Here is a 72,089-nt window from a genome sequence, read left to right as displayed (position 1 = left end):
GGCGGGGTCCTCACCGGCAGCACTCACCCTCTCCGGGTAAACGGTCCCGCGGCTGTCCCGTCCTCCTCAGCCGGCCGTGTGGTGGTTGCTAAGCGCGCGCGCACCCTCACAAAACTTTATGTGTTCCCCGCCGTTGCCGGCGATCACTGGCGGGAAATTTAAAAACTGAGCACTGAAACTCATTCAGTGCTCAGTTATTGTGCCTTATACCTCGTGTTCCTGTGATCCTAGTGCTATCTCGTGTACCAGACCCCGGCTATTCCTGACGTGCTATCCCGTGTACCAGACCCGGCTATTCCTGACGTGCTATCTCGTGTACCAGACCCCGGCTATTCCTGACGTGCTATCCCGTGTACCAGACCCGGCTATTCCTGACGTGCTACCTCGTGTACCAGGCCCCGGCTATTCCTTTCGTTCCTGTTTTTTCGTGGTGTGCTCCAAGTTGTTACCTGCATACCGGGTTCTCACCTATATTCTCTCCGTTCCGGGCAGCTCACGCCTCACATAAAGATATGTAGCGGGATGTGTAATGTAGCAGCCTATGGCTTTTCACTCACTTTTTGACATATATTCTTACACATCTTAGCAAAGTTGACATTATTATTTTTATATATTGAATGATTAACCCACAGTTTCTTCTGTTCCAATGATTATAGAATGATAAGTAATACTATTCCTAAATATTCCTCTGTATTTCATTGTTTTCACTTTTTTATAGGAACACTGTGAATGTCAGATTATAATGATGAATGGTTCACCAGAAAATAAAATTCATTAAAATGGATTGAGTTTAATTAAACTCAATCCATTCCCAAAGAGATGAGCAGACTAAAGTCCAAGGAGAAGATTATTGAAAACCCATGTTCCATTTTAATTTATTAAAATACATTGCAATAATCAATGGAATTTGAAATTACTAGCTTTATTCGGAGGCCAGCACATTTGATTCAAAATAATAAGGTTATTTAACTCTGATGTGCTTAGTGAATGTAGATCTAAAGCAGGGGATTCCTGAATACCTGTATTTGCAATAAATAAGGAAAGCATCCCTTATTATGAGGATAAAAGTAAAACCAAATAGGTTTGTCTGTGTTATCAATGTTTGTTTTGGGTTCCAGTTGAAGTTTTTTACTTTTTTTAACCTCTTCTTCTCTTGTAAAAATATTTTTTTCTATTCAACAAGGCAATATAAACATGTAGACAAGTGCTCAACAACTTTAAACATACTCTTGAGATGATTTGAGTCAGCACATATTTTAAATTTATAGCAACAAAGAATCATGGAATTTGACAGCAAGTAAGACCCATTCAGCCCATCTAGTCTTCCCCATTTTCCTGCTGTAAAGACTCACACTTTAACCAGTCCTCATCTCGCATTCAACATGGCGATATGCCTATTCATTGTTTAAATTGCCCTTAGGTTGAAGCATCCATGAACAAATGTGACACCTACCCAATGAATGCACTTTTTTATTTAAGAGGTGTTATATCTGGCTACAAAAAATATACTCTTCTGAAAATGCATAAAGTGACAAGGATGCACCTATTGTTTAATTGTTCATGAAAAGTACATATATTTTGTATAATTGCAATTATTTATGGTAACATATTTATTATTCACTTATGAACCAGATTGCTTCAGAATAACACAAAGAATGGATATGACCAACATTGCAACCTTTTGCAACCTGTCACCAAAAAGGCATTAAAAACTTCCCCAAATGCCAAGTCAAATTTGTTTCTAGGAAAACTAGATATTCACAAACATTCAAGCTCGGTGGGAAAACAAGATGACACTATCCCTTCATAAGGAATTAAATTAATCAATGACATTTTTTTTCATAAAAAGTAGGGGATGTTTAGAATTCTGGTTTGTTACTATCATAAATTGAAGTCGGTCACATTTAAGGTATATCACACCTCTTTAAAATACATTACTCCGCGATTTTAAGCTATATTGGATCCAACATCCCTTTTTGTTTCTGAAAGTCTAAATTGTTATGTGATACACTACTTGTTATGTCCTAAAATTTTACAGTGCAATATAAATCAATAAATAACATTGATAACAATTGCTAGGTTTGTCATATCACTGCTTTTATAAGGACTTTTGTGGAAAATGCTAACGACTTGACCACAGAGTAAAATGTAAAAAGTCTTACCTTAAATTATGGTACATCTCACCTGTATAATAAATTAATAATATCTTCTGTATATTCTACAACCATTTTGAGAGAAAAACTAAAGAAGAATAGTTTATTCATGACATTGTTTATTTTTGTCTTCTCTTGGACCAATTTATAGTTATTAGTTTAACAAAAATTGTATCGCCAGTAGCGTATACTATCCAGTGAGTGGGCAGGGGGAGTATTGGCACCTAGGCTTCCTTATTTACTCTAATTCCATGTACAACATACAGGGGGCTAGAATACTAAGGGTTTTAGGATTAATTTGCACAAAAATCCCTTTCTGTTCTCTGTGTTTTGTGTATTTCCTTTAAGCCAAATGTGTTTTGGGTCTCAATTTATTGGCCACTTTGATACTACTTGCCACCAGCCAAATTATACCAGACCTCCCCTAACATATATATGTTCTCGAGTAAAATTGACAATACAGCATTTGGAGTCATAAGTGATTTTTGTAGGTACACACTCTAATAGCTATCTTATCTTGACTGAATTTCTTAAACAGGTGTTCTCTTAAAGACAAACAGTTCTAGGAATAACAGCCAAGATTTCTTTTTGCTATTATGTTCTTCAGCCTACGGCACATTGGGATATCGGTTGGTCACCCACGCCTGTATTGGCCAAGCCTTGAACTGCCTTGCTTCTGTGATCCGAGGGGATCAGGTCTTTTAGGATAGCTGTAGCTTACAGCTAATATATTCTTAAACAATAGTAGAATGAGTATAACAGCTGTCAATTTAGGTAAGCCTTCCCCATGATATCAACACTCTAACTTGATTGTAGGTCTGTCGCTTTCTAAACTGCTAATGTATTTTTATTTTTTTAGCTTCCAACAGACTGACTCCTGTGCTTATAAAGCACATCGTAGAACAATTTGTGGTGTTTTGTCAAAGTCATGGTCTTCTAGCAGTGAAGAAAAAAAGCGCAGTAAAAGTAAGATATCTCATTTTTCTTGGCTGATGTATGCCACTGATATTTGTACAAATGTCTCATGTTAAATATGGAATCCGTAAAAAAAAAATGTTAAAGTGCATTTTCCCTTATGAATAATTCCATTTTGCATTAAAGTCTCCATAGTCTGGCTTTCACAATGGACATCTCAATCAAAGTAATGGCATATTTCAGAAAAAGTTATATTGAAAGAGAGAGTTTGATCTAGTGCAAAGTGCTCCTAAATGTAAATCTAAAACCTTGATTGTTTGAAATATTGAGTTGCCATTGGATGTTGAGCATGTTACTTTACCTGTCTTAATTTAAAAGCCAGATGTTTTAGACACTCTCATGCTACACTATATTAATCAGATTGCAGACCTCACGGCCGAACCTGTTACCTATAAATATTTCTCTGAAGTAAGTCAACCGCGAAACATTCTGGGGACCAGTTTAAATTAAAGGTGCCATATATAACGCAAATTTATTATTTATTGTTATAATTATCAGTCTATAGGAATGACAATTATGATGTACTTATAGTAATTTAAAATGTATCTCTATAGCTAGATGAAGTTCACTCTTAAACAATAACAGATGTAATTTTAAAAGCTATTGATGGACTTACCTGAAGTTTCATCCCACTTGCAAACACTTTTTTCTATTACCTCCATGGCATTGCAATTAAACAGAAAACAAAACAACCCCAGTTTGCTTTCCTTTATCAGAGAATTAAAACATTGCTTTATAAAGGAAATTACAGATATGCCAAATTCTAATTTATTCATCCCAGGCTGTCAATTTATTTTTTTGTTAAGTTAGTAATTACAGGAGCAAGCAGACTGGACCATTGACTGAAAGCCCTCCTCCCAATTCATTCCTTGGGATATGTGACCCATCCATATGCTAATTAAAAAGAACATTTAATTAAAGGGAGTTGTTCTAATTTCCCAAGTCTAATGTGGTTTTATTCTGCCTAAAACTAATAAAAATGTAATTAATCCCTTCTAGTCATCTAATGGAATCAGCCACTGTATCCACTTCATTTAACTTCCTTTTATAGGTAATTAAAAAAGCAGTACAACAAAGAAGGTGCAAAATGTATCAGTCTTAGCAAAGATGCTGGTGCAGGTGAACAACTGTTAAATGCTATGACATGATACATAAACCTCATTGGGCTGTGTAATTAATGTTTTATCTTCACTTACTGGAGTGATCTACACTATATAAATCACGGCAGTCACAGACAGATGAGCCCTGCAGTAACTTGTTAAGTACTTTATAGGAAAATATTTGTTAGATCTTTTTTTTTTATTATTTTAAATACATGGTAATTTTGAGTGTGAAAAAAATATTATTGTCTGTGTTTATATACATTTAGTTTTTTTATTGAACTTTAATCACTCTTATAGAGACTCAATCTCAAGAAAGCATCATCATTTTGTGACACTATATTTTATAGGTATTAACAGTTGATTTTTGCAGAAACCACATTATTTTATACACAGATGTTGGAAGACAAATAAACTATATGGCATTAAAGGTCATCTATAAGACATATTCAGAATGGTAGTGAATACAAAACTTGATGAACATTGGAACTGCTGGTATTAAAGCTGCATACCTACATAATAGAGCAAAAGGTTGAATGTTCCATATATCTATTGCATAATACCAGTTGCATCAATGAATAAAACAAAAATGAAGTCTAACTATGGTTTATCTCCCACTTGCAAGAACTGTTTTCATTTTTATGTTATGATAATCCAATATATTGATTCCATATCATTTGGCAAAATGGTACCCAATGTATGAGTGAAATCTAAAATACATTTTTAAATAAAATAAAAGTTAATTTGTGTATATTTCTGCTCATTCTAACCAGCAGTAACCAAAATAGATAGTTATTACTTTTCTTAGCAACAAAAACAATAAATATGGAATTATTCTAGACTGCAATCTAGATTAAAGAATGTCAACTCACCCAAATACCCTTTTGTAATTGAGTCAGCTGTCCTCCATGTGTCCTGTACAGCTGCATGTGAACAAGTGTTCAGCTCTTCTAACCTACAAAATGTTTTTCATGGAGAATTGCATCTATCCAAACAGGCAAATGGCACATTATTTAAGAAAACCTTCTTGTTGAAATAGACATAGATTTACATGGGAAATTTGCAAGGATCTCATTTTCCTGAAAAAAAAACTCTGTTGTGCAGAAATCTGAGATTTTTTGTCTATTTTTTTCAATGGTGATTGTGAGACCTTTTCAGCATTTTAAAAGGCTCAGGGTGCAAAAGATCAGGCCACTGAAATTATTCAGTCATCAACTTTTTTGAGGGTACACTTTTTCAAGTGGAGCTAAGTAATGTTCACTAAACTGGAAAGTCATCAATGTTCTATTGTTTATTGTGAGAAATGTCTAGCCTTTTCAATACTACTCTAGACCTGAACAGGAAAAAAAACATAAAACAGCTACAATGAGAGTTGAGATGAGTAGTGATATTTAGTGTCATCATAAAGATTTGTGTCATCGGAATGATAATTATCATCGGGAATAAAATCAGACAAAGCAGGTGGATACAATTGTGAAGATCAAAACGATGGAAATAGAAACGACTTCATAACATCTATTCTTATATCTTTGAAATGTTTGTTTTTTCCATGCTTATCAACCACTATTATGACTAATATTACAGACAAGAGAGTCTGTAATGTTGGTGCCACATAGTAAGCCTTTACTTTTTTTTAATTCGCTCTTCAGGCAAAATAGTGGCAATTCTTACATGTTACAATTTCATGTTGAAGTTATTGATTTATTTGTTATACACCTAGAAGCAGAGTATCATGGGAACTGTAGTTTACCATCCTTTGCAAAACATGTTTTTTTAGTGTGAGCGATTATTTATTTATTTATAATAGGTGTAATCTGAATTTCAGAATCTGACAATTTTTACATACACAATCTTCAGGAAAAACAATTCAAGCACGTGAGCAAAGTAGTGTTTCTATTCAACACATGCCTTGCTTTAATATTAGAGATGAGTCAATAAGTTTGGGGTACAAAACAAGACAAGTCCTATCTTAACACTGGACAAGCTTAGTGTGAACCCCCCACACCAATCCTTGGAGCATATGAGGACCCAATGATGAAATAGGAGCAGGCATCATAGCTCTTTTTCTCTTCAAGATGAACTCTGAGGTCTTCTCATCTCATGAGAGTCATAGGCTGTGAGCCTGCATTGGCTTGTCCAACCCTATTTGATATTTACAGTAAAATGGAGGTTGGCCCAGACTAGGCCTATTCTTATTCAACCCCCCAAATTCCCATCCCCATGGTCCTATTTCACCACCATTATTTCAGTACCCCTCCTTCCATTTCAGTTTACCCTTTTCTACATCTTTTCCTTTCAATTCCTTTCCATCTTAGTCACCCAGCAGGACCCTAGGTATTTCTACAAAGCAACTAGTCCCTACATTTTTCTAGAGAAGGAATAACTATTAAGCAAGCTCTGGAACAAGGGAACTCAGGTGTTAGGAATAGGATCACCACCCCATGCCCTGGCAATAACTTGGAGCTGGGCAGAATTTGGCCCATAGGGATAAGGTGGCTTTTCAGGGTTCAGTGAACTTTTGACCCAGTGATTTTGAGGGACAACTTTGTAGGGGCAGTTATTATGGATAATATATATGGGGACCATTTTGGTGGGCTAGATGTGGGTTTTGTGTGTGACAGTAGAAAATTCCAACAAGCTTCCAGCAGGCGTGATACTAATCGCAGGCCAGCATTGGCCACCTGATGCACCTCATTCCGCAACCATTAGGCCAATTGCGAGGGGTGTTGACAGATAATGGGCTACAGCTCTGGTAGAGCATTGGAAAGGATGGGGAGGAGACAGACGGGTCATGCAGCTGTAGCAGGTCTGGAGGTCCTCTATTTTTTTTATATGGGGGGTGTTTCCAGGTTAGTTGGATGTTTTGGAGATATTGGCAGCAGGCAGGATCAGCAGATCTTGGGCACGAGACATGTTCCGTCAGTCTGATTCTGATTGGTGTCATGAAATCAGCAATCAGGACGTTGTGTCTGGAGTCTTTCCAAGAGGAGCTGACAGCTGGCTGTTTCCCATAATTTATGTTTGCCTTTAACTTATCCTGATGTATAAATTAATTAATTATTTCCCAGGGGTTCTTCTGCCAATGACGATATTGACCCAGCACTCTACTTCTTTTGATCAAGCTGTGTATTGGGTGCAATCATTTAAAAATGGGGCTTTAATGAATAAAAAAGATGTCTGCCAATGGGATGTTCTATATCTTGTAGATATTTCAAGACTTTAAGTTCATTTTTGGAGTAGATTGTTAAGGACGTAGCCAGCATTACTTATCTTACCCATTACCTTAAGCATATTGTGCAAAGTATTTTTTAGGTATTTGTCGTTAGCAACTTCTAGGCTGCGGGAACCACATCATTTTATACATTTAATATTAGATTTAAAGGAGGATTTGTAGGCATGGGATAATTTCTTGAACATATGAACATGTCGGCGGCAAAATCTATACGAAGACACACAACAAGCAGAATTTTTGTGTTCATCTTCGTCTCCGTTTACTTATCTCCCTGGTCCCTTCCCCATCTAGCCTACCTTATCTACGCAGCATCGCAGGGGCTAACGGGAGCAGAAATCCATAGGTGCGCTGTCAGGAGTTAAAGGGCCATGCAAACGACTCTATTGGTCCTCTGCAGGGGCCTTCTCTGGCATCAACCAATTGGTTACTGATCTTCATAAAGACATCAGAACCATTTGAAACAATTTACCAAGTCACTGGGGATCTGCAGGCTGGGTCCAGTACCTGGGCCCAAATGGAATTATTGCATCTCCTCCATTTAAATTGAATTCCCACGGAGAAGCTAAGAACACACCTCCCCTCTTAATACTCTGTGGTAACACATACTGTATATAGTCAGTACAAGCTCTTACAAATACAGTAAATTATGTGTCAGGTATGCGCAAGTAATAGTGGCTTGTTTTCTTGTTAATAGTTAGAAGTATGAATATGTGTGGAGTTCATCATTTTGAATAATTATTCACTTACCAGTACTGGAGTAATCTCTTCTCACTCCATCTTCTTAAGCTGCTATATAGGTTTACATGACATATTCATAGTACAAAATCTGCCAAGATTTACTTTAAAAAAGCTGTAATTGCCCGAAGGAGCCAAAAGTTTGAGAACTTGGATTGCGTACCACAGAACCTGTTAATCATGTCAACATACAGTCCTGGTCATATATCAACAAATACAGAAAGTAAATAGACACTGGCTTCAATTGCAAACACCCCATGTCACCATATAAAATGCTCCAAGCCCCCCATATGGCAAATTCCACTATCTTAGCTGTTGCTAGCACTGCACTTTTCTGGACAGAGTGTTCTGGTGCTGTTCCTGGGATCTGTTCAAGCCACTCTCTCAGCTTAGGAGTCACATCCCCGAGTGTTCCTAGGACCACTGGGACCACTTTGACTTTCACTTTCCATACCCTGTTCAGTTCCTCTTTCAGGTCCTGGTAGCTTCTCATATTTGATGTAGCTGTCACTTGCTACATCTATCACCATCGCTGTCTTCTGGTCCATGTCTACCGCTACAATGTTGGGTTGATTCGCCTGTTACTTTTCTGTCCGTCTAGAAGTCCCACAGTATCTTAACTTTGTTATTCTCCTCAACCTTATGTAGAATCTCCCATTTGGACTTGGAGGGGGGAGTTATCCTATATTCTGAGCAGAAGTTCTTATACATAATACTAGCTATCTGGTTGTACCTTTTAGTGATTGCTGTTCCTGCTAGCCTCTGTCTCTGAGGCCTCTCTACAGAGTCTGTACTTTGAGTCCTTTCCTCAGTGGGAGATGTCTGCCTCTTTGGATCTGGTGCTTAGTGACTGGTGTTGCGCTGTCATTATTAGTGTCCTAGTGCTGTCTTTGAGTCCATCGACTTGTAGGATTTCCCAATGTCAGCCACCTCAGCTATTTGTCGATGATACACCCCATGCTGGGTCTTGACTTGCCATGGTACTTCCGCTACTTGATCTTCCCGTGTCTGCTGCTGGTTCAAATATTCTCTCATCAGTTCATCTTGGGTGCCACCTTACTAATGAACTCCCAGATGCACTGGGTTTCATCCAGGATGTTGGCTTAGACACTTACCAGACCCTGCCCACCTTCTATCCAGCTGGTGTAGTCTCTGGGTGTTGGACTTGGGGTGGAAACCTCTAAACATTTTGAGGAGCTTCCGGGTCTTCACATCAGCAGCCACCAAGACCCGTGGCAGTTCACAATGAGCCGCAACAGTTTTGCCATTTACCTCAGTAAGCAACGGTACCATTGTTGAAGCACTCATCTTGCTTAATACTTTGAATGTTATGGTTCAGCACAGACTGCAAAGTCTTCTCCATGCTGATACTATAGTGATCCCAAATATATTAGATGCCTTAATCCAACCTTGTGTGATTACTTCCTATATGTATAGATGCCTCACATTTTTACTACATGTACAGTTGTGATCAAAAGTTTCCATAAGCTTGGATAATTAGCAGTATATGTACCATTTTTAAAGAAAACATGAATGAGCAGGCAACACCGATTTATTTTATTTCTTATGGGATTCATATTCAACTGTAGTTTATAACAGAATGGCACAATAATAAAACAATACATGGCAAGAAATAAAAAATGAAATGACCCCTGTTCAAAAGTCTGCATACCCTTATTTATTAATACTGTGTATTGCCCCCTTTAGTATCAATGACAGCATGCAGTCTTTTGTAATAGTTTCCTATGAGGCCCCAAATTCTTGCAGGTGGTATAGCTGCCCATTCGTCATGGCAAAATGCCTCCAGGTCATGCAAAGTCTTTGGTCATCTTGCATGAACTGCATATTTGAGATCTCCCTAGAGTGGTTCGATGATATTAAGGTCAGGATACTGTGATGGCCACTCCAGAGCCTTCACTTATTTCTGATGTAATCACTAAATGGTCGACTTGGCCTTGTGCTTAGGGTCATTGTGGTGCTGGAAAGTCCAATAGCGTCCCACTCGCAGCTTTTGTGTGGTAGATAGGAAATTGTCTGCCAGTATTTTCTGATAATATTCTGCATTCATCTTGTCATCGATTTTCACAAGATTCTCTGTGCCTTTAGAGTTGACACATCCTCAAAACATCAATGATTCACCACCAGGCTTCACATTGGGGATGGTACTCTTTTCACTATAGGCCTTGTTGACCCCTCTCCAAACATATCGCTTATGGTTGTGACCATAAAGCTCTGTTTTGGTCTCATCACTTAAAATTACATTGTGCCAGAAGCTGTAAGGTGTGTCAATGTGTTGTCAGGCATATTGTAACCGGGCGTTTTTGTAGTATTGGTGCAGTAAAGGTTTCTTTCTGGCAAATCGACCATGCAGCTCATTTTTGTTCCATTATCGTCGTCTTTTTCCAGAGCAGCCTGCATTTCTCCTGTGGGTTTTCCTTTACATCCCAAACAATTCTTTCTTGGTCCTTGACCTTGGCTTGTTGTCAAGAAATCATAAAATTTCCCACTTCTTAATAAGTGATTAAACAGTACTGATTGGCTTTTTCAAGGGTTTGGATATCTTTTTATATCCTTTTTCATCTTTATAAAGTTGTATTACTTTGTTACGCAGGACTTTTGGCAGTTCTTTTTGGCTCCCCATGGCTCAGTATCTAGCCTGCTCAGAGCATCTATGTGAGAGCTAACAAACTCATTGACTATTTATATACAGACACTAATTGCAATTTTATAAAGCCTCAGGTGTGGAAAATTAACTTTTAGTTGCCGTTTTAACCTGTGTGTGTCACCTTGTGTATCCATAACAAGGCCAAACATTTAAGGGTATGTAAACGTTTGATCAGGGCCATTTGGGTGATATCTATTATCATTATGATTTTAAGAGGTGCCAATCAACCATGTAATATAAAAATGGCTTCATATGACCACTAGCCTTAAAAAAACTCCACGATCAGTTATATTTAAAAAATCAATGCCAATATTTCACAATTTCTGCCAGGGTATGCAATATTTTGAGCCCAACTGTAAAACTCCACTTGTAGGGAGGGAGTGCTGCTGATCGGCCAGAGAATGATCAGCAACCCCAGAAATGATTAAAAAAAAGCAAAAACATAATAAAAATAAATGTTTAAAAAATGGAAAAACTGTTTGATCCTTGCACCACAATAAGCCACCTCCTTCGTCCGCATAAATTAACCCGTTTTCATCTACAAAAGCAGGTGCAGTAGGAGAGCAAAAAGGCTCGGATTCTTGTGAAGAATGTCTCCCTTTTAAACTAAACTGTGTTTCTTTTGTATATCATGTAATTTAACTCATTATTTTATGTGTGCTGTGTGCTGTCCCAAAGTGAGGTGAGTGAAGTGCACCCTGTAGATTTAAAACCTGTATAGTAATACACAAAAAATTAAAAAAAGGGAATCATAGTTCAACAAACATATCCTAAAAACATGAAAAAACTTGTTTACATTTTGGGGTACAGAGTACCCTCAGTAAAGAAAGGGTTAATCCACTGTTATCATTCCCTCTTAGATACACTTACACATACATGTTCATAGCAACACACGCACACACTTACACATTTGTACTAACACACACACACTAACACATACACATTCATGCTAACACACATTTGAACATACAAGGTACATATAACTACAATTTATACAATCTCCCAAGATGTACAAGTTGGAATAGCAGAAGAATGCACATAAATAAAACAGTATATTCTTGGATAGAAATATAGGAGAACATGCATATCTTTTCCTGGTCGAAAGATTCCAATTTTGAAACATGCACAGTGCTGTATTGTATAGCTTGTGATTCCAAGCAGTTGAGCTGCTATAATTCTCCACTTGTGCTCTGTAAGTGTTTGTGTTATGTTGAAGAAAGATGGTATTATTTGTGTAATTTACAACTCACTTCCAATTGTTAATGGGCTGAGTGAAACCATAATTATTTAGTTGAAAACTGTTCTCAGAGCTCAACCCCTGCATTACAATAGCTTGACAAGGAAGATTCTCTACCCATGGTCCTTTGTTTTTCAAATTGTGTATGTAATTTTCAATTGTATTATAGGCAGCAATGGACCTTTACTAGTTTACACTTAGTTGAGGGGAACCACTAAACCTGCTACTGATATCTTGCAATCATACTGTGTTTGCTTTAGATAGGGGCCACAGACATCTACTATAGCCTGCCCAGGATACCAAAAGCACCTTAGTGACCTGGACTTTGGCCCACTACTATATCTAACATGTCTCAGAAGTGTTTACACCCAGGAGGCCACAATCTAAAAACATCCAAGGGTTCTAGGAAAGTGCTACTTTGCTTGTTGGTTCCCCTAGGGTTTTCAATTTCTTTTATACAGTGAAGGAAAATATTAGTTGATCCCCTGATGATTTTGTACGTTTGCCCACTGACAAAGACATGATCTGTCTATAATTTTAATGGCAGCTTTATTTGAACAGTGTGAGACAGAATAACAACAAAAAATCCAGAATAACGCATTTCAAATAAATTATAAATTGATTTGCATTTTACTCAAAACATGAATTAGTACTTTGTGGCAAAACCCTTGTTGGCAATCACAGAGTTCAGATGTTTCTTGTAGTTGGCCACCAGGTTTGCACACATCTCAGGAGGGATTTTGTCCCACTCCTCTTTGCAGATCCTCTCCAAGTCATTAAGGTTTTGAGGCTGACTATTGGCAACTTGAACCTTCAGCTCCCTCCACAGATTTTCTATGGGACTAAGGTCTGGAGACTGGCTAGGCCACTCCAGGACCTTTATGTGCTTCTTCTTAAGCCACTCCTTTGTTGCCTTGGCCATGTGTTTTGAGTCATTGTCATGCTGGAATACCCATCCACGACCTTTTTTCGGCTGAGGGAAAGAGGTTCTCACCAAGATTTGATGGTACATGGCCCCATCCATCGTCCCTTTGATGCGGTGAAGTTGTCCTGTCCCCTTAGCGGAAAAACACCCCCAAAGCATAGGGAGATTAACAGTTATTTTGTATTTCTTCCATTTGCACATAATTGCACCAACTATTGTCACCTTCTCACCAAGCTGCTTGACGATGGTCTTGTAGCCCATTCCAGCCTTGTGTAGGTCTAAAATCTTGTCCCTGACATCCTTGGACAGCTTTTGTGTCTTGGCCATGGTGGAGAGTTTAGAATCTGATTAATTGCTTCTGTGGACAGGGGACTTTTATACAGGTAACACGCTCATTACCTGTATAAAAGACACCTGGGAGCCAGACATTTTGCTGATTAATAGGGGATCAAATACTTATTTCACTGAGTAAAATGGAAATCAATTTATAACTTATTTGAAATGCGTTATTCTGGATTTTTTTGCTGTTATTCTGTCCACACTGCTCAAATAAACCTACCATCAAAATTATAGACTGATAATGTTTTGTACAAAATCAGCAGGGAATCAAGTAATTTTTCCCTTCACTGTATTTTATAGAGGTCTGATGACATATAGGAGATTACTTCAAGTATAATATTGCTTGTATGCAATGGCAACTCTAGGAACAATATATACAGGGAGGCACATAGGATACCACAGTCATAACTGGGGGGGCACAAATAAGTTCCACCACTAAATCATGCCACTGAAAAAACATATTATATATAAATAAGATGCTAAAATACCAGAGAATTGCAGTATGCAATTATACTTCTTTATTTGATTTACATAATGCTTAAAAGACAAGCTTTCAAAAGTTCTCCTATCTTCCTCGAGTATTGCTTCAGACCTAAGAAAGAGGAAAATGTTTCTTTATAGTTTTCAAATAAGTAAAGATACAAAAAGATACTATTTTTCTTTATAGTTTACAAATAAGTCCAGAGACAGACAGACAGGCTCTAGTGCTGCCTAGTTGTTGCGAGCAGAGCCGTAGCTGGCTCCTTTTGTGTCCAAAGCAAGAATGTAAAATTGTGACCCCCCTATTTTTTTTGCAGAGGTTATTTTGTTGACACTACCTTTACACTCACCTGCCCACAAACACACTCATATACGCATTCACTGTCCTTACACACACCTGCCCGCAAACACACACATATACACATACACTGCCCTTACACACACCTACCCATGAACACATATATACATACAGTCCCCTTACACATGACTGCCCACAAACACTGCTTTTACAAACACCTGCCCATAAACACGCACACACAGTGCCATTACACACAACTGGCCGCACACACTGCCTTTACACACACATGTACACATACACTGCTTTCACAAACACCTGCCCATACACACACATATACACATACACACACACCAGCTTACAAACACATATTCACCTACACCATTTTTACAGTGTGCCCTTTCACTTTTGTCATTCGGTTTTGTGCACGATTATATTGCATATGCCTATTCCACAGAAGTATTGTGACTGTAAAAAAAAAAAATTCGAAGAAAATAAAAATATGTTTAAAATGTTGTATCCACTGACCAATTGCTGGAACAGCCATGGGAGGCGTACTACTAAGTATGGAATTCTCCAAATCCTGTGTGATTTACATGTTACACATTTAACAATTCTTCCAGCAGAGTAACAAATGTTTTCAGTTACTTTTGAAGTATTGAACAATATAGGAAAATCCCTATCCATGTAAATTAATCAACTCATTATACTGTAATAGCCTTTGGGCTCTGGTGGTGTGTTTAGAATAAAATAACTTTTACAGATGTGTTTAACACTTTATGCACATAGATGGTGGGCATAGCTTAGTTATAACTAGTCATATGATGTTCACCCAAGTAATTTGTATGAGTTAACAATAGAACAATGTTAACATGTGATTTGTTAGATACATAATACCTTTCTAGATCTGGCCTTGACACAGCAGGATATGTTTCACTTCTCTCCCATAATTGAGTAAAATGCATACAATTTAAGAAGCAATTGTAATGGATCACTATGAAAAATAACTACATTTAGAGACGGCAGCAACAGATATAGAGATCTGGTAAACAGTTCTCAATCAAGATAACTGATGTAATTCAGTACTGACAAGTAAAAATATCCAAGTGTTCTAAAGTTATTATTTTTAAAGCGAGGAAACAAGATTTTTATTCTATTAAAGGTTATTTTGGTTTGTCTAGATCAGGGGTGTCCAAACTGCAGCCCTCCAGCTGCTGCAGGACTACATCTCCCATACTCCTCAGCCAACCCCTTAGCTGAATGAGCATTATGGGAGATGTAGTCCTGCAGCACTTGGAGGGCCGCAGTTTGGACACCCCTGGTCTAGATGATATGGCTTTTCTTGTGTATCAGCATTCAGACCTTCTTAACACATGACTACTATTACAACCCTATATACATAAACCCACAATCATCTCAGCATTGCAGACTGTAACATGTAACATAATTGCATAGGTACAGATGATCCAGATGTGTTTGACGTCATTATATGGGATGTCTGATGTCAGCACAGGATAGTACTGCTCATTTAGTCCAAAGGCAGGGTAGGAGAGGTAACACTGGATAGCTGTGAAGAAGCCACTGATGCCACTGAACTGAGGAAACTCATCAAAAAAAGTTTTCCTCAACACTGCCCCATCTTACACCACACATTACTAAGTACCCTACTGACCAAATAACTACACCACCAATGGGGGGGGTAACTCTTGTTAAGAGGTTTAAACAGACACACACTAACACATCAAGACACTCACTCTAACACATACACCCAGATACTCACACTAATACACACAAAGGCAGTTAGACACACCAAGACACTTACACCAACGTACATTTACACACAGAGAGACACTTATGCTAACAATCAGACACCCATGCTAGCAACCAGACACTAACATACCCAGACACTCATACTAACATACCCACACACCACCACACACACTAACATCATGAGACACACACATGCAAATGCCCTCCCAAATGCACATATACACGTACATTCACGCTTACCCTTACACACTTTCACTTTGTCCCTCCCCTTCTCTTCATCTCTCAGTTTTTTCCCTACTTTCTCTTTATCTCTCTCCTTTATCATTTCCTCTTCCAGACCCACCATCACTTCATACTCATCTAATCTGCCACTCAAGTAGATTAGGTGCTACAGCATGCGGACAGCGACTGGATATACCTACACTAAGCAAGCAGAAAAAAGTGCCAGGGCCGCCCGGCCATCGTCAGTCCATCATTACTATTTGGTTTAAATATAGCCCCTGATGAAGTTAGTCCTTTTACTAACAAAACGCCTAGGGCTGACCAGTATATTGTGGTTTTCTTTGTATTGCATCGCCAGTTAATTCCTGATTAACTCCTCCTTTCTCCTTACCATCTTTCCCTTTTATCCCCATCTCTTACCTCTTCTTTTTGTGGTGGAAGAGTGATGTCTGTTCCTTCAGACCTTTGTTCAGTGCTCCCTCACGGTCTGCGTGGCTTCGGTGCTCAGCATTAATCAGCACACATTGCAGGGGAACTGTGAAACAGAGGTCTGTAGGAACAGACCTTGTGCTTCCTTGATTTTGGGATGGATAAAAAGGAGATCTTTGAGCTCCCCAACAGGCCTTGATCCTCCAGGGGAAGGCAGTCCAGTCTATCCCTGGAAAGAGCTGGTATACAGACACATTGCTGACCACTGGTGGTGGTGGTACATGCATATTGCATCAACTGAAACATTGCTGTTTAACCATTGGAAAAATATTATTTTATATCTAACAGCCGAATCAAAAAAAGTCTGAAATGCAAAAACACTGAAACTATTCCATTATTTCCATTTCTTCCCATTCAGGTGTAATCAATCAATTTATGAAATACCTTATGAATGTCTGCATTAACAGCTTATGGTGAATATGCTCTTTGATGTCTTTACATCAAAATTAAAATGGCTTTGGTCAAGTGGGAACATGGAAAGTAAAGTTGAATTTTTTCATCTGTTATATTAAAAACATTAAAATATGGTCAATCCTTCAAATTCAGTTTCATGTGAATTTGAATATTGCTTTAAAGTGCTGCAATTACAACTCATCACAAATGTAACTGTCAGATGGAAAAAATGGAGATTGAACTCTATATTTGAAACATTCAGAGAATAAATACCTTATAATATAAATTTTAAATTCACAATGGCTGCACACAATTATGTGCACTTAAAATATATCTGCTGTTCTGCACATTACTTTAAAAGATCAGAAGGATAACAGATAAGTGTGGATTGACCTGTTAAAAATAAGAGGTTTCACAAATTTTCAAGCACCTCAAGAAGTAAATACTTTAAATTGTTTCTTAATGCAACAAAACTTATATTGTGCACAGAGAAGAATCAAAATATATCTTAGTAACCTGGGAGATTGTTGGAGACTTTATAAAGTCTGTCGGTCAGTTTCATAGACTAGGTCTTACAATGACAAATATGAGAGCATACTGTGTGACATTGTGTATCCAGGAGGTGGCTACAGTTACATTTTTATCAGATGCTGGCAAGTCCACTAAATTCTGCCATTCTGTCTGCTCCTTCTCTTTTGGCCACTATATTTTTCAGAGATTCTGCATCATGACTGGCACCCTCCTGTTCTCCAACAATTATCTAATTATATGTTGGCTGCTACCAGCCTAAGTTCAACATTGTGGACAAGTTTGCGTTGGAGTGGAGCAAAACCACTGTAGTAGTGCTCCTGGTGGAAAGTTCACACACCTTGCACATATTATCAAGAATGTCCACACATATATATTAGTATGCTTGAATTGGAGTGTCTGTGCTTCATTGAATCAAGGCACAGCACCTCCAAACTATCAAGAGAAATTTATACACACTGTTTTAGTCCCTGCCATTAGTCTGTGTCTCATAACTTAGGATGTAAAAATTCTGAACTAGTCAATATACTGAATATACTGACTACATATTTATGTTTTTTCTCTTCTTCTGTTTTTTCTTCTGTTCCTTGATTATGTGAGCATGGATGTGTAATTGTATGTGTCAGTATGGATGTGTAACTGTGTGTGTGAGTGAGCATGGATCTGTAATTGTGTGTGTCAGCATGGATGTGTAATTGTGTGTGTCAGCATGGATGTGTAATTGTGTGTGTGATCATGGATGTGTACTTGTGTGTGTGTGTGAGCATGTATGTGTAAGTAGGGTGAACCAGAGTGTGTGTTAGAATGAATGTGTACATGTTTGTTAGTGAGTATGAGTAAGTGTGTGTAATTTATGTAAATGTACCGTATTTGCTCGATTATAAGACGACCCTGATTATAAGACGACCCCCCAAAATCTGAATATTAACTTAGGAAAAAAGAAAAAGCCTGAATATAAGACGACCCTAAAGGAAAAAAGTTTTACCAGTAAATGTTAATTCATGTAAACTATTTTTTTTAATAAAAGCTATGATTGAGAAAAATATTTTTTTTGTTTTTATTTCTTGTATTTTCCAGCCTGTCCCCCAGTTACGCACATCTGCCCCCAGGCTTGCCACACCAATATGGCACTGTGGCCCATGATATGCCTTTTAACCCTCTATATGCCACTGTGCCCCATGGTATGCCTTTTGACCCCCTATATGCCACTCTGCCTCCAGAAATGCCTTATACCCCTATATCCCATTCTGGCATTTAGGGGGTTAAAATGCATATTATGGGGCAGAGTGGCATATAGGGAGGTATAAGGCATTTCAGGAGGCAGAGTGGCATTAAGGGAGTTAAAAGGCATTGTATAGAGCACTCTGCCTCCAGAAATGCCTTATACCCCTATATGCCACTCTGGCATTTAGGGGGTTAAAAGGCATATTATGGGGCAGAGTGGCATATAGGGAGGTATAAGGCATTTCAGGAGGCAGAGTGCTCTATTAAATGCCCCCTTAACGCCACTCCAGAAATGCCCTATGCCCCCATTTAACTAACACACACACACACACTCTCTCCCCCCCTCCCCTCCCCTCTCCTCTCTCCTCTCCCCTCTCTCCCCTCTCAGCCCTCTCTTACCGGTGCTTCCAGCCGGGGCAGCGGGTTGACGTCGCCTTCTGCTGCAGCCGGAAGGAGGTGGAGTTGGCAGCGGGGGTTTGTATGCGTCCGTCGCGTATACTTTCCCCGGCTGTCAGAGATCAGAGATCTCTGACAGTCGGGGAAGGTCTACGCGACGGACGCAGACAACCCCCGCTGCTAGCCACACCTCCTTCCGGCTGCAGCGGACGTTGTCTACGCGGTTCGCGTAGACGTCAACCCGCTGCCCCGGCAATACAGCAGGAAGCACCGGTAAGTGTGTATGATGGGGGGGGTGAGACAGGAGGATCCAGGTCCCCTGCAGCGGTGCGGGGGATCTGGATCTTAGTCTCCTAATCAGACTCTATTTGAGGTCTGATTAGAAGACGACCCCGATTAGAAGACGAGGGGTATTTTTCAGAGCATTTGCTCTGAAAAAAACCTCGTCTTATAATCGAGCAAATACGGTAATTAAGCCCATGACTTTAGGAACCTCATATTTATAGGGAAATAATACAGACTATTACAATTTGAATGGTATGTTTAGCTATGGATGCAGGGAGCGTAAGTTTTCATTGATTGAACAAAACACCACACTACACAGAGGGCCCAATGTGGACAAGGACAATATCTGTGCATGATATGAAGCATGATATAGATTTATGAGATTGCAAGTTTTTGGTGATAGGACAGGAGAGGGAAGGTTGTGATGATTTACAATATTTTAATATTTTTCTATTACTTATAGGTATGAATGTTGCACTACAGCATAGAAAAGCAACATTAATAAGTTAACTGTACAACATGGCAGAGTATATGTAAGTCACATAAAGTATATGTTCCTAAATAGAGTTCTTTGAAATTTGCTGTTTCTGGAGTGTTATCTAGCCATATTGCCACATTAATTTATCACAAGTCATTTGATATGAAAATTCATCTAATAACTGAAGGTATCGCATTCATTTTTATCTCTATAGCGTGCCTGCATTGATGAAGTGCCTGCAGACTGAATATATTCTCTGCACGTAGGCAGTAGAACAGCTTTCAACCTAACCTGTCCTTTCTTTGAGCGCCTCAAAAGATATTTTTGCCAGTAACTTGATAACAAAATCTGATATTTTGTAGAAAAGACTTTTATGGTGATCTGGATTGATTTTTAGATGAGAAGTATCTGCCTATCCCTTGATAAACTTATAGATGATTTAAAAAAAATATACATAAGATGCAATATTTATTTTAAAAATAGGATTTTTTTTACCTGCATCTTTCACAAATTATTTTACAAAAAGGCACTCTCACACTTCTATCTAAAGCACTGCAAAATATTGCCTCTGTGCCAGACAAACTTGGCAATAACACTCTAACTTATTTTTATAAATCACAGATACTTTTTACGAGTAAAGCTCTTCGGCAAATAAAAATGCATTGTTGGATAGATGTAACTTCAAAGTGCAGTCATCTGAATAGATGTGCCAAGTGGTTCTTATCTGCAGTCAGGATCTATGTTTCTATTTTGTTTAGGTAGAATTAAATGAGGCTTGGACTGTGTATTTTTTCTTTACTGGCAATCTGGTTTAGTTGAGGTTACAAATCACATGTCTAGGTCAGGTTTCCTGTGAATTTTATATCGCGAAGAAGGAGAGATACACAGTATTATTCCATTATATAAACAGCGGATATTGGTAGGGTAGGTAACATTAACCATGTTGGAGTCAAATAGCAACGCTTGTGCTGAAGAGCTTGCTAGAACACAGGAGACTGCGTTCTTTGTACTAACAGCTTATTTTTTTACTGACTTACTATATTTGAAGCGCCCTGCTATGCATCACGTGAGAATAACTGATAAACAGTTTGTGCATGCTATATGCTGAGGAAAGACTATAACATGTAGAGTGAGAGCAATAGGTTACAAGCATACTGGATCTGCAAATGTGATTTACAATGCACGGTGGTATAAGACCAAAGATACATAAATATATTCTTTTATAGACAGAATATTTGTATTTATGGATTTCATATAGGTTGCTAGTAACACGTATTGTAGCAGACATCAATCTGGACTAAAAAAAAACAAAGAAGAGGACCCCGATTACTGATGAGTTTACTTTCCTTTTTAGTGATGATCTGAGGCATTTTTAAAATAATAATTTATACGTGAATATGTTAGAAATTGCTTGCGGATTCATGGTTAATGAAGCATTTTTTTCCCCTAGGAGGTCAGGTCAATTTTCATAGTTTTGCTCTACTTTAGGTGACAAGCTTAAAAAACAACTTATACTAACTGTGAAACCCCATATTTTCCAGCTCTTTATAAATGTCTAGTATAAAGCAAACTGTGCATCACATCATATAATATAACGGTAAAAATGCTTAAAGGTATTCTCCCTTATTACTGGTAGCTGTTGCATAGGAAGTAGAAAATAGGCAACATTAGGTGTATAGTGAAAAGCCTGTAGAGAAGAGAGGTATGTGGTTAATCAATGGGCAGTTTGATGGTCTTTATGAACCATTTGAAAACGTAGAAAGCCGTTAGACCAGCTCATGTAAGAAGATATGAGGTCGATGGAGCTTGTGAAAGCTTTCTGTTATGTATTTGCATGTTAAAGCAGCTCATCCTTTCCATTATCACGAGGTTAAATGTGACCCCTTTAAATTATGCATGTAAGAATGAGAGGCATTTTAAGATTATTGTTTGCAATTATAACTTATCGCATTTGTCTTACATGCTCTCATATTTTAGTCACCCCATCTTTATGGCTATTAAGTATACACACTGCACAACTGAATATTAGCATGTAGTAATGGAACCGAAGCAGTGCATTTGTTTACGAAATGCCTTTCTGAAGCAGTGAAATGTCAGATAATAAGATATAATGCAGTACTTAATCGCACTCAACATGAAAAAGTAATGAAAAATGAGATAGACATTTCCAGAAGCATTTTTCATATGTGCTTATCACATCCATTAAAGAGAACAGTTAATGGATTAAATCCTTTCCTTTGTGAATTAATGTTCTATAAGTACAGCGTCGATATGGAAAGTACAAATTGCCAAGCAAATATTTTTACTAAGATATGGCTTGAAGGGAACTATTTTAGAGAACTATTCAAACTAAAGACTGCATTGCCTGTAACTTTAAGTCCCTTCCACCCTCACTACATTAAAGTAACAAAAATATGTTTTTAAAATGTTAGTGGACAATGATCCCAAGGACCCCTTATAAACCAAGGGAGGGGCACTGAAGTCAATATAGAATGCAACACTGGGGCACTGGTGGTTAGATGGAACTTATCCCCTCTATCATAGGAACATAGGGGTATGGGGATAAATAGGGATTTTTATTTTTAATATTTTGTTAATGTAACTCGCTTCATCTACCTATTTAACACCACATTTGTCTTCCTGTAGCTAATAATGGTACTGTAATAGAAATAGCAGTAAAAATACCTTTTCCTTATATTTAACATATGTAGGTAAGTATATACATAGTTCCACAAATTAACAGTTTACTTCTGTTTAGCTTTTTAGATTTTTTTTTCACTATATAGTAAATATTTATGACAATGTGTAAAATTATTCATGGCCACTGCTGGTAGGGACATCATAGGAGGATATATGATTATAAAAACATAGAAACATAGAATGTGTCCTCAGATAAGAACCATTTGTCCCATCTAGTCTGTCCAACTTGTGAATAATTTTCGTTAGTCCCTGGGCTTATCTTATATCTAGGATAGCCTTATGTCTATCCCATGCACTACTTCATTGTATTAACCGCTACCACTTCTGTTAGGAGGCTATTTCATGCATCCACTTCCCTCTTGGTAAATTAATATTTCTTGATATTACTTTAAAACCTTTGCCGCTCTAATTTAAGACTTTGTCCTCTTGTTGTGGTTTTTCTACTTTTAAACATGATCTTCTCCTTTATCGTGTTGATTCCCTTTATGTATCTAAATGTTTCTAGCATATCCCCTCATCATGTCTTTCATTCAGGCCAGGGCCGGCCCGACAATGGAGCCGAGTGGGGCAGCTGCTCCAGGCGGCACTTTTGAAGGGGCGGCAATTTGCCGCCCCAAGCCCTTTTTTTTTCTTTCTTTCTAAAGCGAAAGAGAGAGAAAGGGGCGCCGAGTGGTTTTCGCTTACCAAACGGTCAGTACCCGCTCGGCGCCCCTCTCTCTCTCCTCTGCGGCGAGTCTTCCTGTTCAGTCTCGGTGCCGGGACGGAGGGAGAGGAAGGGTAAAACAGGGGGGGGCGGCATTTTAAAATTCGCCCCAGGCGGCATTTTGCCTTGGGCCGGCCCTGATTCAGGCTATATATTTTAAGATCCTTTTACCTTTCCTGGTAAGTTTTATCCTACAATCTATGAACCAGTTTTGTAGCCCTTCTCTGAACTCTCTCCAAAGTATCTATATCCTTCTGGAAATATGGTCTCAAGTACTGTGTACATTATGACTGTTAACTGTATATACATAGCTCTAATAAGGCTAGTTTCAAAGAAATATTGATAGCGCCTATCCTCTCTTCTACTTGAATTGGCCTGTCTTACTCTCTTATAAAGAATTGATCAGTTCTCAGGAATAAAGCAGGGTGAGCCAATGTGGATTGTTGGTTTTTAGTAAATTTGCATTAAAAATACAATACTTAAATTTTAAAATTTTAATCTGTTTAGTCAATAAAATTGCAATAATATGAAAACATATAAGGGATCAAGAAAAGTAGACTTAATGCGACTTAAAGCAGTGTTTGTATTTAAAAATGGAACAATGAAAAGGACATACAGAATTTCCTGCTTGCGGCTAGAGAATTTATGTGCTTTGATATCGGTGACATTTAGAATTGAGTTTGCTGCAAAAAAAAAAAAAAAGCTGAAATGTATGCTCCATTGATATTTTTATTATATCTTCAGATTTGTTAATTTTATTTTAATAGCTTAGCGCATATTGCACATTCTATAATGTTAAGCCAATTAATAATATTGTGGAGATTAATTATACAGAAGGGCACATGAATACAAAACAGTGCAGTAGTGAAGCATATTCAACGTGCCATCTTAATCATCCCTGCAATTTCATTGAGTACCCTCCAAATACTCCAGGCTTGATTTGTTCCGTATGTTCTTCAACCAGTTAACAATCTTTCTTTGATTTCATTGAAGACATCCTAATTAAGCAGCCACTTATTACACAACAAGCACAGTTTTTGCTTTTTTTTATTTAAATTTGAAAGTTGGCACCTTTGTTGAGCATTATGTTACTTTTTTTTTTTTTTTATTGCTCTGACATATTGAAGTAATATAAGCTCAGGAATATTTTAAAATCCATCCAATCCATTATTTTTCTTTCTTTTTTTTTTTTTTTTAAACAATATTTGTAATAACCTTGGATAGGGAAGGTTCACAGCATACGATGTTGCATTTTAATTAAGCTATAAAGGTTTACATACATTGAGCTGATCATTAAAATCATTGTACTGACAAAACATGGGTCTAGAAATGTGTTAACAGGTCGTAACTAATTACATGCACTGTTACAAAGCATACACAAAGCATACACACTTAAGAGACTAAAGACACAATTATATTAATGTAAAGTACATGAGGGCTTTCACCAGTTATGAAGATTCACTTGTTTTGGCCCACACAAAATGTAAAGCATAGATATCTTAACCCCTTCGTGACAAAGGCTGATTTTACTTTTTGTACCCTTCGTGACAATGGCCTTTTTAACATTTCTGCGCTGCTCGTGTTTAGCTGTAATTTTCTTCTTTCCCGTTTACTGAACCCACACACATTAGATATTGTTTTTTTCAGGACAAGAAGGGCTTTCTTTAGATGACATTGTTTTGATTGTATCTTATTATTTACTACTAAAAAAAGTATAAAATATGGTGAAAAACTTAGAAAAAAATGACTGTTTCTAACTTTTAGTTGAAAAATCTTTTACTCATCTATAAAAGGTAATGAAAAAACCTGCTAAATAGATTCTACTATTTGTCCTGAGTTTAGAAATACCCAATGTTTTTATGTTTTTTTGCTTTTTTCTACCCATTATGGGGCAATAAGTACAGGTAGCGTTTTGCTATTTCAAAGCCATTTTTTCCAAATCTGTTAATTCTTCCCCCCATGTGCCATTTCGGGTATCTTTGAACCCGGCCAATGCAATTTACCCCATCAAGTCATATATTTTTGAAAACTAGACACCCCAGGGTATTTCAAATGCTAGTATTTTAACTCTTTCCATGCACCATATCTACCACCAGTCTTTGTCAAACTTTGTGGTAGTCATTTTTTTGCATTTGTTTTGCCACACACATTTTACTTCAGGTATGAATTAAAATGTTCTCGTTTATGTCACTATCACAAAACACCCCAATATGTGTTCAGCAACATCTCCTGAGCGCAGTGATACCCCACATGAATGATTTTGCCTGGCTGTTTGGGGGCAAAAGGGCCACATTTGGGGCATGCGCATTTTTCAATGTTGAACTTTGGCATTTGGGGATCCACTGCCCATGCCCTATTTGGTACATCTTTGAGCCGGGCCATTTCAGTGTGCCCAATAAACCCATATATTTTTGAAAACTAGACACCCCAGGGTATTTTAAATGCTGGTATTTTAACTCTTTGCATGCACACATTTTACCACCAGCATTGTTTCAAAGTTTGCAGTAGTATTTTTGTGTGTGTATTTTTCCCACACACACCTACTTTATGTATGAATTTACAGCTCCTGGTATATGCCGCTGTCACACGACACCCCAATATGTGTTCAGCAACATCTCCTGAGTAAAGGCCACATTTGGTACGTGTGCATTTTTCTAATTGGAAATTAGATGTGTGGCCATCCTTCCCCCGGTGTTAATTGGGACCTTGTTGAACCTGGCCAATTCAATTTACCCCATCAAATCATACCTTTTTTTAAAGTAGACACCCCACGGGCATTTAATATGCCAGTATTTTAACTCTTTCCATGCGAGAATTGTTTTAAGCTAATATGCTAATTTTAGGACTTGCTCACAAAAATATATTTTTTATATATATATTTTATATTTTGTTGCCTTTTTTAAAAAAAAAATTTAAAAATTTTTTTTTCAACTTGGAGGTTCCCCTGATAGTGACATCAGTGGGAAATGATTTTTACATTTTACTGTTTTTTTACTATTTTTTTCTAATTATTAATTTTATTTTATTTTTTAATTTTTTTTTTACTAATCACAATGTGATTAGAAAGCTGGGCTCCATTGACTTGCATGGTGAATGCAGTACCTGTATTCAACCTGCAAGTGGAGCCAGAGTTCTCTAGATGGTCTGGAGACCGTCTAGCGAGCTTTTAAAACTTGCTTGTTTCTCTTGCAGGGCGGCGGCCATCTTCCTTGATGGCGAAGATCACCGGCAGCTGCGGCTGTGACCGCTCTCCGGAGCGGTCACAGCCCACCGAAAGGTAAGTGTTTGGTGTCGCTGGATGCCTCCTGATCGAGGCATTCCAGCGACACCATTTAAGTTTAGGAGGCGATCGTTGATCGCCTCCTAAACGCTTTTAAAACGGGCGTCCGCCGCCATACAAAGTATGGCGGATGTTGACGCCCCGTGGAGGGGCCAGAGATGGCCCCTTCGTGCCGATCGCGGCGTTGCTGAATGCCTCGAGGTCGAGGCATTCAGCAACGCTTTTTGGGTGCAGAAAGCGAAAGTAGATCGCTTTCTGCACCCGTTTAAAGACGTGCCGGTCCTGGCACGTCAATTGTCGTAAAGCACATGCTTTTCCGTGTCGTGCCAGGACCGGCAATTGTCGTTAAGGGGTTAAACTATAATTTAATTGTTTTGGGGAAAGCATAGGACAACTTTCCAAGAAATAGACCTCCATATGTTGCTGGACTACCATAACCTACAACCAATAACCATACCTGGGAACTCTCCAGGTTTTGCCCGATTCTGGGTGAAGAGCCGCTTCTCCAGGTAACGACAGAGCAGTGTTACAACATACCTCACTTCCCGCCAACTTCCTCTCCAAAGACCACCCACTTATGTCAGCGGGACCATCGAGGACATCATTGTGGAAAGGTATTGGCACACCTGTACCTAGGTGTGCCAATACCTTTCCACAATGATGTCCTCGATGGTCCTGCTGACATAAGTGGGGGGTCAACTAGGAAAAAAGCAAGGTCTTTACTTTATTTCACTGACACACCAAAAAATTAAGAATCATATAAATTATTTAAGTAGTAGTGTCTGCATAATTTACTTTTTGGTTTACAGAAAATACAGAGGTAGAATAATATGAAATATAATCTTATATAAAAACATATATATAACGATTATACATCAGAATAGTTTTTACATTTGTTAGTGGGCCCTGCTGGATGTATCTTTTTTTCCTACGTCTTATTACATTTCACATATCAGACAAGACATAGCTTGCACAAATTATAATAAAGAAATACAAGTCACAAGCCTTTTTCCATTAATATTCCAGTTCCATAAACTTTAAAGGGGAAAATATGAATTAAGTAAAGTCTTTACCGTATAAATGCAACAGCAATAAAGTCTAGCTTAGACAAAATGTCTCACTAACAACATATGTGGCCTTTGGTGCCTTGTTTATTGCAGTAAATGGAAACTTCAAAGGGGCCCACATTTAGTTTTAATTCATATCACCATAATTTTATCATTTATGATTCCTGTAGCCAGCTTGAGAATAAATTGTTTTTCAGGTCTTTTTTTGAATTATGGATCAGATTTATCCTCTGAGATGCATAATTTAGCTTTCCGGTACCTTGGCTGGCCATACATAAACTTGCAACATTTGCAAGTGCTCCACATGGCAATTTTGCATCAGTTTGCAGAAAATATGCTTAAGAACACAGACTTTAGTAAGCTAATCTAAACTGCATATGCACTTTATAACGTTGATAGATTTATTCACCAAATAATACAGTGTCAGAACATTCACTTAATGCAAGCATGATAAATATTCATGCTTCTCAGGAATTTTAAGAACAAAATTGAATATCTTAGACAGCATTTTAAAGCAGAACATCTATATGCAAAATCACATTTTAAATATCAACAAACCAAACTGAACATTGCCTGAATTATATGTATGTGTTTATGATGTATCCTTAAACAAATTATGTCTAAAGCCTATTGAAGCTATGACAAATAGCGTAAGAAGTGAAAAATGAATAAACAAAGAGGACTAGAACCTGAATGTATTTTTTTTCATCTGCAGCCTGGTAAACAGCACAGCACCAAGCAAACAAGGATATTATGATTGGCTTTGTATCAAACTTAACAATTTACTTTTTTAAAGTGTGTATTAACATACATTCCTTGCAAAATTTTAATGCCATTGTGGAGGAAGTTTCCGCCGGGTTATAGCTACGGAGATGTAGGCAAAGATAGCAGATTGAACATTGAAGAAAGAAATGAAGGAAGAAGATAGGAGATAAAGAAGAAGAGGATGCAGAAGTGGTCGATAGAAGCGGAAGTGCCTGGTAGCGTAGGTAGGGAAACATTTAGGGAATATGTGAGACTGAGTGAGAGTGTGAGTGAATGTGGACCCAAGAATTTCGGATGAACATTCGGAGCTTTCTGTTTTCGGGGCTTTGTACAAATCGTGGAATTTTCCAAAGCTCTGTAAATTTGCAATTCACACAACTCCAAATACACAAGTCTATTAGGAACTCTCCACTCTGCTCTTTCTCTGAGGCATGAGAGTGGCATTTAGTAATGTCTACTACCCACCCTTTAACTGTTTCACGCCAATACAGTTATCTAGGTATTAACCCACCCCCATCAACAGCTAGGCCTGCCCTTACATGGCTCACCCCACTCATGTGTTCATCTAGCTGTGACCTTTGCTAAGTCATTCCCCCCTTAGTGGTTAATAATTAGAAACATAATTCCCAGTACTGTTGAATCCCCAAACAATTCCCGGAAATAATTCTTTAGTCATGTAAATTATTATTTTTTCATATTATGACTTGTCGTGTGACAAGAAAGCAGACACAGTTAGGTTCTTGCCATATAAGCTACTTAAAGTTTCTGTGTGACTAAATCTTTAGAAGAAATAATAAAATGACTCATCTGCTAATGTTTATTTGCTTAGCATATTACATATGCAACTGATGCTTTGCCTAAGTAGTGTAACAACATCATTTAGCTAAATTAATGTGGATGATACTTACAAACAATAGTGCTTGTCAAGCATTGGCTTTATATTGGGGCTTTACAAATCGTAAAATAGTATTAAGTGTTTGTTAATAATAAAAATCAACAGAAATGGTATTCCAATATTTTTATTAAAAGATCACTTTTTAACTATCATGTCATGAAATGGAATCCATGACACTAACTTACTTAAACTGACAATAATTTGCGAGATATATTGTGTTACACACTGGAAGTTACTTGATACAGTTTTAAAAGATGTCTTCTTTTAAAAGGCTGACTTCAAAGCAATACCAAGCACTTCTGTCCACCCTGCAGTGTGGAATGCCATCACCATTTCTATTCTTCTCTGGATCTATTAGCTTATTGTAAGGCACCAAGGGTAAATGGCAGGGGAAATGTCAGCTGATCCACATATGTGATTAGATGACTGCTCTTAGTACTGTATGATCTGAGCTGCTCTGCTTTGCATTGCCTTTTTTTCACACGAGAAAAGTCATTTACCTTGGAAAAAAGTATGTACTTGTATTTATCTGATTGTAAGCTCCCTGCAGGAATCGATCATTCAACAGAGAGTTGTATTCCTTGCTACTGTGCTAAGCTTTAACTGTAGCGTACCATAAAATCTAAGTGCCTAAAAAGGAAGGCATGCTTAAATACATTAATGTCTCTTGAATGGAAGTCACAAAGCTGCAGCCTAAAGTCTTTGTTTATAGCTAGGAGATATATTTAGTGTTTATACTCTGCATCTTTATACTGTGCTGTAAAATAAAATGTTCACATTTGGGGTATTTCATAATGAAAAAACAACAAGTTTCTTTCGCAAAGTATAGAAAATATAATGCTCATAATGTTTACACTCTATAGATCCATGCAGACATTTTCACACATAGGGTGCAAATTGCAATTCTGGATATAGCAACAACTATGTACACTTTTTTTTGCACTTCTGTCTACAAAATGATTAAACTATGGAAGGGAAGGGCATAGGGGAAGAAAAACATAAATTGCAAGACTATATCGGGGAATTTCTAGAAGGGGCAAACCTCATCTATCTCCAACTATGGAAAAACACATGCTACCTACCACAAGGATTGGTTTTGCTTAATGGGACAGTTTACTGTCCCTGACAGCCCCAATAATTAGGACTTTGTGAGTACTTCAATATGCATTCTAATTTAGGCTCTTGCCTAAAGTAGAAGCTGCAACCCTGTAGCTGCACCTAGTCCCCATTCTCCCAAGTGGTCCAGTGATTCTTGGGAGCACTTTCCACACATATACATGGGAGTCTGAATAGGATGTATCATGCCAACACTGAACCTAACTGGAGGTAAGTATTTCACATGCATGGGGATGCATTCAGCTGGGTTTGGCAAAGGAGCCAATGCATATAGGGGATTCTGCAAAATGAATACCACAAACATTTAAGAAGACCACACAGCTATCATATGCATTAAAGTGCATATGGTGGGGTGGTGTGTCCCTTTAAGTATCACCATGATCATTTTGTTGAATGGCAGCCAATCAGCAGTATTTACAGCTTACTCTTTTTTCATTGCTTCTTTTTATTTTCCGAATTGTAAATAATTTGACTTAGGTACTAACAGCATTATAAAATGTCTTTGTAACAGATAAAAGAACCAGCCAGCAACTGTTCAAGGAACACAAAACCATTAATAATATTTACTATGCTGCAATAGTTCCATGACATGTAGCAATAATTGTTATAATTATAACCATTTAACACATTTCCCAGTTACATATCTTATGTAAAGCTTATTTGTTACATTTGAATGCATAAAAAAATAAATTACAGCCTATAAATACACAAATATATTTCATTGTGCAGTTATCTTGTGTTATTTGCAAAGAAAGTATATACAGATAATGGGGAAAAGAAAAAATGTCTTTGCGCTAAGCTAGTCTCAAATAATACAAATGTTTAATATGAGGCCTACCAAACAGTGTGAGCATGCTGCAAATACAGCGTGTTGGCTGTACAATGTATACAAAAAACAAAATACTGTCTGCGCTTCTCACCCCAATAAAGTTGGCAACAAATATATAAACATAATATAAATGAGAGGTTTTAAATAAATATGGTTTTAATTAAATAAATATGAGGCCTACCAAACAGTGTGAGCATTTAATTGCACCTCCCCCAACACATTAATCTGGTTTTGGTAGCAGTATAAACTGCTTTGTGTGCCCACTGTGTAGGAGGTGAGAGTAGGTTCTCACCCTATTGAGCGTGTGCCTTGATGTGGCGGGTGAGCTTAATTATGCTTTGGCCAATTCATATAACCAAAACCTCTCATTTATATTATGTTTATATATTTGTTGCCAACTTTATTAGGGTGAGAAGCACAGACAGTATTTTGTTTTTTGTATATACAGATAATGTATAGCCAAAAGGGCACATCACTTATACATTATAGCAAAGTATAAATAGCTCGATCTAGATGGGTGTGCATGCACAATTATCTTTTTGAGAATTGTTGTCAGTGTCTACTGTTAAACATGTTTTGCTGCCATAGTTTTTTGTTTCTTGCTTTTTATGTAGAAGATGTGTTATTGGAAATTGTGACATTTTTTGTTATACATTGTTCTTTAATGAATATGGCATCTTGTGGAATAACCAGTTTTTTGGGGGGTTTTTTGAAATTTTATTCTCTAATTTACTGCAGTAATACACATAATGTAAATTGTGTTTGTATTGTTTTTAAACAATGGTGTATGCACCATTAGATATTTAAAAAACAATTATTTCTTGTAAGAAACCTGGGGCATCCATAAACTTGTACTGTTAAATGAGATTTAGGAAATCAGCATAATAATAAGTATGTTATTAATTCCACTCAGATAATTTTAATACCCCAAAACAAAACAATGAATCTAATGAATACAATATTAGGTTCAACAAAAAAAGGACAGAACACATAAATTGTTTAAGATTATGAATGTTACAAATAATTTTTCCAAAGATAATGGCTTTGTTCATATCATTAGAGCAGCCCTGGATGTCAACCTGAAACTCCATCACTTAATACTTTCATATTTTACTATTGTTCTAATTCACTAATTTATATTTTGCCTTTATTTCCCATAAATCATAGTTGTGCTGGATGTATTTGGATTTACCCATATAACATAGACATTACCAACATTCTATATTGTACTAAACAAATAAAAGTCACAGGACGCAGAACAAATTAAAAATACAAAGTATTCAAGGTATGCTACTGTAGATTAATAAACACATTGTGTATTGTACCCGAGCTGAAGTAATCTATACTCTTCTGACCTGGGAGGGCAAGCAAAGTCAAATGTGCCCCCCCAAATAACACACACAGGTTTAATACATATAGACCACAGCCTATTTCTCTCGCATCACAGTCTACAGTGGAGTATTCTGGCCCAGGCAGACTAAGCATATCATGATAATTCAAGGGAGGAATTTGCAAAATGCAGCATAGAGGGCTGTGCTCATGGCGGTAAGTGGTGGAGTGAGGCTAGGGTGCTGCTCTGGGTCAGACCTAAGCCAGCACCCAGCAAAAATATGCCACTGTAAACACACTCACTCTAACAACACAGTCTACACCACTCACTCACAAACTCAAATTGCACAGAATCTGTCCGCACAGGAACTCAAAATGGGGTGTGATTGTACCTCCTAATCTCAGTTTTCTGAGAAATATGACTAAGCACCAAGGTGCAAAACACATCAAGCATTTATACTTGTTTTAACGCTGCATGTCTGTTTACTCCAGGTGAATTTAAATAAAGCATTCACAGAAATTGGACTCCTATGATATCATTTTCCTTTTATGTTTTGTTCCATTAACCCAGGTGTGGCCCTCCTGTAGGAAAATTCACAGATCAGGTGTAGCTTTTGTTTCTGTATTGTAATCAGGCCCGGACTGGCCATCGGGCACACCGGGCGTTTGCCCGGTGGGCCGGGCCACGGCAGGGCCGCATTGACTTAGGGGCTGATGGAGCTGCAGCTCCAGGCCCCTATCCTACCTACGGCCGCATTAACGCAGGGCATAAGGGGCACCTGCCCCTTAAGCCCGCCGCAACTGCGACCGGGTGCGCCACTCTAAGGGGCCGGGAAGTCCCCACCAAGGCCGGCCTTACGGGTCTGCGGCCGCACAGGGTTTAAATTAAAACATCGGGGTTTTTTTAACTTTATTTAACATCCTCCATGTTAAATAAAGTTTTTTTTAACTTTATTTAACATGGAGGATGTTAAATAAAGTTGAAAAACCCCCCCGATGTTTTAATTTAAACCCTGTGCGGCCGCAAACCCCTAAGGCCGGCCCTGGTGGGGGCTTCCCGGCCCCTTAGAGCAGGACCGGCCTTTGGGGTGTGCGACCGAACAGGGCGTCACACTCTAGGGGGCGGTCCGCACCGGGTGCCGCTCATCAGCGGGTGCCAACTTGCGGCACCCGGCACCCCTCCAGAGACGGACAGTAATGTCTGCCGCTGGAGGAGCAGGCTCGCAAGGGAGCGGTATCGGAGGTCTTTAACAGACCTCCGGTTCCCTTGAGTGATTTTAAGCCGGGTTCAACCCGGCTTAAAATCACTCAAGGGATCCGGAGGTCTGCTAAAGACCTCCGATACCGCTCCCTTGTGATCCGGGCGGCAACAGCTGCTGTGCGCCGGGGTTTGTTGTTAGATCCCGGCGCACAACACTGAAGCCGCGCCCACCGCTGTCTGTGCCCTCTGAACCGGAAGAAGACAGAGAAGACAGAAGAACTGAAGAAGAGGAGCGAAGAGGAGGAAAAGGAGCTGTAAGGAGAAAAGAGGAAAGGTAGGAAAATATTCAGTGAGAGTGGATTAGTATATATGTGTGGATTGGTATATATGTGTGGATTGGTATATATGTGTGGATTGGTATATATGTGTGGATTAGTGTATATGTGTGGATTGGTGTATGTGTGGATTGGTATATACGTGTGGATTGGTATATACGTGTGGATTGGTATATACGTGTGGATTGGTATATATGTGTGGATTGGTAAGTGTGTGAGAGTGATGGGTGTTATGCTGTACCATTTCCAATGTCTTTTTCATGATCTAATTATGCTCTAAAAGTACATCATAACTCCCATCACTCTATACTGTTCCATACAGTGGCAGAGCTGGGAGGCAGAGGCCTTGCACCCTCACCGCAGGACTCCTGAAAGGTAAGTGAACTTCAAAGAGGGAGAGGGTAGATAGTTAGGAGGGGGTAGATAGGGAGAAGGGCGTGAGACGGGGGAAAGGGGGTAGATAGGGGGAAAGGGGGTAGATAGGGGAGAAGGGAGTGAGAAGGGGTAGATGGGGCAGAAGGGAGTGAGAAGGGGTAGATAGGGCAATCATACTCCTATCATGCCAAGTCTGCGAGTACATCCTGGAATCTGGGTATGCCTGGGCATGATAGGAATGTGATTGCTGTTAACAATCATATATATATACATATAATATTGTTTTTTAATTGTTTTGTCCTATTTTGGTGTGTTACTTACTTTAACCCCTTCGAGACAAAGGCTGATTTTACTTTTTGTACCCTTTGTGACAATGGCCTTTTTAACATTTCTGCGCTGCTTGTGTTTAGCTGTAATTTTCTTCTTTCCCGTTTACTGAACCCACACACATTAGATATTGTTTTTTTCAGGACAAGAAGGGCTTTCTTTAGATGACATTGTTTTGATTGTATCATATTATTTACTATTAAAAAAATTATAAAATATGGTGAAAAATTTAGAAAAAAATGACTGTTTCTAACTTTTAGTTGAAAAATCTTTTACTCATCTATAAAAGGTAATGAAAAAACCTGCTAAATAGATTCTACTATTTGTCCTGAGTTTAGAAATACCCAATGTTTTTATGTTTTTTTGCTTTTTTCTACCCATTATGGGGCAATAAGTACAGGTAGCGTTTTGCTATTTCAAAGCCATTTTTTCCAAATCTGGTAATTCTTCCCCCCATGTGCCATTTCGGGTATCTTTGAACCCGGCCAATGCAATTTACCCCATCAAGTCATATATTTTTGAAAACTAGACAGCCCAGGGTATTCCAAATGCTAGTATTTTAACTCTTTCCATGCACCATATCTACCACCAGTCTTTGTCAAACTTTATGGTAGTCATTTTTTTGCATTTGTTTTGTCATACACATTTTACTTCAGGTATGAATTAAAATGTTCTAGTTTATGTCACTATCACAAAACACCCCAATATGTGTTCAGCAACATCTCCTGAGCGCAGCGATACCCCACATGAATGATTTTGCCTGGCTGTTTGGGGGCAAAAGGGCCACATTTGGGGCATGCGCATTTTTCAATGTTGAACTTTGGCATTTGGGGATCCACTGCCCATGCCCTATTTGGTACATCTTTGAGCCGGGCCATTTCAGTGTGCCCAATAAACCCATATATTTTTGAAAACTAGACACCCCAGGGTATTTCAAATGCTAGTATTTTAACTCTTTCCATGCACCATATCTACCACCAGTCTTTGTCAAACTTTGTGGTAGTCATTTTTTTGCATTTGGTTTTCCACACACATTTTAATTCAGGTATGAATTAAAATGTTCTCGTATATGTCACTATCACAAAACACCCCAATATGTGTTCAGCAACATCTCCTGAGTACAGCGATACCTCACATGAATGATTTTGCCTGGCTGTTTTGGGGCAAAAGGGCCACATTTGGGGCATGCGCTTTTTTCAATGTTGAACTTTGGCATTTGGGATCCACTGCCCATGCCCTATTTGGTACATCTTTGAGCCGGGCCATTTCAGTGTGCCCAACAAAACCATATATTTTTCAAAACTAGACACCACAGGGTATTTTAAATGCTGGTATTTTAACTCTTTGCATGCACATATTTTACCACCAGCATTTTTTCAAAGTTTGCAGTAATATTTTTGTGTGTGTATTTTTCCCACACACACCTACTTTATGTATGAATTTACAGCTCCTGGTATATGCCGCTGTCACACGACACCCCATAATGTGTTCAGCAACATCTCCTGAGTGCAGTGATACCCCACATGCATGGGTGTGTCATTTTTGGGGGGAACTAAAAGGCCACATTTGGTACGTGTGCATTTTTCTAATTGGAAATTAGATGTGTGGTCATCCTCCCCCCCGTGTTAATTGGGACGTTGTTGAACCTGCCCCATTCAATTTACCCCATCAAATCATACATTTTTTAAAAGTAGACACCCCACGGGCATTTAATATGCCAGTATTTTAACTCTTTCCATGCGAGAATTGTTTTAAGCTAATATGCTAATTTTAGGACTTGCTCACAAAAATATATTTTTTATATATATATATATATATTTTTTTTATTTTTTTAAAAAAAAAAATTAACATTTTTTTTCAACTTGGAGGTTCCCCTGATAGTGACATCAGTGGGAAATGATTTTTACATTTTACTGTTTTTTTACTATTTTTTTCTAATTATTATTAATTTTATTTTATTTTTTAATTTATTTTTACTAATCACACTGTGATTAGAAAGCTGGGCTCCATTGACTTGCATGGTGAATGCAGTACCTGTATTCAACCTGCAAGTGGAGCCAAAGTTCTCTAGATGGTCTGGACTATCTAGCGAACTTTTAAAATTTGTGGTTCCTGTTACAGGACGGCGGCCATCTTCCTTGATGGCGAAGATTGCCGGCAGCTGCGGCTGTGACCGCTCTCCGGAGCGGTCACAGCCCATCAAAAGGTTAGTGTTTGGTGTCGCTGGATGCCTCCTGATCGAGGCATTCCAGCGACACCATTTAAGTTTAGGAGGCGATCGTCGATCGCCTCCTAAACGCTTTTAAAACGGGCGTCCGCCGCCATACAAAGTATGGCGGATGTTGACGCCCCGTGGAGGGGCCAGAGATGGCCCCTTCGTGCCGATCGCGGCGTTGCTGAATGCCTCGAGGTCGAGGCATTCAGCAACGCTTTTTGGGTGCAGAAAGCGATAGTAGATCGCTTTCTGCACCCGTTTAAAGACGTGCCGGTCCTGGCACGTCAATTGTCGTAAAGCACATGCTTTGCCGTGCCGTGCCAGGACCGGCAATTGTCATTAAGGGGTTAAATAAAAGGGTTTTTTTTATGGTGTGGGGAGGTCATATTCGGTTTCGGACAGGTAAATGCTGCATTTTCGGTTTCAGTCCAGAATCCCTACTACTAAGCCAGACAATGAAGTGGTAGGCCTACACCACAACAATGTTTGGCGTAGTATATAGTGATTGGGGTTATGCTGCACTATTGTCAATGTCTGGCTCAATGTATAGTGATAGGGATTACGCTGTACCACTGTCAATGTGTGCCTCAGTATATAGTGATAGGTGTTATGCTGTACCACCGTCAATGTCTGCCTCAGTATATAGTGGTAGGTGTTATGCTGTACCACCGTCAATTTCTGCCTCAGTATATAGTGATAAGTATTATGCTGTACCACCGTCAATGTCTGCCTCAGTATATAATGATAACAGTGAGAAGAGGCAGAGGTGGTAGATAGTGATACAGGGGGATAGATAGTGAGAAAGGGGAGTTTTGTTACAAGTTTTTATTCCTTTCTTTTTTTGGGATGGGGGGGCACCAGAGGAGTAGTCCGCACAGGGCGCCAGAACACCTAAGGCCGGCTCTGCCTTAGAGTGGCGGACCCGGTTGCAGTTGCGGCGGGCTTAAGGGGCTCTGCCTTAATGCGGCCATATAGGCCCAGTCAGTCCGGTCCTGACTGGGCCTATTTTAAGGTAGGAGCCTGGAGCTGCAGCTCCATCAGCCCCTAAGTCAATCCTGCCCTGCCACAGGCGCGGTCGCAGTTGCTGCTTGCTCTGGCAACAAGGTAAATAGGGTGAGGGAAGGGGCTGCAGTGAGAAGGGGCAGAGGGGGGTTAGGTAGTGAGAAAGTGGGAGAGGGGATAGATAGAGGCGGTACATATTGAGAAGTGGGGAAGGGGGTTACATAGTGAAAAGGGGGAACATAGTGAGAAGGGGCAGATAAGATGATGAGAGGGGGTAGTGTGAATGCGTATGAGAATGAATGAATGTGTGGATGAATTGTGTGAATGCGTATGACAATTAATGAATTCATGTGTGGATGAATTGCTTGAATGATTTGTGAGACTGCATTAATGAATGTGTTAATGATTTGTGTGAATGATTAAATGCAAAGATGGTACATGAAGGGTGGGCTTTAACAATAAATAAATAAATATGGGCTGCTCAGGCTTAAATGCCCGGGCCTATTTTTTGTCCCAGTCCGGGCCTGATTGTAATGTTCTTGTCTTCCATGTCCAAACCATCGTTGCTCTTTAAATCTTTACAGGTGGAATATATAACTCTAAAATGTTTTTTTATGAAGAAATGTAAAATATGATTATTAGTGCATTTTCCATTATGAATCCAGTTTTATTAAGAATATATTCTTCTCAGCAGAGATTGATAGTCTTTATGGCCATCTGTTTCTGAGTATCTTGTAGGCCGTTCTTAGATGAATACTCTCATATTTGAAATCCTCTATGTAGCAATTTAAATGGAAATTAGAGCCTTCTTTCATTAACAAGCTTTTTTTTCTTAGATGTAAAAATTTGTATTCGTACACTTGAATGCACGCACACTTTGCTTTATGGAAGACATCCCTAAAGCAATGTTATTGCTGTAATGTTCAGGGCAGATTCTTTTTGATATCTACAAATAGAGATGGATGGATTGAGGATACAGGAATCAAAAGTGATTTTGTGTTGTTAAGAATTTTACACATAAAAAAAGATATGAATGTTTCAGTGTATCCCTATCAAAATCTCTGCAATTATTGCAACATTATCCATTTTGTTTCAGTTTCCAAAGTGCTGTAGGGGATTGCGCATACAGAAAAATATATCCTGTTTTTTGTTTTTTTACAGCAAAACAGACACATATATATATATATATTTAAGAATGTTAAAGCTTTGTAGAAAACTGAGGCTCTGTTTTCTTTATTCATTTTCTTCCAAACGCATTTAAAAAGATAAGATGTTTTACAAACCTCTGTATGTATAATTGCAATGTTTTTTTTCACTTTTAAAAGTAATAGCATATTGAGGATACAAATATTTCAATTCAATAAATTGTGTGTTCTTAAAAGTTGACTAAAAATGTGAGTTTGCAGCAACAAACATCAAACTTCTAAATTGATGCATACGTTGAACAGAGTGGGTGATTGTGGTTCTCCTTGGCAGACTATGCCTATTACATACTCATAAAATCAAGACTATGGGAAGGTTAGGTACATTCCATATCCTCCAGAGTAAATCATCAGTGGGGTTGATTGTCACCTCTGTCCTTAGTGAACAAGGCATCCAAAGACCCCATCTTTTTGTTTTAATGCTTTTATAACTTCAATTTGTTTGATGTTGGGGAGTGCTCTCATTTCACCGTATATAAAGAGAATAACACTGCACAAGATAACACATAAAATCAGTGAAAACATTAAAGAACACTGGATACTGGATAATGTTTAAGTTAAAACTTTTTAATAGCCAAAATCCACAATAAGAGATTCACCAAAGCAGCCAATATCAGCCATTTAAAAATGCAAGGAGTGTATGGCATCTGGTCACTAGAGTGTCTGAGTTCTCTTCCATCAGGCGCTCTTGTTTCTAGAGTTGATTTCACTGCCCTGATCAAGTCTTTCGAGACAAAAAAAAAGTTGAGGTCTTCCAGTTCCCAATGCTAGGGCTATTACCACTTGACTACATAGTACCCACACTTGTAAGTGCTATACTTGTTGCAGCACTATTGTGTGTTTTCACAGATTTTATGTGACATCCTGTGCAGGGTTATTCTTGTTTATATATTTTTATGCAGTAGTTTTGTGCACCATTGTTACCCTAACTGCTAGATATCATGTTCTTTTTGGCCATCCCTTATCCTTTGTTTGATTATCTTTCAGGCTTTCAGGAGAATGCAGGCTGGCAATAGTTTTTATGTCAGATACAATAGCGCACAAAGGTCACATCACTTGAAAAAAACCTGAAAGTTAGGTAGATCTAAGGATTTAGAGGATAGGTTATAGATAGTCTTTGTAGGAAGTGTAAAGATTAACCCCCGTTTCCTTTCCTTTTGACAAATCTACTACTTTACTTATACTGCAATGCCATGACTATATCCTGCAACAGATTATATACCACGTGCTTACATTTGGATGCACTTATCTTATTAAACCTTCGGGAGAATCATGGTTAGAGTTTACATAAATGATCTGTAGAGAGTCAATAACGCATTTTCAAGATATGATTATAATTTAATGCCACGTGATCAGTGCAAGTAATAAGAAAAACAGTACCTTTTCATCATCTTTCTTCTAAACTATAATCTTTAAAATTATATTTTTTTTATTCCTCATTAGTTACTAGCTACCAGTTGTCAGCATTTCATTTATTGTCTAAGTATCATTTGCAATCTACTGATTTATGTACAATAAATGGAATCCTGGCCTCAGTTATAGTCTTAAATGCCCTTTATCTCAGTACTTCACTTGGTATCCCATACTAAATACAATTGCATTTATACTAAAAATGTAAGTTCCTCCTCTATAATGCTTCTTATTCTCCTGCATCGATTGGAAAAGTAATTTAAGGTAAATTAACTTTATTGAAGTTTTGTAAAGAAGCACAATGTAACATGCTTTTATATTGCTGCGGGTAAGAATTATTAGATGCAATTTTATTTATAATGAACACAGATAAAAACCTATACTTGGTACTTTAATGTGTTCTACATTTTAACCTTTTTGTCTCCAGGAAACCTTCTTAAATGAAATAGACTACTTATTGCATACTTTAAATTGTAGTTATGTTATTCATGTGCGCCTTGTGTCTCTACCCTCTGTTTTACTCAACCCAGATTTCAGACTGATTCTCTTGTTCAACCTTCCCAGATATTCGGCAGGGAGCCCTCAGGCAGGACAGACGTAGTCAAGAAGGCCGGGTTAGAACCAGAAGGACGGTATCAGTGCCAAATCGGAAGCCAAGAGGAAAGTCAGAACAAGCCGGGTCAACGCGGTCAGTGGAAGAGCCAAATCAGGAACCAAGGAACGAAGTCGGTAGCAAACCAGGTCACAACGGGTTAATCCAAATCAGAATGCTGCTAGCAGGAGAACTGGGCCTGATAATGGTGGAATGAGTAGGTATTTAAGAGGGAGGGCTATACCCAGGTAAGCAGATGCAGCTGGTCAGGCCGTTGGTATACACAGTGCTGTGATCTGACAGGTCTGAATACACAAGTCTACTGTGTTCAATAATTCAATTGAGGTCTCACCAGCGCTGCATGAAAAGTCATGAGCACTTCCTTCTTAATACTGCTAATACCTCTCCCTATAAAAGCATTCTGCTAGCATTTCCTGCTACTCTATTAAATTGTTTACCCACCTTTAAGTCATCTAAAATAATTACCCCTAAATCCCTTTCCTCAGATGTTGAGGTTAACCTTGTATCAAGCATTCTATGCTCTGCCCTTGGATTTGTATGCCCTAGGTGCATTATCTTACACTTATCCACATTAAAAGTCACTTTCCACAGTTCAGACTATTATCTAGTTTACCTAAATAGGGATACTTTTGGCTTATAATTTCAGAAACACCAACCTTGTTGCAAATCTTTGTGTCATCAGCAAAAAGACAAGATCTTCTGCAATATTACTAATAAAAATATTAAAGAGAATGGGTCCAAGTTCAGATCTTCTTTCCCTCTTTCTCTCCGCTCTCATAGAAACAAAGAATTTTACAGCAGAAAAGAAACCCATTTTACCTGATGTGAAATCCTTAATCATTTCTTGGTCTTGTCTTGGATTGAGGACAGTTTTATGCCTATCACATGCATGTTTAAATCCCTTCACTGCAGGCCATACCACTTTAAAAATTAAACTTCACATTACATTACATCTAAACTCATCTAGTCTTAGAGTATGGCCTCTTGTTCTAACATTCCTTCTCTGGAATGACATAAATGCCCCTCCTGTAATTTGTTAAATCCATTTAAGTATTATAGGGAAATAAGAATTGGTAAAATCCCATTCCCAAATTTAACAGTACATATTCACACTAGCAGCCAAAAAAGATTGCTCCAATCTTCCAAGCTCTAATAGGCTTCTAGAAGATCAGTGGTATGTGAGTATGTGTGTTAAAGAGAAATATGAATTAAGTTTACTATTTAAAAAGGATTTAAGATAAAGCATTAAATATATATTACTTACATTGTCAAAGCTTTATTAAAGATTATTGGACAGAGTATTGAAGTTTCCCTTCAAGTAATTGATTGTCATTCTGAAAAAAGTAATATTTTGAGTATAAAAGTACCAGTGTAAAAGAAATTAGTTTGAAAGTTGTTTCAAGTTCCTGACCTTGGGCAGAAAAGTGAAAACCTAAGCAAAATCAATACAATAATTAGAGAGGGAAAGATCATCTTTTGTGGCATTTGCCCTAAATATTGAAGCCAAATGTGTGATAAGAAAAACTGTAGGGGCTTATTTAGTATAAATCCATCCAGTTTCATGGTTACTCTGAAAATGTCACTTGTAATTACAGTTTTACTTAGGTATTCCTGCAGGGGAATGACAGAAATTGTTCTTAACTCCATAAAGGTAACCGCTTTGGAAACTGAACAGAATTATGGACAGTGTGTCTTTTGAGCAACTCATATTGAACAAGTGCATTGGGATGACAGTATGTTGGCTCGGTAGTCACTGATGATCTCCACAATTGTTTTTCATTGTGTTTACAAAAATAACAGTAAAGAATATTCAATATCATTATATTCTCAGCTCCAGGATATAAAGTGCTATATTAATCAATAACTTATTGATAATATTAATGTACTAATGAACACAAACTTGAAGGAATTTAGTTAGGTAGAAATTTACAGAAATATAACTGTTAGGTAATTCTAGCTCATGATTTATTTTTAAACCTGCTGGATGGTGCAGGAGAAGTCCTAATTTATATGTACCCTTTCCTGAAAAACTCCACATTTTATTCTTTTATTATGATACCATTACTTTTATATTGTCTGCCCTGCACTCAGTAGTCTTGCAATACTATACAGCTCTGCACATTAAGTCGTTGGACAATAATGCATTACACATCCGTAAACTTGCATTGGCATGAATATAAAACCAAAAAATTATTATTTCATGCAGTGTTTCTGAAAGTGTTTAAAAATCCTTTGCATATTTAAGGTAACCTTATAACCCAACTAAATTGAGGAAAACAACAATGTTCTATGTGTTTCTAGATGGACATTGCCAAAACATCCTAAGGGCTAAACACAAACATTTGCAAGTTGATTTTCTTTGCATAATTAAATGAGAATTGTATTTGTGCCAACAGTTTTGCGTTGTGCAGATTTTATATTTCTTCCATGTAACTACACTGCATTGAGCTACCAAATTTCCTCATTCTGTTTAAGGTTAATGAAATTGTAAATCTAAAGTCACCATTTTATTGTGTAGCTTAAATTAGGAGTACATTTGGAAATTTCACCTAAAAATGGAACCAGGTCAGTTCAGTCCAAATGTTATCCTGCTTTGGTCTATTAATCCCTAGGTGTGATATCCATGGTGATCCCTAAAAGAGTTGAAAACAAGCATAGAAACATCAAATTTGATGGGATTAAATAACATTTGGCCCACCTAGTCTGCCCATTGTCCTGATGTAAAGAGTCAGATCTTAGTCTTCAGGACAGCTTTATGTCTATCCCATGCGTGTTTAAATTCCACAGATATTTTTTGGTGTGGCTATGATAAACGGTCTATGATAAAGGTCACAGATAACCACATGTAAGCACAGTACTAATTAGACTATCGAAACACATGTAAATTAACATTGGATTCAATAATCTTAATAATGATTATATTGTGACTTAATCATAGTCTATATTATTATATAACATTTTTATTATGGATCAGGAATCAGACGAACACAAAATGTAAAGTGCAAAACACCTTTATTGTAATAACCACGCAAACAAATTCAAATCGTGATCCAGGAGCCGGGGTCAGGAACCAAGACGGTTACTCGGACAAGCCGGGTTCAGGAATACGGAGATCAGCGATGTCAGGAACAAGCCAGGAATCAGGAGCCATGAGAGAAGTCAGAGAAAGCCAGGTCATGCATAGATAATCATGAACACAGGAGAATGCACTTGCAGCCAGAAACAATACAAGGGCAAATAGGAAATGGGCCTAGCTGCTTAAATAGCCTGGAAGGGGATGGCTGATAAGAATTAGGTAAGTAACCATGGTAACAGAGGAGTGAAGCCGATTTGTTAAGCATCAGCCTGACACAGGGAAGAAAAGGCTGATTGTTTTTTTAATCAGCTGAGTGTAAAAACACAGAGCTGTTCAGCCAAACCGTGACATTTTTTGCTTTATGCCTGACCAACCGGAGTATTATTCAAGCATTACCAACTAAATAATAATGCAGACACAATGGACAGGATGATAATTCTTACATACAAAAAATCTCTATGTAAACAAGAGTTGGTAACAAAATGAAGAAGAATTTTCAATTGTAGCTTTAGACAAACATATTCTGACCTTACTGACCCTGACTTTTGTTTATACACATTTCAAAATGAAAGCAAAATCTGAGGGTGCAAAATCCACATGGTATCCATGCTACTATAAACAGGGTCACCAGCCACTGGTTCTTTATCATTTCAATTACGTGACATTTATGTATTTATTATGTACTCGCAACCCAAAGTTTTTTTAGCCTAAATTGTTAGTGGCCAGGTGTAATGCCAGTGAAATTAGCCCAAAGACGTAAGGGCAAAATGCCAGTAAAATGCCATCTAGGGCATGACACGGGTTGTCAATCAATTATATTCTACAGTGTATTTTACTTTAAAGGTAAGTGGGCGTTTTGCAGTTAGCGTTAAATATGCGTTAAAGACGTTACTGAGCTCTGTAATTCGAAAAAAAAAAATGCAACGCCATACTGTGTTACTCATTTAGTTACCCAAGTCTGTCTTATTATAGAGATTTATGGAAATAAAGGCTTTGCAAAATATAGTCCCATATTCTTAGTATAATCCACAAAAAAACATATTCACGTCTGTTGTGTTAAATGACATTGCATTTATTTATATAGCGCCAGCAAATTCCATAGCGCTGTTACAACGGATGAGTAAAATAATTTAAAATCTCACACAAACTGGTACACAAGCTTAAGCGTAAAATGCGCATCGTACCATTGTTTCTCTCTTCTTTTCTCTCACCAAAGTCTCTCCACTCACATATTATTTTTTTTTTCTGCGCAGTATTAGTGGAAACAAAACATTATCATATAGTTCCTAATTAAAGTAAAACTTTGCCTTTTCTTCTCACAGTTACGAACAGTTTAAATCCTACCACCATTCCTAGCCAATAAGTGAACAATTTCAATTATAATATTAATTACATGGTATTAGAGGGGTATTTGCTATTTTAAATTCAAGGAAACATAGAATGGCCTATGAAATCAAAGCTAATAAGCACAACAAAATGTTTTATCACTCTCATTAATGCATTTATAACAAGCCTTAAATTAATTTAAACAATGTGCTATTGAGACATTGTTTCTCCATTATGAAAATCAATCACATATTATGTCACTTTAACTAGTATGCAATTGGCCCCCCCTTTTTGCAGCTATAGCAGCTTTCACTCTTCTGGGAAGGCTTTCCACAAGATTTTAGAGTGTTTATGTGGGATGTTTTGCCCATTCATCCACTAGAGCATCTGGGAGGTCAGGCACTGATGTTGGACAAGAAGCCCTGGCTCGCAATCTCTGTTCCAGTTCATCCCAAAGGTGTTTGATAGGGGTGAGGTCAGGTCTCTGTGCAGGGCAGTGAAGTTCTTCCAAACTAAAAAAGTCCCTGTTGGTGTAATGGTCAGCTGTCCCAATGGATGTCCCAAGATGTCCAATGTCCCAATGGAGAACATTTTCTTTTATTTACCTATAAAATGTTCCCTTCCTGGCAAAGGGAAACATGTAACAATACAGTGGAGGCTTTATTTTAACATAAAATACCCAACAAGCTATGTTTAGTCATATCACATTTGTCATTTCTATGGCACCTCAAGAGCAAGGTAAAATTCCTGTTGATTTTACAGAATTGAAATGTAGCTGCTTCTCCATCCGTATATAGAGTAATGTAATATATATTTTAATTGTATTTTTGATTGTTCTTTGCTTTTGTAACTTACTTCCCTAGCCTTGGGATGTTTTTTAAATACCTCTTAAACAAGCAATCTCCACATATGCTTTGGGTCCGCCTGAAAACTGGCCTTTTTGTTATATAAAAATATGGTTTTGATGAATCAGTATGTGGGTCTAGCATTGCCCTGGGCTATGGGATTATTAACAAGGATGAGCAAAGGATTTGCGCTCTGAAAACATTGCATTGTCTGGGCTTTTCTGTATGAAAGAAAGAATGAAGCTTGGATTTCATCCAGCATGAACCTTGATTCACTTTACTAGGACATGTGATATTGCATTGACAGCTTTGTTGCCATTACGGCAATAGCTATTATTATATTATATTCTTGTTTTTGGGGTCTTTACATGTTCTAAAGCAATATTGGCAATAAATGCATTTATGGTTATATCTCACAAAAACATGACTTGTTTAGTATTGCACAGTTTGAAAACCTTTTCCTATAAGTATATTTGTTACATTTGAAACACCAACTTAATACATTGTTGTAACAAAGGTAAGCTACTAGTGGCCATACAAATAATTGGTGCCTGGGGGACTTTAGTGAAATGTCTGCCACAAAGTCTGTTGGTGCCTATTCCAATGCTGCCATAAATGTAGTGGACTTGACCAATCACTAACTCAGCTATGCTGCATTTGGAGGTCAAGCAGACAAAAATGATAGGTTTGGGACTACATAATACATCTGAGATTAAAAATGTAATGTTCTTTAATAAACTCAACTGTGGCCACACACACTTCATTTGCAGTGCTTTTTTTTTAGCTCTAGCCAAACCAAGCACACAACTGATAAGTACTTCTACTAATCACTCATACAGCACATAAATGCAAGCTTTTTTTCTGTACATGTTTATGTTGGCTTTATAAAACACATTCTACTCATAATTAATAACCTTATTAAAACCAGGTACACATGTGTTCCCTTTGGCCAGTTAAATGTATATACAAAAGCACCCCACTGGGTAGCAATCATTTTAATTCTGCTCCGCAGTGTTCATTTCCAATAGCCTGGGGTGAGCAATTTTTCTTTTTTTTTTAATCATAAACCGGTACAGAACTGCATGACTCTAGATTGTAAGCTTGCAAGCAAGGGCCTTTTTCTCTATTGTATCAGTTTGTCTTGTAAATTCTAGTTTGTCATTGCCCTACACTGTAAGAAGTTCTGTGTACATTGTTGGCACTATATAAATAAAAGTTAATAATAATAGTAATAATAATAATAAATGAATAATGTGGCAGGGCTGCATTGCTACATTGTATGATGCCATTTTGTATGTGTCTCTAGTTCACCCCACTTCAGCAAACTCACTTAAAGTGGAAATCTGTTCATTTTAAATGGAAATCCATGTAATTTCATTCCACCATATGTCTATATATATAAAACCATTTAGTAAAGAACTCAAGCATTCTTAGATACAATAGAATGGTGTACACCTGTGACTTTAAGGAAATTCAATGACTCAGTCATTAAGTTCAGTCTCAAATAGCAAAGAAAGCAAAGTAAACAGGCAGATTGAATGCAAAGAAAATGTTCTTATCTCTTCCTATGAAAAAAAAAGATGCTGATGTTCTTACTAAAAAACACATATGGCTTGATTAGAATAAGTAGCATAGGTTTAAGCAGAATGCAATTGCATTGCCATCAGCATACAGATAGCACAATGTGTAGAAGCATGTAATATTAGCTGGAGGAAAAAGGTGATTTGGATGAAATTATCTTAACTCATGCATTTATAAATATAACTGAAAAATATACTGTATAATGTGTGAGTTTCTTGCTGTGTTATTTTTTTTTTACTATTGTTAAATGTCCTTTAGTGAGGAGAAAGTCTGGAGGCTGGATTCTCACTGCACTACTGCCATCTAATGTAGAGCATGGGTAGATTTTAATGAAAACCTGTATTTGCCTGGAGAGATCAAGCCATTTAAATGTGGGTACTGTCCTTGATATGTTGCAAGGCATTCACAATGTACATGAGCCTGTAGTATACGTTTATGTATGTGTTTAGTATCTGAATCTATATTTGGTAAAAATAAATGTCATTATCAAAGTCGGTGGTTACATTTCTTTTAATTTAACTTGATGCTCTTAGAAGGGGCTTTTCTTTACTGAAAGCATGGTAGGAATGTCAGTTAGAGTGTAGTAGCCCATCTTATAGAAAATGTTGCAGCATGTTTCTGTGTGCACCACAACTCTTCCTTTCCCAGTGCAGTTGAATGTCTCACAAACAAGGCTATGATGTTTGGAAACTTTGGCTTTACCGCATGTCCTGAATCTATCTTTATCTATCGGAGGCAAGAGCAGCAGAGAGATAAGAGGTGCTCATCAACACTCCAAAAGTTCACAGTGGCTCAAATAAAAAAAAATGCTAACCCTATAACTCCAAAACCCAGAAATTAGCCACACCCAGAGCTTTCCAGTCCCTTTTTAATCACTACTTTGTGCTGTGATGTGAATATCCAATATGTAATAATAATACATGTAAATATACTTACAAAAAATATCAAAAGTAGTTTGTGGCTATATATATTAGTGATTTAACAGTTAACACTTGTTGCTACTGTTGCCCTCTTACCAAATATAAATCAATACAAAGTACAAATAGGTCGCCATCTGACGCAAATTGTAAAGTTCAGTGTGTACATGTTGAACAATGAGGTTGACAATGAGGTTTCAAACATCCCCTTTTACACATTGTGGATGACGCAAATTTGTGCAAGCTGAGACAAAATTTTCGAAAATTTTATCAAGGATAAAAGATATATTAAGGGTTTGCAACATAACCTTGCAGTACCGCAAGTGAATTGAAATGTGCTTGGCTATCTTGTAGGAGTCAGAAGTTTAGCAACAGAGGTTGATTGACGGTAGTGTGCGCTGTTAGCCAGAAAGATATCTATCATGTTTTTTTATCAAGACTCATTGCTTGATGGGATTCTTCCCCAGGTAACTATGAATGCTAGTTCCTCTACCTGGTAATATGCCACAAAGTCTGTTAATCTCAAACTTTCCTTTGCTTGAGACTAAGTGTTCTTAAAAAAAGCAGCTATGCAGTAGCAAAGATAGGTTGAACAGCCTCCCAGCATAAGGAATGGATGCTAATACAGCGAGAGAATTCAAATATAAATGAGAGAAACATAAAGCTATTCTAAATCTTAGACAAGACCAGGAATTGATTAAGGCAGACTAGATGGGCCAAATGGTTCTTATATGTAATAAAATTCTATGTTTCTACGTTTAAATAAAAAAGTCTACTTAAACTATCACAAAAAGCTGACGAACACTGACATACAAAATAACTTCCCTCTAAACTGACCTGATCCAATATTTTAAATCATGCTTATGTGAAAAGCTAAGCATCTGTGTTTTTTTGTGTTGTAAAATCTCTTCTTTATTTGAAAAATTGGATGTAAAGTCGAGTAGGCATATCTACTGTATATAGAGGTTTACAATTCATGGTCCAGGCTGTGATGTTCAGAGATGAGAAGAAAACATTTCTTTAAGCTTCCAATAACAAGTACAGCTTGATAGTAACCATACTCTATCTTTACAGAGTATTTGAAAAACACAAACATGCAGACAGAGTTCCTTCACCATAATCCATGGTAACAACATAATTCAATATTATTATTTTCTTAGAACGTTAACAATTTTAGCATAGTTTCATATTCAGGTGGTTAAATAATATTGAAATACAATATAATATCCACAGGAGTAAATGCTGTAAAGCACTGCAACAAATCACATTTATAATTTGTATAATTTATGTAACCAGGTATATTCATATACACTGTATGGACTAAAGTATTGGGATACCTGACCATTATACCAACAGGGATTTTGGCTACAGCTCTGCTAATAGGTAATAATGAAATATACTATATGCCCCAACATTAGATAAATTTATATGCTGAAAATGTTAAAATAATAAAAATGCCATTATATTTACCACCTCTTGTTACTAGTGTTTAACCGGCCCCTGTGTTGATAAACACAGGTTCATGAAAAAAGTAAGTGGAGAAAAAAATCTTCAAATTAGGCCAAACACTTTGTTTTAATATAAAGTTTTGAAGACAATGCATATTAGCATAACATCTTTCTATTGATTAGAATCCAACAATCAGATTGCTAAATTGCTAAAACTCGTTTGTACGCAACTTTCAAAAACTCTCTGAAAACCCACCTGTTCAGGGAAGCATACAACATTCCTTCCCATTACTCCCAACCATCATCATAATCAAGCCATCTGAAAAATCAAGAGCTTCAACACATCATCAGAACCAGATCAACTCATCCCCATCCAAGCTATCCTCTCCTATAGTCTCACTTCTCCCTCAACCACCGACTAGATTGTAAGCAGGGCCCCCTTCTCCTTTGCATCAGTTTGTTATTGTATGTATTATTGTATTTGTTTATAAATTGTTCTACTGACTGTAACAGCGCTGCAGAATCTGCCGGCGCTTTATAAATCTAATAATTAGTTTCATATATTTAGCAATTAGAGCCATTCTGTGGTACATTCCACATTCACTGATAAGCAACTTGTACTCCCTACTTTTTCTCATAGCCACATATCTCATATAATTGGGCTATACATTTGATTAGGACAGACCTGCTTAGACAGCTATTTCTTTGTTCTCCATGGGAGAAAGAAATCTTTCTATGATTTAAAGAAAACAAAATGGCTCTGACTCCATTAGGTTTTGTACAATATGCTAAGATATAATAATACATGTCTTTATAGCCTATAATATCTGACATCAAGGAGCCAGCTATGTTACATTTATTTGTATATAGCGTTGAAAAATCAATTGTGCGAAAAGTAAATAAAAATAACTTTGTATTGAATGATATTTTATTTCTTTGTAAGTTTTTGTTTCATTATGTTTACATTGATTTTTTCCAAATTATAAAAAGTAACTAAAAATAAAAAACTAAAAGCTACAATGATACAAACAATGATTCATTCGTAGCTAGCACAGAATTTTAAAGCATGAAGTTCTGAAGCCATGTGTTGATTGCTTTACAGAAGAGCCATTCCCAAAGGGTACAAAAAGTAAAAAACACCCTGTTCCTTAAGGGGCTAAACTTTCTTAACTGTACTGTAATACATGTTCATTATATTAGCATGCACCTTTCGTTGTTTATTGTTCTGGCTCTACATTCATGGTGTCTATATCTATATATGAAGAAGCTTGTGGAATTATGTGAATGTTAATTTTTTGTTTGGTTTAAAGGAGATACTCTGTGAAAGTTTGTTAAGTAGTTTGAATTTGAAAATGTTCATCATATAAAATGAAGGGGAAAAGTGCATCAAATGTCACCCTATTGTCTTACTTTGATCATTACCCCTTGAGAACTAATGATGGAGTGAGATTTTGGGAAATCATCACACAAGCCTCCTGAAGGCACAGATCCGTGTGCCACTTTTCATCTAAGTGCCAGTTTTCTAAGTGCCACTAAATAGGAGTTTACAAATAGATTAATTTCACTGCATACCCTGCTGATAATCATCCCATAAGCATCTCTAGTAACTAATTTGTGATCTATGTTCTCTCATCTACAGATATTCCACTATTATGTCTTTACTTCTGCTTGTCATCTGCATCATTGCTGGGTGTCCTGCTTCATTTTTTAATTATTTAGGTATTCCACATCGGTATCATTCCTTTGTTTCTCCTTTGATTTGTCCATATTAAATTATTAGTACCCTGTTAGCCATCCTCCCCCATCTCTTTGTGGTTTTATTGCAGTGTAATTAATCAGTTAGTAAATACCTAACATGCAGCCACTGCAATCTAAATGTTAGTTTCATAAGTGCCAATAACTAAAGGTTTACCAGGAGTTTGACAAACAGTGACTTGGAAGCACCCCCTTCAATCAATACTCCACTAATGCTTCATCAGCTGTTGCCATACTGGTTTATTGTGTTTCTCCCACTCTCTTTATTTTTTACTACCATTTCACTCCCATTGTCATCATTGTCTACAATCTTCTTGTTTCTTTTATCAATTGACTATATTTTCAAAATAACTTTTCTCTCTCTCCATTCACCATCACTATCTCCCTATATTTTTGTTGTTCCCTCATTACTTCCTCCTCTCCTTCTCTCATCGCAGCCACTTTTCACTTTCTCTAAAGTTCCACCTACCCCGCATTCTTAACAATCTCTCTGCTCCCATTCCCACCCTCTATTATTTTCTTTTTATCTACTTTTAGCAGCTGAGGATATCCCCAAATCCTAGGCCTTACTGCTCTATTCCCTTCCCTCCACCACTCAGTGTTCCCAGAACACTCACTACTATCCGTCTTTCCCACCGTCTTCGGTCCTTCAATAATTCCCTTAACCCCTTAAGGACCGGGCTCATTTTTCGTTTTGTACCCTGTGGGACCGAGGCTGTTTTGACACTTTTGTGGTGCTTGTGTTCAGCTGTAATTTTCTCCTCACCCATTTAGTGTACCCACATAAGTTATATATTGTTTTTTTCAGGACAAGATGGGCTTTCTTCAGATACCATTATTTTGATCGTATCATCTTATTTACTATAAAAAAATTAAAAAAACATGGTGAAAACTTGAAAAAAAAAAACATTTTATGACTTTTATTTGAAAAATCTTTTACTCACCTAAAAAAGCAAGTAAAAAAACTAGCTAAATAGATTCTACTACTTGTCCTGAGTTTAGAAATACCCAATGTTTTTATGTTTTTTTGCTGTTTTTTGTAAGTTATAGGGCAATAAGTACAAGCAGCGTTTTATGATTTCCAAATCTTTTTTAACAAATCTGGTCAGTCTGCCTCCATCTCCTCTTTGGAACATCTTTGAAGCCGGTTAACTCAATTTAACCCATTCAAACCATATATTTTTGAAAACTAGACACCCCAGGGTATTCCAAATGCTGTTATTTTAACCCTTTCCATGCACCAATTATAGAACTACACTTTGTCAAACTTTGTAATAGTAATTTTTTTTTCACACAAATTGTACTTTAGTTATAGATATACAGGTCCTGGTATATGCCACTGTCAAACAACACGCCAATGTGTGTTCAGGAACATCTCCTGAGTGCAGTGATACCCGACATGCATGGGTTTGTCGGGTTGTTTGAGATTTAAAATGCCACATTTGGGAAGTGCGCTTTTTTTCTCCATTTTGGTCAGTCTGTACCTATGCCCTATCTTTGAGCTAGGCCACTCCAATTTATCCCATCAGCCATTTTTTTTATATATTAGACACCCCTTGGGTATTTGAAGTGCTTTTATTTTAACTCTTTGTTGAGATTTTAGAGAAATTTTAGCACTTGCTCAAAATAATAAACTTTATTTTTTAATTTTATTTTATTTTATTTTATTTTTTTAATACTTTTTTTATATTTTTTTTACACATTTTGCTGGTACTGGATGGTTCATCTAGTGACATCACTGCATAATTATTTTTAAATGTTAGCACATTTTTTTTTAATTTTTTTTTCCATTTTTTATTTATTTTTATTTTTTTTGAATATTTTACTAATCACATAGTGATTAGAAAGCTGGGCTCCATTGACTTGCATGGTTGAATGCAGTACCTGTATTCAACCAGCAAGTGGAGCCATTTCTCTAGAGGGTCTGGAGACCCTCTAGCGAACTTTTTCGTCTTTATTGTTTTATTTCCTGGGCCGCCGCCATCTTGCTTGATGGCGAAGATCACCGGCAGCGGCGGCTGTGACCGCTCTCCGGAGCGGTCACAGCCCACCCAGAGGTAAGTGTTTGGTGTCGCTGGATGCCTCCTGATCGAGGCATTCCAGAGACACCATTTAAGTTTAGGAGGCGATCGATGATCGCCTCCTAAACGCTTTTAAAACGGGCGTCCGCCGCCATACAATGTATGGCGGCTGTTGACGCCCCGGGGAGGGGCCAGACATGGCCCCCGATGCCGATCTCGGCCTTGCTGAATGCCTCGACATCGAGGCATTGCAGCAAGGCCGTTTAAGCGAAGAAAGTGATCCTTGATCACTTTCTAAGCTTATTTAATTTTTTGACGGTTCAGGACCGTCAAAGGTCATTTAGTGACCTTCTTGTTATGACGGCAAAGGTCGCGAAGGGGTTAAGATCCACCTCTTTAAAAACACATACTAACTTACAAATAAATGCTCTTCGTCTCCTCTTCCTTTTGCTCACCTTTCCTATTCGCTCTCCTGCCTCTTGTTTCTGTAAGGCAAATTGTTTTGTATACTATTTGTTATGTTTACCCATTGTACAATGCTGTTGAATATAATGGAGCTATATAAAACAACAAATAACAATAATAATCACAGCTCGAGTATCTCAGTTGAAATGGTTTAGACATTCATGGGAAGATATAAACAGACCTAGAGTTCATCAAACCTACTCTTTATAAAAGTAACAGAATGAGGTGTTAGTCAAGGTTCCTTTCTCTTTTATACATTCTTAAAATAGCAGGAACAGATCTGAAGTTTAATTTAATTCTTAAGGTGACTTTGTAGTTTGTTGGTATGAAACCTCATGTCATAATACTGATATTAAAATATGACTTTTAAATCAAGATGAAATAATATTATGACTTTAAAGAGATGTTAAGGATGTACAACTATTATTTTGTATGCTTTACTACACTATTATTTTTTATGTATCAATATATTACAAGGTATTGTATTGATTTGAGGCACTGGGATTTGGAAGGGCAGCTAGAAATTCAATAAAATGTGATCTACAGCACTTTGATAGGGTGTATGGGTATTTCTAATGTTATTGCTATTATAAAACCATTACAGTTGTACCTTATTCGTGTCTGTGTACGTAATATTTATGGGGTTTATGCATTTCTAGCTATATGTATTAGAATTGTGCATATTGAGACATATTCTACCCTTACAGTAAAATTTAAACCCTATTTATAGTAAGATGAACATTTTTGTTCAGTTTCGCTAGCTATTTTAAATTCAAAACATACAACATACAACAAGGTAGACTACCAAAAAGAAAAACAATTATGTTGTTGGTACAAAAAAACTCAAAAAATGTTGTTGGTAAAATATGTTACTATCTTCTTTAAGGTAAAGTCTTGATTAATAGTTATTTATGATGAGTTTCAATTGAACATATTGTAATGTTTAGAGATAATGTAAGACTTTATTTTGCTAGGTAAAATATAAATATTAAATAAGAAGGCTTAATATCCAGTGATTATTATCTGGAACCATACCCTCACTTGGTTACAATACAGCCAGGTGCTTGTGCTAGCCCTTTGTGTTACGTTGGATGGCAGACTGGATGGGTTCTTATCTGCTGTCACTTTCTATGTTTGTGGCATTTTGTATTCCATGTTGTGTCTGTCAACATACGCATTGTATCTAAAACTCTTTTAAGTTCTAGACAGGTATATATTATGTATGTAACCTGCATTGCTGTCATTGACTTCCATATAAAAGCTACCACTCTATGGAGGCAATTTTCTTCCCATTTCCTGTTCATGTGTTTTATACTGACTACCCCTGTACATAGTTGAATCCACTTGATAACTTGGTACTACCCCCCTATAAACGTGATTCTCCATTCATGTGTTGTGAGTGCTGCTGATCAGTCAGAGACTGATCAGCAGCCTCAGAAAAATTAAAAATAAAATTATAAAAAAATGATCAGCAGATTTATTTTCTGTGTGCTTACCCTGCCATATTGTGTGTGCTGTAGCGCAGTGAAATGAGCATAGTGTGCCATGTAGATTTCAATGAATATAGGAAACCTATGCATGTGGGGTATTTCTGCAATCAAGAGATGGAGCTGAATACATCTTGGTGGGTTTCTCCACAGTTACATGTAATATGCACAAACAGTCCTAAAAAATTAAGGAACGTTTGGTGAAAAAAGTAGCAAAAATTAACGCTGTGGCTCCCTTTGCCAAGGATTGGTGACCAATCAGTTGGATGAGGTGTTCATATGCTCCTAAAAAATATACCTTTGTGGGGTATTTTGAGCTGGTGGAGTGCTAAATAGTTCCAATTAAAAAGTTACAATTTTGGAAAAGGGAACAGGCATGTTCCATTTTGTGCCCCTTAACTTCCAAAAAACCTTAAAAAATCCTAAGCATGTTGAGGGTTTTTTAAAATTCAAGACACTTACCTTAACACATTTTGTGCTCTTTTGGTCAACTGAACTAGTTTGGGAACCTAAATATAAGACTAAATATAAGACTACCCTAAAGGGAAAAAACATTTTACAAGTAAACATTAATACACATGTAAACTATTTTTCATATTAAATAAGAGCTATGCCTTATAGCCTCCTATATGCCACTCTGCCCCCCATATATGCCATATACCCCTTTATATGTCACTATGCCCCCAGATATGCCTTATACACCCTTATATGCCACTCTGCCCCAGAAAAGCCTTATACCCCTTATATGCCACTGTGCCCCCAAGATATACCTTCTACCCCCTATATTCCACTCTGCCCCCTGATATGCCCTATACCCCCTATATGTCACTCTGCCCCCCAGACTTACCAGTGCATCCCAAGACTTGTCCCCATGCTTCAGACTCCCCAGTGTCTAGTGAGGGCAGCCGATGGTCATCTCCGAGGTGCACTTAGACAACCTCCACTGCTACCCAGAATGTCATGTGCTCCATCATTGGGAGACACCTAACCATTACACCAAAGGGGACTTGTATGACATCACATTTGAAATACATAGACGTTAATATGTAGTTGGTTTCTCTTTGCGTCTATAACAGCTTCCACTGTTCTGGAATCCCAGAAGATTTTGAAGTATTACTGTGGGAAATTTTGCCAATTCATCCAGTACAGCATTTGTAAAGTCAGGTACTTGTTGGACGCGAAGGCCTGGGTCTCAATCTCTGTTCTAATTCATTCCAAAGGTGTTTGAAGGGGTTGAGGCCAGGGCTCTGTGCGGGACAGTCAACATCTTACACACCAAACTCATCAACCATGTCTTTATGGAAATTTCTTTGTGGACTGGGGCACAGTTATGCTGGGTTAGAAAAGGGTGTTGCCCAAACTGTTCCCACAAAGTTGTAAGCATAGCATTGTCTAAAATGTCTTCATATGCTTTATCATTAAGATTTCTCTTCACTGGAAGTAAGGGGCTCAAAAACTGAAAACAGCCCCATACCATTATCCCTCTTCCAGTAAACTTTACAGTTGACTCGAGGCAGTCATTCAGGTAACATTCTCCTGGCATCCACCATACCCAGACATCAGAGTGCCAAACAGAGAAGCATTATTTGTCACTCCACAGAGTACGTTTCCACTTTTCCAGTGTCCAGTGTCGGCGTGCTTTACACCACTCCAATCTGATGCTTGGCATTGTAGTAGGTGATGTAAGGCTTGCACATGGCTGCTCAGTAATGGAAACCCATTCCATTAAGTTCCCACAGTTGTTGTGAAAATTCAGAACTCTTCAGCAGAGCATTGGTGACTTTTGCACACCATGCACCTCAGCACTCGGAGACCCAGCTCTGTGATGTTACGAGGTCTTCCGCTTCATGGCTGAGTAGCTGCTGTTCCTAAACGCTTCCACTTTCCAATAATACTGCTTGCAGCTGACCGTGAAATATCTAGCAGAGATTTCATGAACTGACTTATTGCAAAGGTGGCATCCTATCACAGTACCACTCAAAAGGTCTTATCATTTCAATGTATGGATTTTTTAAACAAGCATGATTACAAGTAATTACTTGTGATAGTACCTTAGTTTATTTGAAATTATTTTTATTATTAGTTTAGATGGACCCCCTAAATCCTTTTGCTTAGTGCCCCATCAAAAACATTGAGCCACCTGTGATTGGGTCTTATACTAGTTCTACTTAGTTTAGTATTAAGTATGCCACTGTCTGTGAGTAATGTTGCATTACAAATTTTATACTACACTTGCTTAGAGTAGCATTTAAACATTTTGGTATTTATAGTAGCTTTGATGGCTCATTATGCCAGTTGTTGCTTGCAGTCTTTAGGTACCTGTAGTAAATTAGCCACACATTAAGGCAGTCATTGCACACAGCCTGAAACTATTGCACTAATTATTGGATCAAATAATTAATTTGCACCTTAGAAAGGTGTTGATTACTTATGTAACAGTGATTAAAAAATATTTAAGCAATCAATCTGTGAAAACCATCTTAGAATACTTTGTGCAGATAAATTAGTTTCCATGTTTCCATACATGCAAGCTTCTATAAACAATTGGATTTATTGATAATTTGTAACACATTGTTACATTGGTAGAAATGCTTTCAGAATAGACATGCTAATTGTTCATTTTTATAATTTAACAAAATGCAAAGTGAGCAAACAGAAGAAAAATCTAAATGAATCAAATTTGCCCACTGCCAGATTCATCATGCAATACCATCAGAGAGGCATCTGATTGGAAGTGATGGTATGGCCCCCCACAGTGCTCTGATCTCATCATCATCATCTAGAGTCTGTCTGGGATTACATGAAGAGAGAAAAGAACTGAGGCTACCTCAATCCACAGAAGAACTGTAGTGAGTTCTCCAAGATCTTTCTAGTGCAAACTACACCAATCAGCCATAACATTATGTCCACTGTCAGGTGAAGTGAATAACACTGAAAATCTTGGCACCCGTCAGTGGGTGGCAGCACGTGAACATTTTGTCCTAAAAGTTAATATGTTAGAAGCAGGAGAAATGGGCAAATGTAAGGCTAGACTGTTCCGGATCTCAGAAACTGCAGCTCTTGTGGGGTGTTCCCAGTCTGCAGTAGTCAATGGAAGGAAAAGTGGTCCAAGGAAGGAAAAGTGGTGAACCGGCAACATGGGTCATGGGCTGTCTAGGTTCATTGATGAGCGTGGGGGTGGCCGTGTGACAAAATCCAACAGATGAGCTACTCAAATTGCTGAAAAAGTTCATGCTGGTTCTGATAGAAAGGTGTCAAAATACACAGTACATCACAAAGCAAAAATGGTTCAGGAATGGATTGAGGAACACAACCACAACTTAAAGGTGTTTCCCCAGATTTCAATCCAATCGAGCATTTGTGGACTGTGCTGGACAAAATACAGGATATAAAGGATCTACTGCTTACGTCTTGGTGCCAGATACCACAGCACACCTTCAGAGGTCTAATGGAGTCCATGCCTTGGCGGGTCAGGGCTCTTTTGGGGGCAAAAGCGGGAACCTACACAACATTAGGCAGGTGGTTATAATATTATAGCTGATCGTGGTATGTGCAAATGTATCTAGAAGAATTGATGGTGTCATGAAGGAAAAGAGTGGTCACGCCATATATTGATTCGATTTAGATTTTTCACTCACTCACTGTTCACTCCCTTGCATTTTGCTAAATGATAAAACAGAAATGTTTATTTTGAAAGCATTACAGCATTTTTTCACACAACTGCCGCCCACTGGATATTTTCTCTTTTATGGACCATTCTCTGTAAACTCTAGAGATTGGTTGTGCGTGAAAATCCCACTAGATCGGCAGTTTCTGAAATACCAATTCAGACAAGCTCATCTGGCACCACCATCCATGACACGTTCAAAGTACTCTTAAATCCCCTTTCTTGCCCATTCTAATGGTCGGTTTGAACTTTAGCAAGTTGTCTTGACCACGTCTACATGCCTAAATGCATTGAGTTGCTGCCATGTGATTGGCTGATTAGCGATTTGTGTTAACGAGCAATTAAACAGATGTACCTAATAAACTGGCCAGTAACTGTATACTGTTCAAGCATGGGTCCACCCCACTAGTCCATTAGCTCACCACCTAGTCTGCACATACACATGCACACTTGACTTTAGCAAAAGGACCAAAAACTTGGACAACTCATTTTGTTACCTGCCCTTTCAGTATGGATGACATTTGGAAAGCTTTTTACATTTGGACACATAATTTAGTCTCACTTAATTCTCTCACACTCTCACTCACACCCTCTCACACTCACTCAATCTGTGTCACGCTCTTATTCACGTTCTCTCACAATCTCATACATTCTGTCTCGTGCTCTCTTTCAGTGTCTTACTACCTGCTTCCTTATCCATGTCTCCTTCCCGCAGCTCTACTTCTTCCCTTGCATCTTCTCGTTCTTTCTTCTGTCTTTTTTCTTTATCCACTTTTCCTAGGACAAGGCCTACCAGAGCACATCTGCAAAAGGGAAGAGCCTCCAGGCAGGGGATAAGCTGTCCTCTTGGCTCCTCTCTTTTGTGAAAAGAGGTCAGAATAATAAAAACAGATTTGTGGAGAAAGAGAAGCTTTTCTGCACCTCTCTTTGTTGTGAATACCTCTGCATTATTCGGGCCTCTCTTAAGTAATTCTGAAAAAGGTTGTAGCACACTCTCCTACTGTTAATCTCTCTGAAGGAGTGTGCTTGGAGGCCCTGCCCTTTTGAGGAAGTGCTCCAGGAGGCCTGTTATTCGTAGAAGTGGATGAAGAAAGAAGAAGAAAGACTGAAAACAAGGCAAGAGAAAAAACAAAGTTGCAGGGAAAGAGTTTTATATATCTTTTCGTAGAATTTGTCCAATGATTAGTTCCAGGCCCTGATTACTGGGGACAAGACTAACAGCTCTTTTTTGTAGTGTAATTTTGGACTAGTCCTATTACAGTTGCCACCCCACTCTTTGGTACAGCCTGCCTCTGGGGAACAATCGTAAATAAAATATGTATAGGATAATCAATGCTATGGCAATCGTAATACATCAAAGGAATTAATACTTATTGAGTCTTATTGTGCTCAAGAAGGCCAAAAAAGGAGGGCTATATTACAAGTGAGCAACATTGCCTAGTTTTGCATACCCATGTGTGTTCAGCTTGGTGCATAAAATGGATAATTAACTATCTTGTGTATAACCCTCTTAACCAATAAAAACTTGAAAAGACAAAAATGCTGATCATAAGATTTCACACAAGTGGTTTTACTGCCATCTTGTGGAAAATCATTAGGCTTAGGCACAGGCTGTACTCTGTCCTTTCATTCTAACTGCTGTAGATTCCAAGCAACTATAAATCAACAGCTGCCCCTTTTGGTTTAGTGGATGAACCTCCAATCTAATAATTATAGTGGTTTTGAACTCTAATAATATGAATTACCGGAATTTAACATTAAGCGTTAACCCCATAGTGATTGAAAGCCCAGTAAAATGGGCATCTATTTAATGTCATAGAATATGTGATAAACATTATACTGTAATGTTCATAAACCATTGTGTTTTTAACCTAACACAATGAATTGTTTGCAAATAAACAGCACCAATGTTAACGTAAGCACTTCTACACATGTAGGTGGCTAACCCTTGCACCATGCAAGCCAAATAACTAACCATCGCTTGCATCATTGCCATTGTTGGGTTGAAGAAAACCAAGTTGCAGGACCCAATCACATCGCTGCTTCATGTAATGCATGAGAGGTATGGGCACCTTACAGCCCTTGGGTCCTGGATCAACTGGTTTAAATTGTCTACTATATTATCCACTCCCTCTTCTTGCTTTAGATACATAAGATGTTATGTATACAATGCTTTAAGAATAAATAATAGGAGAGTAGCTGGTGTTGTGCCAAAATGTAATGCACATAGATTATACAGAACGCAGCTCTTATTCTATCTGATTAAAAAAATCCCTCAGATTTACTAGTCAGTTAAAGAAAATGTACTTACCAACCAAAAAATTATCGGGCGCAGATCATCTATTCCACTTGTGAGTGCAACACTTCACATAAAATTGGTCATATATTCTACACTATATTGTTTTTGTTTTTTTCCCTTATATGTATCTGCGTCCCATAATTTTTTGGTTGGTTTGAATTTCTACACCCTGAGGAAGAACGTTTTTTGGGCTGTTGTGGTCCTATTTGGAAATAACAACACAAAAGAAATCCGAAAAATACGTGCTACTTAAGGGAAATGTGATAAATGATCAATAAATAAATGTGTAAATACTTCCCTAGTATGGACCGCAGCTGCCCATACGACACTCTTCCTCAAAGTGTAGAAAATACAAGAAAACCAGAAATGTATGGGGCGCAGGTACATATATAGGGAAAAAAACCAAAAACAACACAATATAGTGTAGATGGTATGTTCAATACTAATTACTAAGTGATATATTGCACTCACAAGTGAAAGAGGCAAATCCAACCCATCAATATGGACTTTAAAAAACTTTAATGCTCTTCAGGGTGAATCTAAAAAACAAACTAAAATAGTGCAGTATCTTCAGGTAAAACAATATATACCAATGGTAATGCACTCACAGTTTTCTCATGCACAAAGTGCATATGCAGGCATTTGGTTAAAAACTCATCAAAAAACTCAATTGGACTTCATTTTTTGATGAGTTTTTAACCGTTTTTAGCACATAGCACGTGATTTTAGGTTTATTCACGTTTCTTTAAAGAAAATTTACTTGCCCACATATTATTTTTATATTTAATTATTTATGATATTAAATATAATAACCCCTTACAATCACTGATTTTAGCTTATCCATGCCTTACACAAAACTCCAGCCCTTAACCCACGTGGGCACCTTTTTTCCTCTTGGGAGACAGCCAGATCTTGGTAGTTCTACAATATTTGAAATGGATGACATTCATTTAAGCAGTTTATAGTTCACTCATAAATTATAAACCAAATTATTAAAGTAACAAACTATGCAGTGCATGAAAGTCACAGTACACAATATAGTGCAGGGTAGACACATACAGCAATGGGTTAAATTCCTGGGTAGAAAATGCATGTGTCTGGAAGCATGTCAGCCTTTTTGCTCCAATTCACCCGCTCTGGAGGGCTACAATTACCATCATCCTCTTCACCATTCTGATCAAAGGTGATGAGTTTTATAGTCCATGATAGCTGATGGGTCTGTTTGTTTATATCATTTAAAAAATATATATATATTGTCTGCTTCTTTTTACTTTATGTTTTTTTAACAATTTGTGTTGCAAGGCGATGAAGTGGAAGATAGCTTTGACATCACAACGCATGATCTCTGTATGGTGGCACATGTTTACCAGCATGCCAGCCAGCTGATGTTGCAATAGAGCAACTTAAAGTATTCTTCTCCCCACCCAAGCATTTGGTATGATGGTCCCAAAAATACAAAGTGGGCTGCCTGCCCCATGGGCCTATTGCTGTCTGCAAGCTAAGGAGTCTATGACTGACCTTCTTCTTCAGTATTCTCTTCTCTGTAAGAGGAAAGCCATTGTGTTTAACATTAAGCTTGCAGATTTCCTCTGTAGCGTTGAGACTTCCTTCGGGGAGGTAAGATAACTGCTGTTCAGTTCTGGAGTTGATCATTAGTCTCAACTACATTACAGAACCAGTTTTTCTGAGGCCCATTTAGTGCCACCACATATGAGATACATGGCTGGGTCCTACAAATCACAAACATAGTTGAAAGAGCAAAACTTTTCAGAATTATTTTTTCATCCCCTCTTACTCCTGGTTACACAGTTTGAGTGTGGAGGCTGCTCACATTACACATATGCTAGAGGTGAGGATTTGCATCATATGCAGTAGAATCAATAATAAAGAGACAAATCATGGCTGAACACATCTTGTGCATGGAAAATAGTTGGGGTGAGAAAAGGGGCTTAGGCATATTCTGTAGAATCCCCCAATGCACTTTTAAGGGGGACACAAAGTAAATTTAATTTAAAGAGACCTCTCAGCTGCCTGCAGCAACCCCATACATTTGCAATGGGGCTCAATGGACATTAAAAGGGACTATGCAGCCATCATATACAAGTGGTTGGTGTCCTCCAGGTGCAACAGTAAAGACCAAATTATTAAAATACATATTTAGTTATCTCTGGATGGAGAGAATTATTACCCTATAAATTTCTGAAGTAATGTGCAATAATTTGCATATTTACTTTACTTGTGATAGAGAATTGCCTGTGTATATTAATATATAGTTTTAAAAGATGAGAGTTGGTACCGTGTTAGCCGTAGAATTACAGGAGACAAGTGGAGTTTGAATGATACCTTTATTGGCTAACTGAGTAAATATAGATTGCAAGCTTTCAAGACCTCTCAGGTCCCTTCATCAGGCATGTTATACAATAATGTGAAAAACCTCTCTTTAAGTATCAGTCAAACAGTATGGTTACAATTGGGAAGCAGATAACATCAAAATGTCCAGGACAAGGTTCTTTGATCAAGGTTCTTCTTTAAAATCAGAGGTGGATTGGAGTCATAAAAGGAGGTGTCAGGAGGTATTCACAACTCTAATGGGGTCAGGTTGTGTGCATGTCTGGTTTGTTATCTACAAAGTGATAATGGGATACAAATTCCCTATCCCGGTTGAGGCCAGTGTTTAAAGAGTTAAATTTAAGTATTAATTTAACCTCCCAGATTTTTCTCTCCCTCTGAGTTTTGAACAGTCCCATTAATACAGCCAGTCTGATGTCACTGATGCTATGTCCAGGAGTGCCCTGAACAAGTCAACAAAAAATGGCACTTTCCCCTGCCTACAAGGAAGGTGTAAAACATGCGCACACATCCACACTGTGGACATGGTGCCTATACCAAATTCTAATACACTCCATAAGATCAATGGTGCCTTCTCCTGCAAATCTTCTAATGTGGTTTACCTTATTATGTGTGCAAAGTGTCCAACAGCCCTCTACGTGGGTGAAACAGGCCAGCCATTGCATAAAAGGTTTAATTCACACAGATTTAACATCAACAACAAGAGAGCAGAGACACCAGCGGGAGAACATTTTTGCCAAAATGGACATAGCATCAGTGACATCAGACTGGCTGTATTAATGGGACTGTTCAAAACTCAGAGGGAGAGAAAAATATGGGAGGTTAAATTAATACTTAAATTGAACTCTTTAAACACTGGCCTCAACCTGGATAGGGAATTTGTATCCCATTATCACTTTGTAGATAACAAACCAGACATGCACACAACCTGACCCCATTAGAGTTGTGAATACCTCCTGACACCTCCTTTTATGATTCCAATCCACCTCTGATTTTAACACTATTGACTGATCAAAGAACCTTGTCCTGGACATTTTGATGTTATCTGCTTCCCAATTGTAACCATACTGTTTGAATGATACTTAAAGAGAGGTTTTTCACATTATTGTATAACATGCCTGATGAAGGGACCTGAGAGGTCTTGAAAGCTTGCAATCTATATTTACTCAGTTAGCCAATAAAGGTATCATTCAAACTCCACTTGTCTCCTATATAGTTTTAGGAATAAAGGGAAAATTGCATGTGCAATTAGTGATTATTGCCACAAGAGGGCAGGCTATCATTAGTTTAAGAAGGGTCCAAAGTACAAATTGTACCTTGGAAATGTTTGTGATTAATTTTAGTAAATGTTCAACTAAATTAAAAAAATAAACCACTCACAGTAATTGTATGCGAGTGTTTCTCTTATTGTTTTCGAAGCATATTTATTAAGAAATAAATCAGTTAAGGAGTGTGTATGTTAAATGCTACCATGTCACATATTAGTCATGTACAAATGGAAAAACTATATATTAAACACATGCTTAGAAAGGAAGCTATCACAAATGTTTATGTTTTTATTAAATCAGAGCTGCTTTCACATGACAGCAATGGATCATGTCTGACACTGCACTTTGAAGACTCAAAAAAGCCCTATTAGTGCTTCGAGTCTGTCCAGGATAATCCCATCTGGATTTGCCAGGCATATTGAGATCGAATGCTGCTCAATAACACACCACAACACAATTTTCAGTGTCTCAACTCACCTACATCGTTTGCTTAAATTACCCTGTTCACTCTACTTTCTCTAAAGACAGAGTCTCACAAAAGATATAAATAAAAAATAGTAAAATCCTGAGAAGGCATCTTCCATAGCAGGCGTTGAATTATCAATGTGCACCTATTTTGATTACTCCTTAGTGGTGTGCGGAAACATTTTAAACATGTATAAAATAATATGTAGGCAGCACTAAAGGATGCAAAAACAAGATATATACGTAAGTCATAAGTAGGTCATAAGTGCTATAGAAGTCTTTATGAAGCCTTGCCCATAGTTAGGCCTCTACTACACCCTCTGGACCCAAGTGTCTCTTTGATTGTTACCTATTTATTTATTATGGTGGCTAAAATGCATAACAAGCAAGTAGACGTCATGCTAGCTGCCATGTCACTCATAAGTATGGCTGGTTATACGAGTTTTACATCTACACTTCGACACAAGGGCAAAAGTAATTGGTAGTATGAAGATTATATGAAAGCTCTGTTGGGATAGATAGATAGATAGATATTCAATTTTTCATACAAGTATTATTTCTATGATATTCATAGAAAGGACACTTATGTTTATATATCAGAAACAGAAACAAGAATCTTGCTAATCGAAACTATAAATAATTCATAAGGAGACAGAGTGAAGCTGGCTGTTTTGTATATTGAAGCCATGCAGTTTTATACTTTACCTTCTCATTTGGCCTCTTATCAGGTGTTGAGAACATGCCCATTCGACTTTGCACCTGCCACCAGCTTGTGTTTGGTACATGCTGTTCAATATTGCATAGCACTAATAGATTTACACTGGCAAGATCTTGTTTTATTAACTATTTCCCTACATGTATGCAAGTTGCTTATTTTTCCCTGTATAACTACTAACAGTACACATCTATTTAAAGGGTTCTGAAAAGTATACCGCTTGAATATATTTTACAAGACATCTCATTTGCTAATCATTGTTTTTAAAGTGTCTCCTCAGGGTCTTCCAGGTGGGGCTCATCTTGTTAAATGACCATATTTCTATAGTATGCATTGTTTAGGTTAAATTCATTTGTACAAATCGGTGTAGCCTTTGAAATCAGGTTAATCTGATTTGCATGATTACATTAAAAGGCACCAAAATCTGTTGGGTATGTCATCATCGCAAAACAAAAGTCTTTTATCGTTTTTTAAAATCAAACCCGACACTGAATATGTCCGGTAGAATGGGTAAAGTGTAAGAATGCCATTCTGCTCAGAGGAAAAAAAATCTTCACTATAGACATGGAAATACCGTATTTGCTCGATTATAAGACGAGGTTTTTTTCAGAGCAAATGCTCTGAAAAATACCCCTCGTCTTCTAATCGGGGTCGTCTTCTAATCAGACCTCAAATAGAGGTCTGATTAGGAGACTAAGATCCAGATCCCCCGCACCGCTGCAGGGGACCTGGATCCTCCTGTCTCACCCGACTCCCCCCCACACACTTACCGGTGCTTCCTGCTGTGTTGCCGGGGCAGCGGGTTGACGTCTACGCGATCCGCGTAGACAACGTCCGCTGCAGCCGGAAGGAGGTGTGGCTAGCAGCGGGGGTTGTCTGCGTCCGTCGCATAGACCTTCCCCGACTGTCAGAGATCAGAGTTCCCCGCACCGGTGCGGGGAACTCTGATCTCTGACAGCCGGGGAAAGTATACGCGACGGACGCATACAAACCCCCGCTGCTAGCCACACCTCCTTCTGGCTGCAGCAGAAGGCGACGTCAACCCGCTGCCCCGGCTGGAAGCACCGGTAAGAGAGGGGGGAGAGCGGGGGAAGGGGGGGGGGAGAGTGTGTGTGTGTGTGTGTGTTAGTTAGTTAGTTAAATGGGGGTATAGGGTGTGTGTGTTAAATGGGGGCATAGGGCATTTCTGGAGTGGCGTTAAGGGGGCATTTAATAGAGCACTCTGCCTCCTGAAATGCCTTATACCTCCCTATATGCCACTCTGCCCCATAATATGCCTTTTAACCCCCTAAATGGCAGAGTGGCATATAGTGGTATAAGGCATTTCTGGAGGCAGAGTGCTCTATACAATGCCTTTTAACTCCCTTAATGCCACTCTGCCTCCTGAAATGCCTTATACCTCCCTATATGCCACTCTGCCCCATAATATGCATTTTAACCCCCTAAATGCCAGAATGGGATATAGGGGTATAAGGCATTTCTGGAGGCAGAGTGGCACATAGGGGGTCAAAAGGCATACCATGGGGCACAGTGGCATATAGAGGGTTAAAAGGCATATCATGGGCCACAGTGCCATATTGGAGTGGCAAGCCTGGGGGCAGATGTGCGTAACTGGGGGACAGGTTGGAAAATACAAGAAATAAAAACAAAAAAAATCTTTTTCTCAATCATAGCTTTTATTAAAAAAAATAGTTTACATGAATTAACATTTACTGGTAAAACTTTTTTCCTTTGGGGTCGTCTTATATTCGGGCTTTTTCTTTTTTTCCTAAGTTAATATTCAGATTTTGGGGGGTCGTCTTATAATCAGGGTCGTCTTATAATCGAGCAAATACGGTAATAATACGTGAAGAACTAGTTATGCCAAGAAACGCATGTAGTTGTAAGGGATATTGTAACCAATTAATGTATTCACCATGTATCTATTTAAAATAAAGACATCACACTCAACTGGAATAAAAAGGCCGTGTACTTTTATTTAGCTTAACACCTTACATATTAAAGAAACTCTTGGCCCAAACCGAGAGTTTACCTCCACATAACTCAACACCATAAATATATATATACCGAGCCATCCGCCCTAGAAGCCAGAAGGCCGACACCATACCACCAGTTCCTCCCAAAAAGGGACAACTTTCACCCTGATAAAAGCACACGACAAAATAATAAAATTGTATAATACATAAATTAGGGAGCGTGGTTGGGAGTTTTTCCAGCAGCAGCTCCATTCTTCTGCCTGCGGCTCTCCTGAACAGCCGAAAATACAACCCTTTACAGGTAAGTATTACAGCCAGCAGTTCGCCTTGTGGCAATGGTGTTCAGCCCTACCACACACTTCTATTTATAGCGCGCCTTTTGCGCTGCACGAGATGTCCTCGAGGCAAAGGCGGCAAACAGCTAAGCAGCGCGCGCAGCTTTTAGTTAGATAACTCAGCTATTTATTTTTTTTTTTTTTTTTTTTTTATACCAGCCGCTTGAACTTTTGAACCCTACCTTACAGTCAATAGCTGACCTTTACATGAACCCTACCTCCTATCCCCACAACTACATGCCGCCCCGCGCTATTTAGGCGGCAGGGCTCTTCAGAAAATTTGCAATGTTTTTCTAATACAGACAAAAAGAATGCACTGCAGATGCTAGTGGCAACTGAGCTCCTTGTCAGTTTCTGGCGATGTCATTTCCTGTTACTATTTATATTTATGATTTATCTAGACAATTATAAAGATAACATTTATTCATGAACTGCCTCTTCTCCACCTTTACTTTTTAAAAGTTTATTTTAAATAAATACCAAAAAGCCAACATGGAACTACAAATTCCCTTTTCTAACCATTCAGATAAGTGAAGTACATTGCTTTCCATTCCCACAAGCCATACACCGGTACTCTCAAGTCTATATCCAGAGCAATCTGGCAAAGCAGAAGAAAAACAAAGTCCTTTAAGCAGACAAAGGCAAATCATATTACCTTCAACAATTATAAGATGACAATTATCAATAAAACTGGAATCTGATTAACCACTCACTAAAATGTTTTATGGGTTACATGACATCTCAAGCCAGGAGCCCTAAAAGCTTTTATCGATTTACCTCAAAAAATCCCTAGCACCAAAGAGCTTGTTTCTATTTAAATGTTCTGAACATTCACGATTCTGTTTACCCAAATGGGCATGCAAGTTCATTTTTCCCTAATATCAAGAAGTAAAGGCATAGTATACTTCACTCACATAGGAGATTTAGTATTGAGACTTCTTGAATAAAAAAAAAGGTTTCAAATTAAACAGGTTCTGGTGAGATTATAGATATGAATAATATTGCAAAATCTGTCTATTTTTTGGCATAGGGCCAGTGTGAAAAAGTAATTTCCTCCTTTGTTCCTTTGAACCCAATTATCAATGAAATTGTGTTAATTGGTTGGTTTAGTAAGGGGGAAATTACTTTTTCACATAGGGTCATGTTTATTCTATACGTGAAATCATCATTTGAAAAATGCATCTTGGGGGTTTTTTGTACTGTCCTTAGTGCAATATGGGATGCCACAGTGACATCACTAAGCTACCTATTTTATTTATTCCTTCTTTCTTTCATTCATTCTTCTCTTTTATTCTTTCCATTTCAAGCCCGTGGGGTTGGTTGGCATTTACAAAAAAAGCTGTTTCTGTCCTTGAACATTGACTTGGAATAATTCCAACGCAAAAGCTCAACCTATCAAAGTATGATTGAACTTCTCTGTAATGTTTACACCTTCACTGACGTCAATAAGATTATTTAATAACAATGAAACAATTCACCGGAACACATCAAATAGAAGGTAAATGGAAATAATGACAGTGCTCTACTCCACTGGATAGCCCTTACAAATATGAGCACAATTTCTTGATTATTTGCCATTGGCATTCTCAGTGATAACACCCCTTCATACCTTTATTTTAAAAATATGATTCCTTAAATAGCCTCAGGTGATATACAAAAAAGGAAGACAAACTGATATGTGATTATTATACATAACATTGTCACATATATTACTAACTAGAATAGTATGTTCAAACATTTTTTGTTAATGCAATCCCATAATATTAAAATGCTACAATCCATTCCACAGTAAAATAAACTATTATCATACACAGGTAAGGGACACTCCATCTATCATTTTGTCGGCGACGGCATTTTGTCCCTCTTCCCCAGCTTTTTGGCTTTGCTGGAGATGCTTTCAGCTGATTTCAGTGGAAGATCTTTCCTGACACTTATTGGCTTCTCTATCAAACAAATCTCTCTCTCTCTGTCTCTCTCTCTCTCTCTCTCTCTCTCTCTCTCTCTCTCTATATATATATATATATATATATATATATATATACATTTTGGAGAGCTAAAGAATCCATATTCAATTACTTACAAATTAATTTAATATCTATCTTTTTTGGTGTTGCGCAGAATTGTCCATTTAAGAGCCGATTGTGATGAAAAGGGTGTCTGATTTACTAAAGCTGAGGTTAACCTAACACAGCAAAGATGTAATGAGAAAGAAAACTAAATGAAAAGCTCAAGTATTAAAATGGGAGATGGAGGTGCAATATAGGATTGTGCATACTGAGTACATGAAGGATTTCAATATCCTCCTTGTATGATCTCAGTCTGGTCAAATATCCTCATCCTGGTAGCTGATTTCAAATTAGAATAGTGCTTAATAATGTGTTGCATATAAAATCTGCTGAACTCACTGGTTACAAGGGAGGCCTGTCCTACATACATTTTAGAGGGCTCTGTCAAATCAGGAAAGCCTCCATTAGATGCATTACAAGGTGCATGCACCTATAATACACAGAGTGACAGAATATATCTTTGTATTACAGATAATAATACATGCGGGAGAATGAAATTCAGTCTCTGATTACTTAAATCTTTAAATTGTGATTATAAAGTACATAAACTCATAATTCTCTGACTTAGCATCTCATTTTATCATGCTAAGAGATAATGTTTCTCCCCTATCTACCACTGATCCCATGGAGCACCACTAGTATCAAGCATTGGATGAAAATTGGATGGTATTTTACATTCAGCAACTACATTTGTTGCCACTCATTCTCTTCCATTTAGACTTGATGCAGTGGATCAACTAGAA

The sequence above is a fragment of the Sceloporus occidentalis genome, unplaced genomic scaffold (genome assembly GCF_023333645.1).
Source record: "Sceloporus occidentalis isolate IW3139 unplaced genomic scaffold, rSceOcc1.0.p SCAF_22, whole genome shotgun sequence".
NCBI classification, from domain to species: domain Eukaryota; kingdom Metazoa; phylum Chordata; class Lepidosauria; order Squamata; family Phrynosomatidae; genus Sceloporus; species Sceloporus occidentalis.
Note: the sequence above shows the minus strand (reverse complement) of the source record.